General features: G+C 45.1%; 2 protein-coding genes and 3 pseudogenes across 2 annotated transcripts; 3 read left to right on the top strand and 2 right to left on the bottom strand.

Moving 5' to 3' along the window:
- Positions 1–21,602: 21,602 nt before the first annotated feature.
- On the bottom strand, positions 21,603–22,767 carry LOC147967061 (uncharacterized; annotated as a pseudogene).
- Positions 22,768–26,575: 3,808 nt separating this feature from the next.
- Positions 26,576–27,963, top strand: LOC147967060 (uncharacterized; annotated as a pseudogene).
- A 465-nt stretch (positions 27,964–28,428) lies between these two features.
- On the top strand, positions 28,429–29,046 carry LOC147967059 (uncharacterized). The gene has a single exon (XM_087531025.1). It carries the CDS (start codon positions 28,429–28,431, stop codon positions 29,044–29,046), a length of 618 nt encoding a protein of 205 aa, XP_087387151.1.
- Positions 29,047–60,846: 31,800 nt separating this feature from the next.
- On the bottom strand, positions 60,847–61,946 carry LOC147967058 (F-box protein At3g56470-like; annotated as a pseudogene).
- Positions 61,947–65,754: 3,808 nt separating this feature from the next.
- Positions 65,755–70,016, top strand: LOC125515603 (wall-associated receptor kinase 4). Its single transcript, XM_087529247.1, has 4 exons — positions 65,755–66,225; positions 66,421–67,152; positions 67,270–67,434; positions 68,691–70,016. Exons 1-4 carry the CDS (start codon positions 65,898–65,900, stop codon positions 69,692–69,694), a joined length of 2,229 nt encoding a protein of 742 aa, XP_087385373.1. The 5' UTR covers positions 65,755–65,897; the 3' UTR covers positions 69,695–70,016.
- The last annotated feature ends 2,073 nt before the right edge of the window (positions 70,017–72,089 follow it).

Genomic DNA, 72,089 nt, shown 5'->3' with positions numbered 1-72,089 from the left:
AATGAATACGTAGGAGAAAATATTTATGTATGCTCCTACATACCTTCTGCATGGCAAGACAAGAAAGTGGTGGAAATGACAATAAGAGCAAGCAAGCACAATGCCCTTGTGTTCTTCATAAGACCAATCACTAGTAGTTGGCTATTATTTTGCTCCGGCTATTTCTGCAGCTATGTCCCGGTTGCTAATGTTTATAGACACGAGAAATTAATTGGGTGCATGATTAATTGGGAACTGATAAGTACATACAAAAGTATATCTTTTGGATAACTTGTTATTAATTGGTTATTAATGTTTGATATATCAGAAGTAACGAGTTTGCCAAAGTAAGACACATACCAGAGCTAAATCAAGCTACATGTTTCATGTTTCGTAAACTGCCATCCATCTTTTTTCCTAAATTGACGCCCACTTTTTTTCTACTATGACTGATTACACGTAGCCTCCAAAATATATATAACGTATATATTACCTGATTTGTTTTTACTGTGACACGCAACAAAGCTGTTTATGTCGAACTAAAAGAGCCAAACTTGATAGCATGATGATCGAAAAAAAATGTATAAGATATGCAATACCCAATATGGGGAAATATTAACCTCTGCCAACTTGGCATTTAGCTCAATGCTAATTTTCGGGTATAGGCATTGTGGTTATTACACAATCGAATTAGACGATGACGACATGTTTGTGTTCCAATCACGGCCAGTGTTACTACACAGATTCCACTTATATGCATGCATGTTTGAATTACACACCGATGCAATGTGAATCTTATAGGTATATGTGTTAGTGCGCGATATATGTTTAAATGGAATCCCAAACCTAAATAACTCCTTTCTTTTTACAAAAATAGCTAGCTTAAATGGAAAAACGCGATGTCCAAACTACTAGCTAGGTTCATGAAACAATAGAAGTACATCAATAATTGGTGAACACTAGTGGCCGTTCGATCTCAGCAACGCCACACGATTGAACATAGCACAGTTGGCATTTGGTGAAGCTCCATTTGCAGCCCTGTGGATCGCCATTGCATCACCATCCAGGGCCGGCCATGTGTTTCGGGAGGCCATAGGCGAACTCAGTGACATGGGCCCCTATGTCTTGAGGAAATATATATATATGCATGTGTGTGTTAAGAGTAACTTTCAACCACACACCTTTAGTTTAAAATTTGATTATAATAATTCGACTGACTCCATCTACAATAATAATAACCAAATTCGAACTAACTCCATCGAAAACAATAATACTAAATAGATAGCAAAATGAAACTAACATGACATGATTACCTTAAGTAAGAACCAAAATTTTCGACTGACTTCATCGACAACAATAATACTTCAGTGTTTCAGAAAACGTTTCTTCAGGCGTTTCTTGATGCAAAGTCATTAATGGCACAATTAAGATCAACATTGCACAAGATATCCTTCTCAATGCAGTACATAACCACTTTCTGTCAACAAACACACCATACTTTCTGCAGTAAAAAACATATGAAAAGTGTCTACCAATGGCGTCCTTCTTGAACTCCAGATCTGGTAGTCTAATAGGTCCCTTCTCAATTAAAATATCAGACGATTGGAATCCTAGACGTACATGGATGAGTAGTTGAATAATACTCGAATATACAAATGAAATTGTTAAATTGGGGTTGGGAGCATGGATCAGGTCATCAGGAACATGGATGGATCATGGATACATACTGATTCTGTGGTGTGCTCATGGCGTTGCAGACTTGCAGTCGGCCAAGTAGCGTACTTGCGGCCTTCCCGGATGCCGGATGGCCAGGCTGCCGGACTGCCGTGCGGCTGCGGCGCGCGCAGCGACGATAGCCAGCGGCGGCAGACGAGAGGGGGAAGACGATTAGACAGATGAACCGACGAGAAGAACTGACGAAGGAAAACGAGAAGGCAGCCGTGCACTGATGGCGAGCGTGACGCTTTGCTAATCGACGATCTCTAGTTATCTCATGGAGTCATGGGGCAAGCCCATCTGGCCATCTCGTTTGGTTTCTTTTGTAAAAACAATTACATATTTTTTGCTGGGCTATAGAGCCTATAGTATAAATACATACTACATCATGGGCCCCCCTCCGCCTGGGCCCTGGGCCGTCGCCCCATCGGTCATACCCCAGGGCCGGCCCTGTCACCATCACACCTTCCACGATCCCAATTGTGCTCATTTGCAGCACCAGCGAAGCTCCATTGAATTGTCAGCGGTGCGGCAAAAGCTCCAAGGCAGCCCGACGGAGCTCCATTGCAGCGCCGACGAAGCTCCATTGTAACTCCGGAGTTGCAGCGCCATGGATGTCCCGTTGCGGTCGTTGTTGTAGCATCGATGAAGCTCCATAGCAGTGACGGCGGTGCGGTAATAGCTTCGAGGCAGCCTGGCGAAGCTCCATTGCAGCGCTAGAGTTGAAACGCCATGGCCGACCTGTCGCGGTCGTTGTCGCAGCACCGGCGAAGCTCCATTGCAGTGCCAGAGTTACAAACGCCATAGCCGTCACGGTCATCGCCGCAGTGCTAGCAATGTTGCAACACAGCACCGGCGGCGCATGTGATGCTCTATTGCAGCGCCGGCGGCCATGCTCGGATGCCCCACTGCAGCACACAGCGCTTGCCTAGCTGTCTGATCTCCACGGATGTTGCTTTCACGGAAAAATGTCGCCATCCCCGCAAGAGCAGCATGGTTAATTTTGGGGTGGGCTGTGTGGCAACGGGCGGTGGTGGTCAGCTACAGGGAGCTTGCAGTGCCATTGTTGGGAGAGGTAGTAGTCTAGTAGCAGTTGTCAACTGTGTAACGTAACGGTGGTCAGAAGAGGTAGCAGTAGCCGAGGAAGAGGAAGGCTTTGAGGAGAAAACATGTGGATGAGAGCCTTCGCATGAAGATAACGCTAGGTGAAGAAAGCGGTGGTTGAGCTCGTAGGGGACGTGTGTCGCTGGCTCGACGGGGCTTACAATTGCATGGGATCATCCACTTGTTTATAAACCTTTTTCCATTTATAGTAAAAGATGACCTTAATGCCTTATACACTATGAATAAAATAAAATATGCTCAACTAAAAAACAGAAAAATAAAGATGCTATGCTCTACTCTTGATAGACTAGAAATCTGGAGGAAGAACCCATATGCCACCTGGAGCGACTATATAAGATCATGTTGATTCGATTAACCACATAAAATCACAATTGCTTTCGTTTTGCACATGATAGACGTGGTCACCATGGTCACTCAAACTTGTTAAGTAGACCGGATCATCGGTGTAGATATAGCTTCTGTGCATCGTGCCACGCCTAGCTATCGGCACATACAACATCTTGGCCCATGTTTTCCCTAATAACAAGGCATAGTCACCCAAGTTTGTTACTCCCTCCTTCCATCTATATATATAGGGTCTAATGCTTTTTTCAAGGCCACCTTTGACTATTGACAAGATTAATAGTACATGACATGCATAATGTGAAAATTATATCATTGAAATCTCCTTTCACATACTAATTTGATGGCATGTTTTGTGTAAGTTGCATGCCATATATTATTGCTCTAAAATTTGGTCAAAATTAACCTCAAAAAATGCATTAGGCCCTATATAGATGGAAGGAGGGAGTACCTCCTTCCAATTATGAGCGTACTCTACCATCAGTTCGCCAGGAAGCTCAATGATATTGTTCTGGTATATGGTATAGTGGATACACATTCGTATCAACAGACGGTGCGGTTTGCCATTGTTCATACCTATCTCCAATTAGATCATGTCCTCAAAGAGGGTGATGCCATACAACTGTCCATTGCAGAATACAAAGTCAACAAGGCCGGGTCACTCCATCAACTTGTGTTACCATCCATCCATTGTCTGACCAACCAATCTTGCAAAGGGCGGCTCCATATTTGGGAATGACAGCGGCAAAGATGCGGCCACTTGAGTTGGGAGGACAACCTTCAGAATTATGTAGTGCCAGCTGCCTAAGCAGAGAGTCCTCGTGTTCATTTGCAATGAGCGGCACCTCAACACTGAAGAAGAGGTTCACCATCGCAAGCTGAAAGTTATTCTCAGGTGTGATGACACGGCCGCTGTCGTGTGCTCCCACGAACTGCTTGCTGATGGCAGCCTCACTCCGCAGCTGGAGGCACAAGAACTAGCAAGCTTATCACAAAAACAACACTTCTTACATCCATTCAACATCTTTTTATTTCCTGCCCGTTCGCGACTTTGATTTGGCGCACGGTTCATGTTGCATATAATTTGCCACCACCAAGAAGTATCCCAAATTTGTTTAGAAACTGGTTGGTTGGTATCAACAAAATACTTAAGGGTCATATCCGTGTAGGGGTTTGTGCCTTACTTTGGGCAATTTGGAATTGCGGGAATGACTGTGTTTTTAACAGGTCTCACTCTATTAACTTTTTGCAGGTTATCTTCAGAGCCACTGCATCGATCCGTATGTGGTCATCACTTCAGCGTGGGGACGCTGGGGCCTCATGGCCTTTGGGTGCAACCGTCTGAAGATGGTTTCACAGGCGTTATTCAACCGGTTTGGTTGACATGTCACTAATAGATTATGTGGTTAAGTCGTGTAATCTTTCGTTTGTACCCACTATTTGTGGTGTTTTCTTTTCTTTTTGCCGTTTTAGTTGATACTATGTACGTTTCAGACCTATTTATTTCGTTTTAATAAAAATGATTGTGTGCATCATGATGATGCAGAGCCCGAGGTATTTCCCCTTTTTGAAAAAAACAAGAACTAGCAAGCGTTAGGAGACTACAGGATCTTTTTCTTGTCATCATTGTTGATGCCGTGCGTAATGGGTGGAAGGCGATCTATGGTAGAGCGGGTGGTGCCGCGATTGTCGTGGCTTGCCACCAATTCCATGCTGCGGCGAGGCGGACGCGGTGGAGCAAGCCAGCAACCTTGAGTATATGGTTTCCAAAAATTTCTGCGATTTATGATTTTTAACGGATTGCCTGATAATATGCATGGGATATCTTTATACCGAAATGAGTATATGGTTTTTTATATGGAATGATGGCTCACATGTCACAGGGGATACCAATAATGATACTTCTGCACAAACAACATATCACTCAAATAGTCACTTCATAAATATAATCATACTGCATACTTTAGAAGTTTATTAAATCTATGATCGGTAGTGGCATAGATGATTGACATTCACCCTTGTAAAAGAAGAGCTCATGACAATACATTATACTATCAATTTAATGGCCTTCCATCCGCATAGTGGCAGCAACTGCCAGCATCGGCACAATAGCATCTGTGGGTATCCAGCCAAGGTCGGAACATATCTTCGTGCACCCAACAACCGAACATTTTGTTTCCGTCTTTACACACGCGAGAATAGGTCCAAAGTCCATTGTATCTGCAAGATCAGTCACAACATCCACAAGCAATCAGCATATGGTACATGTTAAATTGCTTGGTCGGCCTAGAAGAACAAATCATGCATTGTAAGACTAAATGAAATAAAAGAGATACATATCAATATAAAAATATTAATGAATAAAGAGGGGAAAATGTTTACGTGTGCTCATGGCAGCAGCATGGCAGTTCAAGGAAGTGATGGACATGAGAATAATAGCTATCCAACACAGCACCCTGGTGTCATTCATAAGCCCCATCATTTGTAGCAGGCTATTGTTCTGCTCCTGCTTTCTTGCTGCTTCGTCCTTTTTGCTAGTGTTTATATAGTGAGATGAGTCTGTAACAAATTAAAAGGATAGTTGTTAATGCATACAAAAGTATATCATTTGGATATCTTTCTAATAATTGGTTCTTATTATTTGGTATGTTGGAAGTTTTTTTTGAGGCGACGGTATATTGGAAGTAATTGGTTTATACTAAATTAGGGCTTATATCATAGCTAAATTTAGTTATATGTTATTTATAGCAGGTTATTGACGATTCATAAGTAAAAAATAACTGCGTTACATTTGGCCCAACTAATGTGACTATGCTTTTCTTTAGGGGTAACCCATATGAGTATGTGAGGCTGGTCCGGCGTGCCCACCCCAGGGCGGCCTTCAACTTGCCGTCCCAGTAGGGATATTTTGTGTTATGTCCCTTTTTTATGAGCCTTGTGTTTTTTTTCTATTTTTCCATTTATATTTCGAAATATTCTAATACATATACTTTGAAATTTAATATATTAATATTTCAAAAAATGCAGTGCTACGCGTCTGTCGGGTGATAAAACGATTAGATCATCCGCCTGGACAACCGTCAGATGCCACCCGAAACAGTCGTCTGATCTACCGTCCCAGCTAACTGAGGACCTTTGCAACAGCTAGTTTGTTGTGATCCGGGGCTTTGCAACAAGGACCTTGTTGGAAAGGTCCACCGAGACAGCACCGCTGCCCCGCCATGGCGTGAGCGAGGCCATGGAGTGTTGCTGCCTGCCGGAGTTGCCGCGCCTCCTCCAACCCAGCATGCTGAGCAGCTGTGTCTACTCCAGCACGACGACGAGCTCTCAGACCGGGCATGCACTTCCTGGCGATTTTATGCAACTGGAGCCATGTTTATGAAACATGTGTTGTGTTGCAATGCTTGGCCTCATATACTCTCTAACACCGGGCGGACCTACAACGCTTTCTACAACCCGGTATATGCTTCTGAAACAAGAGCCCTGTTGCAGAAGAAAAAATCTTCATCGTCGAACCATTTTTTTCTTTCTAAAACAAAGCCTCTACAACAAAAGCTTTCTCAAACTACAACCTGTTGCTAAAAGAAACTTCATCATCGAACCAGTTTTTTTTCTGAAATAATAGGCTTGTGGTAGAAAAAAATGTTTGCACGGGGCTGGTGGCCAGCGTGACCGCTCGATCAAAATCCATTTGACGGCTACACAGACGGCAGACACTGCGCGTGCATCAGCCGGCTGAAGGATAGCGTTTTCCTTTAAAAAATGTGCACTGTGCATTTCAGAAGTGTTAATGCAATTTAACATTGTTTTTGTGCTACTTTTCTAGAGATGTTCGTATCATTTAAAAAATGTTTGTGGCATTTAAAAAAAATTCACATGTTTAAAAAATATTCATGATATTCTTAAAAACTGTATATACAATGTAAAAGAGATGTTTTCGTCATTTGTGAAAAAATTCGAGGCATTGAAAATAATTGTTGTATGTAAGGAAATGTTTATGTATTTAAAAAATATGTTCATGACATTTCAAAATATGTAAAAAATGGTCACGTAATTACAATTTTGTTTCATACCATTTAGAAATAATTTTCTTGATATTTATAAAAACGTTCACATATTTCAAAAAGATGTGCACAATTTTTTTTGAAATCATACCACTAAAATATTGAAACACGTATTTGAAAAATCTGTAACGTCCATTCAATTTTGAGACATGTACTTGAAAATGTTTTCATCACCTGGTCGATAAATGTTGAACATGTTTCGACGAAATGTTCCACGTGTATACGACAAATTTACAAAGTGTATTATAAAAGGTTGACATGTATTTGGAAAAAATAAAATAGAAGTAAAATTTAAATTTTAAAACTAAAAACTAAAAATGCAAAAAATTGAAGGAAAAGGAAACTGATAAAAAATACGTACAAACAAAGAAGAAGAAAACATGCATGAAAGCTTCTAAAAACAGTCCGAACTGATCCACGGAAGCTTCCGAAAACAGCTCTAAGTTGCTATGGTATGGGCCGGCCTAGTTGCCTCGTGCCAGAGGTGACACGGAGCATTGTCTTCGGTGGGCGAGTTATAACCCCCGCCGTGCGATGCTCCCCTATTCCCCGCCTACTCATTTGTCCATACATCTAGATGCAATATCCGGCTTTCACTTGTCAAATATTTTTCCCCGTGTCCAGGTAAGATAGTGCCTAAACTGCTCTTGCTTAGCTAGAAATATGGAGGGGAGTATCCACCTGCTACATCGAGGACAATATGCTATGCAGAGAACTGCCAAATTTGGTTCCATCGCCCACACTTTCTAACGACATAGGTAGAAGCATTAAGCCACGAATCCAAGATAAGAATGAATGATTTATCAATTTTACTTTATGACAAAATATTCCAACCATTCTACATAATGGCAGTGACTTTTTTTTACAAGGCATATATACTTTACAGTAGATATTTCTACAATTTATGTGGTCCCACTTATGGTAAAGATTGACCTTAGTATTTACAATAATAGACAAAAGAATTAAGGTGGCATGTTAGAGTATTCTTGATTGGCTAGAAATCCGGAGGGAGAACACGCACGTGCCACTTGGAGCATAAGTTGCCATATAACTTCTTGCTGATTTGATCATCAAAATGTCTGGCCATGGCTTTCCTATTGCGTAGGATAGATACGGTCACCATGGTTGTCCAAACTCATCAAGTAAGTCGCATTGTCGGCATAGATGTAGCATTTTTGCACCCCGCCATGCCCATACGTCCGCATGTACACTGCCTTGGACCACCTTTTCATAAAACAGGGCAAGTTCACTTGCATACCTCATTCCACTTGTGAGCGTACTCTGTCTCTTTTACAACGGGAGGCTCAAAGACATCCTGGATGAAGGCTCGCAGCCGATGTCGTGCCAGTTACTTCCACCATCAGTCCATCACCAACTTCCTGTGCAGCTCCACGATGTAGGGCAGGTACACGTGTTGATTGCGTTGAGTTCAGATCTGCAACTGGCAGGGTGCAACGGTGAGCACATGCTTGCCGTCTTTGTTCACGAATAGTTCGAACTTGACCAAGTGATCCAAGATGGTAATGTCATAGAGTTGTCCATTGTAGAATATAATGTCTAAGAGGAATTATGGAATAGTATTTCCTTAACGCCGGGTTGAGTTTGCTTGAAGGGCGAGCGGTGGTGGTTGTTGTTGGCTTGGCCTGACCATTACCCAAGGTTCGGTATGACCGCTCTTGACGAAAGCTTTGTGGTCATCGAGGGTCTATGTTAGGACGACCGGCGCACACGAGATCGTCTCCCTTATTCAAGGCATTTTCAAAAACCTCCCCTCAATTTATCTCGATAGTGTTTGAGTTAGGTTGTGGTTGGCTGTTTGGTTCAGTGTCTATGTTGAGTTACCCAAGGTTTTCGGCCAAGTTTCCCTTATAAACCTTGCCATTTTTATTTTTATTTTACTTTCTTTCCATCTATATGAGTGTGCATTAATACTCTACCCTTTCACAAGGTTTGTGTCGAAAAAGAATACAGTGTCCTGAGCATCGGTTCATTAAAAAGTTTTACCATACACCTGTTGTCCGTGCAGCCAATCCCACAAAGTGAATGCCGTGTAGATCGATCATGGAGGCAAGGATGCAACCGCTTGAGGTGGGGGATTGTGTGAAGAAAACCTTCCATGTTACGAAGCAACTACAAACGCTGCAACTGGGTATCACATCAATGCGTCGCCGGACTATTATGAACCGAATGCCAAGGCTATTTGTGGCCGCCTTCCAAGCAAAAAATAACTTTCTAAGAAACCTTAGATTGCCAAATTAAACTGCAGGTTTCTCAGTAACCATCTGGCGCCCCACTGGATTGTTCACTATCACCGAAAGGGCAGGCGATCTTATTCTAGTCCCCCGCAAGGTAGGTGCAGGTAAAGTTTCTGACAGGACAAGCAGGAGCAGTAAGACGGATGTAAGATCGATCTGATCACAACAGATGGGGATGAGCTTGCTTGTAGTGTTGATGTTGGTGAAGATGTTCAGTCGGCTCACCGTGACATGGACGTCGTCAAAGTGCTGGCCTATTCATGAATTAGTTGCTTCCCGATTATATAAATCTGTGTAATGTGATATACTGAACCCATGCCACCAGCTCACCTGACTTCGCCACTTGCCTGTCAATTATCAAGCATTTTTTTGGCTGACCACTCGAATGGAACGCCGAGGTTACACTAGCAAGTACACTTGAGATGCTTCATCCATTCATATGATGAACAGTTATATACTACTATAGTGATTATGTTAATTTTGATACTAACTGACCTTGTGAATACAATATTTGTCAGTCTGAATATACAATGAATGCCCAAACAGACTACCACAAGAAGGAAAACATAATGTTGAAACACATAGCTATAAACACAGAATCAAGTAATCAGGAATGAGTAAGTAGTAATTCTAGTATGTTACCACACATATCCCAAAACCAACCAGTACAGTTTTGCAGCGACTATTTTAACAAGGCATCAGCATCTCATAGATAAATGCAACGTTGTATCCTTGGCAACTTCTACAATCTAGTATGAGGTAAAATTTAACTGTAACGGTGACCTTAATACCAGTACACTAGACATAGAGTTAAACTCCCATGCTAGACTACTCTTGGTTGGCTAGATATCAGGAGGGAGTACCTACATGCCAGTTGGAGCACCGGAAGCTACATAACATCCTGCTGATTTGATCCTCCGTAGGGCGTTGTAAATAATTTCATCTTGCATAGGGTATACACAGCTACCATGGCCATCCAAACTCGTCAAGTACGTCATATCATCTGCGTAAATATGGCCTCTCTCCACCCCGTCGCGTCGAACCGCTGGCACATCAACTGCCTTGGACATTTTCCGCCAAAACAAGGCGCAGTCATCCAAGCTCATTACCTCCTCCCACTTATGAGTGTACTTTGTCATTGATTCGTCAGCAAGCACTAGTGCAGAACCGGGCAATAGCACCGGTTCGTAAGGTCCTTTAGTGCTGGTTCGGTAACCGACACTAAAGTGTGGGCACTAAAGATCCCCCCCCTTTAGTACTCGTTCAACACGAACCGGTGCTAAAGGGCAACCACGTGGCACGAGCCAGCTCCGGGGGCAAGGAGCTCTTTAGTACCGGTTGGTGACACCAATCGATATTAAAAGGTTGGGGAGTTTGGGGTTTATGATTTCTTCTTTATTTAATTTTGTGTTTTCCATTTAATTCTTTTTCGTTTGCTGGTATTTTATGATACTACATATTGTACACGTTATGCATATATATAAATAGAATTTCTAGTAGAACCGATCATATATATATATATATATATATATATATATATATATATATATATATCGTCAAATGTCTCACAATCATCATTAATTAATTCACACATATATATATATAATTAGCTATCTATATACAATTTCTCCTAATTGGTGCCTTCGGAGCCAATGGCATTAACCTAATTGGTGCCTTCGGAGCACGATAACAATTGGAAGTGGTTCATGGGGGCGGTAGCGGGTAAAAGTATTCTCCTTTGGGATCTATGACCTAGTCGAGCAAAAATCCCTCTATTTCCTCTTGAATTGCTTCTATGCCGTCCTATAGTAGGAACTTTTCCCGCACCTCTTTGAACTGTTAAAAAGGAGATCAACATGCATGTGTATTAGTTGTGTGACTAGATATCGATAATGGTGTAAAAATTGTGAATAGTGTTCTGACAAACGTACCAACTCCTATCTTTAAGATCAGCTCCTTTCAGACGTCATCATGCGAATGTTCTCGCAAACGTAGTATGCACACAGATTATTTCCCGGCGCCTGCTTCAGGGCCTTTACGAGAATGGAATTTGATCAGATAATAATTAATCAAGCATGATAATTAAAGAGATGGCAGCTAGCTAGTATTACTTAATTACTTACCATGGGTCGATACCATTTCAGATTTTGTTTCCATTCGCCTGGAGTGACGCTGATGAACTTTGCCCAAGCCCTGCCCGCCGACAAAGAAAATGAATAAATGGGTTAATAAATAGTTGTTATCAGAAAATGATGAACTAATTAAATAGGCCGAGATATAGTTAATAATGATTGAAATTACCTGTTGACTATCCCCTTCACGATGGTGTAGTCAGTTGGTTTCTTAAATAGTGAGTCTAGTACTTGAACTGTTCCTTCATCAACTTTAATGATTAACAAGATCCAGTGAAATCTGCATGCACACACGTTTGCATGTCTTAATTAAGCGGGCATATGTAAGCAAAAAATATGTGGCTAGCTAGTAGGCAAAAACAGAATTTGTAGTACAAGACAGTGTGACTCACTCGAAGTTGTAAGGAAGTAGTATATCTTCATTGTATTTGAGGTGCTTGAAGAACTCTAGCATGCTTTCCTCTACACTTTTTTTGTAATATGGATCTAATTTCCATGTGTATTCATTAATGGTATTTGGATCAACGAACCCAATGCCATAGCGTCCACCTTTTTTCATTTCATAAATCTTCAGCATAATACCACAGAAAAGAATATAGTGAGGATAATTACAGGTAATGATTGATCAAAATGATCACTACAACTAGCTTGAGACTTAAATTACAGAAAAAATCACTTACAGACAATAGCAACTGACGATAGATTTGTCGAGTGCGTCTTGATTGTATAACTGAAATAGTTCCGAATACTCAACGGACACAGCTTTCTCATGGTAGTAATGATCCTTCTTGACATTCACCATGAGGGACTCTCGATTGGAAATCTTGGTAATATCCATGTACCATTGATGAAATTCATACATTCTCGTTGGGAGCTTCTTGACCTCGTCTGACTCGACCAAAGGTTGGCCCCGGACATATTTCCGTTTTATTTCCTCCTCTCTAGTCGGAGACATGGGCTCGATATCGAGGAGTTATCCAACAGTGATCATGAGGCTTTTAGCCTGCTCAATATGCTCCTCGGTTATTACCAAATCGCCTAGCCCGGGAACGTTAACGGTTTGCCCACAATAATATTGGGCGCGCCTACTCTCATGTGTTGTTGGCACAACAAGCGGGGGGAGTGATTGCACCGCATGTTCTCCCAGCTGGGGACGGTTTTACCGCATGTTTTGCCAGCTAATTTGCTCGAGCTCGAGCTCGCCTCTTTCTGTAGACGTGCTCGATTTAACTTCCTGAGGTGGCGCTCATAGTCTGTGTCAACACACTTGGGAGCTGGTGCTCTAGCCATACGAACGAAGTGGCCAATCTTTTCCTCAGGCACTTTCTCCCTTGGCGATGGTGGCGGTTTCGATGCAAAATGGGCTTCCACCTCGGCCTTCGATATGGCTGCGTTTTCCTCCTCGGACTTGTCGTAAGGCCTCTGCGGAAGAGGCGTGAGGCTGCTTGGACCATATTGAAATCGCTTGCCTCCGCCTGTACCTGCAGTACTACCTCGACTTGTTCCGCTACGCACCATAACTGAGGCGGCTCTCTTCCGTGATTGCTGAGGCTGCGAAGACGGCTGACGTGGCTGAGTTGGAGGAGGAGTGGCCTAATGCTTTGCCAGACTTGGAGGAGGAGGAGTGGCCTGAAGCTGTGCCGGACTTGGAGGAGGAGTGGCCTGACGCGTTGGTGGACTTGGAGGAGCGGGAGTCTGTTGACTCGGTGGCGGACTTCGACGAGGAGTCGGATGACGCGGTGTCTGTGACCTTCGAAAGATGATGCAATCCTTTCTCCATAGGATGATACGATGGTTGGCCTCTCCCAGTGTGTGCTCCTCGTCACCTCCAGGAATGTCAAGCTCTAGCCCCGAATATTGGTCCACCACCTCATCAAACAAGACACGAGCATAGCCCGCTGGAATCGGGTTGCAATGGAACTTTGCCTGTCTTCGTGTCCAACTCCCCCCATGCGCATAGAACCAAGTCATGTACCTGGGGGGCCAGCTCAATGTTTCTGGAGTGACACCTGCATCCTCCATCTCTTTCTCAGACTTATCCCACTTAGGCATTCCCACCGCATAGCCACCTGGCCCCAGCTTATGGAACTTATCCTTTTTTGCGGCATTGGCCTTGTTTATTCTCTACCGTTCCTTAGATAATTCCGAATCGTTGAATTTCACGAAATCGTTCCAATGAGCACTTTGCTTCTCTAGTGTTCCCTCGAATACTGGAGTCTTCCTTCCTCCCTTGACGTACTTGTCCCATTCACGATTTTTGTGGTTGTTGAATGCAACCGCCATCTTCCTAAGAGCAGCGTCCTTGACTTTCTCCACATCTGCATCTGTGAAATGATCTGGTAGGGTGAAATATTCCATGAGCGTTTCCCAAAGCAGAAGTTTTTGTCTGTCGTCGACAAAAGTAACTCTTGGACGTGGCTTTGCTGGCTCTCTCCATTCTTGAAGGGAGATCGGGAGTTGGTCCTTCACAAGAACTCCGCACTGACGAATGAACTTGTGCGCAATCTTCTTAGGCGCTAATGGTTCGCCATTAGGTTTGATGGCCTCGAGATTGTACCTTACGCCCTCCTTCAACTTTTTTTTCGGGCCTCGTTTCCTGTTGCTTGAAGATTTGCTCGATCTGGATGGCTGAAAGAAGAAAGATCGATTCGTTAATATATCTTCAAGTCATTTAAAACATGTGATGATCACCAGATGCCTGCTTATATAAATATATATACCTCGCCGGTCTTTGTTGTTTCAAGATCAACATTTTCTTCGTCATGTTCATAGTTCATGACTTCATCAATTCGGTCGTCGCAATCGAATATCATATCACCCTCCCCGGTGTTGTTTAGATATTCGGAGCCGTCATAATCTTCTTCATTCTGATCATCATCTGGCCCGCGAAGATTGCGTATGATATTTAACAGGGCCTCTTCTCCCTCTCTGCCGGTATTGTCCGCCATAGGTTTTATTTAACTAATCCAAAAGAAATATATTCAAATTACAATGCATGGATGCAATCAATTAGTAAGGAAAAACTGAATCAATCATAGTACATAATAAGCATCATCGAATATAATCTCGAATACGTCGTCTCGAATAATAGATATAACCTCGAATACATCGTCTCGAATAATATATATATAATCTCAAATAAATCATCTCGAATATTATATATCGAATACATCACTAGCTAGCTAGCTAATAAAGATCGAATACTAGAGAGTAATCTAGGCGGTGGACAACCAAAGTGAAGGAACCATCACTGGATCATAGCTCGGGTGATCTCCCCAAAGAACCTGCCAGGTATTGGAGAACCTGACGTCCATAGCAGCCATGTAGCGATGGACGTGCTCGTCCTCCTCCCTGACACGCCGACGTACCACCTCCGGCGGGGCCGGCTCCCTCACCGAAAGTGGCCCACGCGAACGCTACCAAAGGAGATGAGGGTCGACGACGGGACCCGGGGCCGGGTTCCTCACCAAGTGTCGCGCCCCTGAAGGTAGCACCTCCCAGTGCCAGCCCGGCGGAGCCCAGTCCCGGACATGGGTCCTCTGAAGCAGGACGTCGTCGCGAACGGGTCGACGGCGAGGATGCGGGCCGGGCAGCGTCGACAACAAATACTATATGCCGCAAAAGTAAAGTAACATTTTTTAAATGATGGATTGTGATTTCATATACGCAAATTCTAAATTTTATAACTAAAACTAACATTTCTAATATTTCTATAACTAAAACTAACATTTCTAATATTTCTATAACTAAAAAACATTTCTATATAACTAACATTTCTAATGTAACTAACATTTCTATATAACTAACATTTCTAATATTTCTATAACTAAAAAACATTTCTATATAACTAACATTTCTAATAATTCTATAACTAAAAAACAGAAAGATTGGTAACATTTCTATAACAATGTGTGTGTGTTTGTGTGTGTGTGTGTGTGTGTGTGTGTGGTACATGGCGGCCGGGGCAGGAGCTCACCGGCGAGGCGCGACGACAGGGGGGCGGCGATGGGGACGGGGACGGAGACGGCGATGGGGACGGGGCGGCGACGACGGGGATGGGGCGGCGACGACGGGGACGGGGACGGGCCGGGCGAGGACGACAGGAGGACGGGGCGGGGCGCGGCGCGGCGACGGGGACGATGGGGACGGGGACGGGGGCGGCGACGAGGGGTGGCGGCGACGGGGCAGAGGAGAAAGAAGCAGAGGGAGAGATGAGAAACTGACAAATTTTTTATATAGAACAACCTTTAGTACCGGTTGGAGCCACCAACAGGTACTAAAGGTCTGTTTTGGCCAGGCCAACCAGCGGGAACCGCACCCCTTTAGTACCGGGTGGTGGCTCCAACCGGTACTAAAGACCCCCCTTTAGTACCGGTTGGAGCCACCACCCGGTACTAAAGGGGGTGCACTTGCGCGGGTGCGGTGCGTCATGTTTAGTCCCACCTCGCTAGCCGAGGGGCGTCCGCACTGGTTTATAAGCCCCAGTGCGGTAGCTCCCTCAAGCTCCTTTCCAAAGCAGGCCTACTGGGCCTAAATGTTCTGTGCTGCCCTGTGGGCCTACTGGGCCTTTGCGGGCCTGCATCCTGGCCCAACAACAGGTTGGGTTTCTAGTCGTATGCAGGCCACTGTGGCGCCGTAGGTGGGCTTTTTTTCTTTTTTTTTGCTTTATTTATTTTTGTTTTATTTATTTTTGAGTTGTTTTTTGCTGTGTTTTGAGTTTCTTTGTGAATATTTTTGCTTTAGATACAAAAAATTACAAACTTTCTGTTAGTACCGATAGTTTACAAATTTAAATAGTTTAAATTTTGAATTATTTGAAATTTGTGTGAATCACTAGTTTGTGAATAACTTAACTTTGAAAATAGATTTTTCAGTGATTCTTTTTTCTTAGGTTTACTATTAGTGTGTTTTATCATTATATTCAATTTGGTAATGCTTAGGTTATTTAAAAAATGAAATGCCTTTGTAACGGATGAGTTTTTGTCAGAAACCCTGATACTTCGAAAGAGATTGTCCATTTTATACACGAAGTGCATCCAGTTTTTGCGGTAATCCTCTCTACTTTTTTGCACATGCTATGTGGGTGAAATTATGATACCATGCCAACTTCCAACCTTTTCTGAGTTCATTTGAAATGCTTTTCAATTTCATGGTCATTTAGCTGAAAAAATCAGTAAATGCATGAAAGAATTTGCTTGCACATAAAATTTCTTCGCGTTTCAAATGCCAAAACACATAACTAGCTACCCTAACTATTACAGAGATTCCCTCCTGGGTGTGAAACACAGAAGAAAGTGATGATAGTGAAGCCGATCACATCCCAGATCTTTGGGTGTGAAATTTTTTCTTCGCGTGTGTCCCTTTGCGCCGTAGCCATGGAAAATCTTCATCATTTAACTGAATGCTCGGGTCAATATTCACTCTGAATGGAGCAATTTCATCAAACTTTTCATAATATCCTGACATGTCTGTCTTGTCATCCACTCCCACGATGTTTCTCTTCCCAGAAAGAACTATGTGCCGCTTTGGCTCATCGTACGATGCATTCGCTTCCTTATCTTTTCTTTTTCTCGGCTTGATAGACATGCCCTTCACATAGAAAACCCGTGCCACATCATTGGCTAGGACGAATGGTTCGTCTGCATACGCATTATTGTTGAGATCCACTGTTGTCATTCTGTACTGCGGGTCTTCCGTTACCTCGCCTCGTGTCATATTGACCTATTTGCACCGAAACAAAGGGACCTTCAAACCACGTCGATAGTCTAGTTCCCATATGTTCTGTATATAACCATAATATGTTTCCTTTCGTGTCTTGGTTTCTGCATCAAAGCGGACACCACTGTTTTGCTTGGTGCTCTTCTTATCTTGGGCGATCGTGTAAAATATATTACCATTTATCTCGTACCCTTTGAAAGTCATTATATTCGAAGATGGTAACTGGGACAGTAAGTACAGGTCATCTTCAATAGAGGCGTCATGCATGGTACGTGTCTACAACCAGCTGGCGAAACTCCTGGTTTGTTCATGTGTAATCCAGTCATCAGACTGCTCCGGGTGTTTGGAGCGTAGCAAATTCTTGTGTTCATCCATATATGGAGCCACCAAGGCGGAATTCTGTAGAACTGTGTAGTGTTCTTCAGTAAGAGAATGTCCATCCATACATATTATTTGTTCCCCTCCTAGCGTGCCTTTTCCATCCAGTCTGCCCTTATGCCGCGATTCAGGAACACCAATCGGTTTAAGGTCAGGAATAAAGTCAATACAAAACTCAATGACCTCCTCATTTTCATGGCCTTTGGAGATGCTTCCTTCTGGCCTAGCACGGTTATGAACATATTTCTTTAAGAATCCCATGAACCTCTCAAAGGGAAACATATTGTGTAGAAATACAGAACCCAAAACGTTAATATCTTCGCATAGGTGAACTAGGATGTGCGTCATGATGTTGAAGAAGGATGGTGGGAACACCAACTCGAAACTGACAAGACATTGCACCAAATCATTCTCTAACCTTGGTATGATTTCTGGATCGATTACCTTCTGAGAGATTGTATTGAGGAATGCACATAGCTTCACAATGGCTAATCGAATGTTTTTCGGTAGAAGCCCCCTCAATGCAACTGAAAGCAGTTGCGTCATAATCACGTGGAAAGTCATGAGACTTTAGGTTCTGAAACTTTTTCTCTGCCATGTTTATTATTCCCTTTATATTCAACGAGAAGCCATACCTTAATACTGAGCAGGCATTCAAAGAAGATTTCCTTCTCTTCTTTGGTAAGAGCATAGCTTGCATGACCCTGATGTATGCCGTCTTTTCCGTGCATACGTTGCTGGTCCTCTCGTGCCTCAGGTGTATCTTTTGTCTTCTCATACACGCCCAAGAAGCCAAGCAGGGTCACACGAAGATTCTTCGTCACGTGCATCACGTCGATTGCGGAGCGGACCTCTAGGTCTTTTCAATAGGGCAGGTCCCAAAATATAGATTTCTTCTTCCACATGGGTGCGTGTCCGTCAGCGTCATTCGGAATAGGTTGTCCACCAGGACCCTTTCCAAAGACCACCTTCAAATCCTTGACCATATCATGTACATCAGCACCAGTACGGTGGCAAGGCTTTGTCTGGTGATCCGCCTCACCTTTGAAATGCTTGCCTTTCTTTCTTACGGGATGCCTGCTCGGAAGAAATCGACGATGTCCTAGGTACACATTCTTTTTACAATTAGCCAAATATATACTGTCGGTATCGTCCAAACAGTGCGTGCATGCGCGGTATCCCTTGTTTGTTTGTCCTGAAAGGTTACTGAGAGCAGGCCAATCATTGATGGTCACGAACAGCAACGCCTTTAGGTCAAATTCTTCCCCCATGTGCTCATCCCACGCACGTACACCTGTTCCATTCCACAGCTGTAAGAGTTCTTCAACTAATGACCTTAGGTACACATCAATGTCGTTGCCGGGTTGCTTAGGTCCTTGGATGAGCACTGGCATCATAATGAACTTCCGCTTCATGCACAACCAAGGAGGAAGGTTATACAAATATAGAGTCACAGGCCAGGTGCTATGGTTGCTGCTCTGCTCCCCAAAAGAATTAATGCCATCTGCGCTTAGACCAAACCATATGTTCCTTGCGTCATCTGCAAACTCCTTCCCGTACTTTCTTTCGATTTTTCTCCAGTGTGACCCATCAGCGGGTACTCTCAACTTTCTGTCTTTCTTACGGTCTTCTCTGTGCCATCGCATCGCCTTGGCATGCTCTTTGTTTTGGAACAAACATTTCAACCGTGGTATTATAGGAGCATACCACATCACCTTGGCAGGAATCTTCTTCCTGGGGCGCTAGCCCTCGACATCACCAGGGTCATCGCGGTTGATCTTATAGCGCAATGCACCGCATACCGGGCTAGCGTTCAAATCCTCGTACTCACCGCGGTAGAGGATGCAATCATTAGGGCATGCATGTATCTTGTACACCTCTAACCCTAGAGGGCAGACATCCTTCTTTGCTTCGTACGTACTCTCGGGCAATTCATTGTCCTTTGGAAGCATATTCTTTATCATTACCAGCAACTTTCCAAATCTCTTATCAGATACACCATTCTCTGCCTTCCATTGTAACAATTCCAGTGTGGTGCCCAGCTTTTTCTTGTCACCTACGCAATTCGGGTACAACAATTTTTTATGATCCTCTAACATGCGCTGCAACTTTTTCTTCTCCAAATCACTTGCGCAGTTTCTCTTTGCATCGGCAATGGCCCGACCTAGATCATCAACGGACTCATCCGATGCCTCTTCTTCAGCTTCTTCCCGCATTGCCGGCTCAGCTTCTTCCCGCATTACTGGATCAGCTTCTTCCCTCATTGTTGTATCATCGTATTCAGGGAACCCATGGCTAGGATAGCTGTCGTCGTCCTCTTCTTCATCATTGTCTTCCATCATAACCCCTCTTTCTCTATGCTTGGTCCAAACATTATAGTGGAGCATGAAACCGGACTCAAACAGGTGGACGTGAATGATTCTTGACGTAGAGTAATTGTGACCATTCTTACAGCCAGCACATGGATAAGGCATAAAACCATCCTCCCGCTTGTTTGCCTCAGCCGCAAGCAGAAAAGTACGCACGCCATTAATGAACTTGGGAGAGCATCGGTCATCGTACATCCATTGTCGGATCATCTTCAATACACAGCACCGAAAACACCAAATTAATACAATACATAAAGATCATACAACACTTAAATGCAACAAACAAATAACTCTCTAGCTAAAGAATTTAAATGCAACAACAAATGCGATCAAGATCGCAACTAAGGTAACAATTGATCCAACAGCATAATGATACCAAGCCTCACTATGAATGGCATATTTTCTAATCTTTCTAATCTTCAAGCGCATTTTCTCCATCTTAATCTTGTGATCATCGACGACATCGGCAACATGCAACTCCAATTCCATCTTCTCCCCCTCAATTCTTTTCAATTTTTCCTTCAAATCCTCGTTTTCTCTTTCAACTAAATTTAACCTCTCGACAATAGGGTCGGTTGGAATTTCCGGTTCAACTACCTCCTACATACAAATATCTATGTCAACTTGATGGGCATAATTTGTCATAAACACGAAATGCAATGAATAGTTTTAAAAGAGAATATACCACATCCGAATCATAACCCGGACGAGGGCCGACGGGGACGGATATCAAAACCATGGCACTATGTATAACAAACAACGTATGGGTAAGATAATTATACGAGTAACTATATATCCAACACAAACATCAATTTTTTATATAAAACTTCATGAACAAGAGGCTCACCACAAGGTGGTGCCGGCGATGGGACGTTGCGGGCGATCGACGGTGGTTACGACGGATATTTAGAAGGCACTAAGTAAACCACACCTACATATGCAAACTAAGTGTTATTTTTGACCTCAAATTGCATATAAATCAAATACTAGCACATATATATAATTCCTCCCAAATTACTAAACTCAAAAATCAATCACTATATAAAGCATTGCATGAGCTAATCTAGCAATGAGAGATGAAAGGACAAAGTTGCTAACCTTTGTGATCATTTGAATGGATGGGGGCCTTCAAATCTTGACAAATTTTGGGCAAAATATGTGATGTGCTTGAGAGGAAGAGGGAAAAGAACAGAGAGGAGAGGGGAAAGGGGAAGAACAGAGCAAGCTCGGGTGGACGAAGGGTCTATGTAGGATGACCTTTAGTACTGGTTCGTGATACGACCCGGTACTAAAAGTGCTGGAGGGGCCCCGGACTGACAACATCCTGCCACCACTCACTTTAGTACCGGTCCGTGACACAAACTGGTGCTAAAGGTTCACCACGAACCGGTACTAATGATGTCCGCCCGCCTAGCCGTTGGAACCGGCACTAATGGACACATGAATGCCGGCTCAAATTCAAACCGGCACTAATATGCTTCACATTTGACCCTTTTTCTACTAGTGTAGACTACTCTTGGTTGGCTAGATATCAGGAGGGAGTACCCACATGCCAGTTGGAGCACCGGAAGCTACATAAGATCCTGCTGATTTGATCCTCCGTAGGACGTTGTAAATAATTTCATCTTGCATAGGGTATACACAGCTACCATGGCCATCCAAACTCGTCAAGTACGTCATATCATCTGCGTAAATGTGGCCTCTCTCCACCCCGCCGCGTCCAACCGCTGGCACGTTAACTGCCTTGGACATTCCCCCCCAAAACAAGGCGCAATCATCCAAGCTCATTACCTCCTCCCACTTATGAGTGTACTTTGTCATTGATTCGTCAGCAAGCACGAAAACCTTGAAGAAAGGCTCACACTTGGTGCCATACGATGGATTTATCCTCAACACCAACGCCAGCTTACCATGCAGCTCAACAATGTTAGTTGGGCATACGAAAGAAGGTTGAGAACCAATCCGGATATGTAGCTCAGCGTCAATGGTGGCCACCGGTCTGCCGTGTTTGTTCAAGCCTATGTTGAATTTGATCAGGTTGTAGGAGCGGGTGAGGCCATAGAAATTTCCATTGTAGAATATAATGTCCGCAAGCATCGGCCCGCTAAATATTTTTGCAGTCCATCTGTCGGCTAGACAACCAATCTTGCATACGGCGACACTTCTTCAGGGGGTGATGGTGGCGAGGATGCACTCACTTGACATGGGTGATTCCGAGAAGACAATCTTCGCGTCTGTGTAGAACTTCCTCATGTTTTTTGTGTGAAGCGGCACCTCAACACCGGAGAAGTGGTTCACAACCACAAGTTGCATGTCATCCCCAAGCACGGCGACCCAGCCACCTTCGTGTGCTCCGACTAGCCGCTTGCCGATGAGAGCCTCGTTTTTGGGCCGGATGTGCAGGACCCCGCCATCGTAGGGGCAGTATACGCGCATTGTCTTGCCATCGTCACCGTGTAAGGAGGAGAAGAGCAGCCATGACAAGGTGGGCGGTACGGCGTGCTTCGATGCAATCGCAGCGGCTCGCCATGACCTAGATACCACAGCGAAGCGTAAGCGGTGGAGCAAGCCGCCGACCTTGAGGTAGACGACGTGGAGGAGATCGTCAGGAAGATCGGTCCACTCCACCAATGTCGCCATCGACGGCATGCTCCGTGTGATGCGGTACTGCACCGCCGCCGCTGGTCATCGACCCACCAAATCATTGTGGGCTAGTTATTTAAGTTCGCCCTAACGTACGCAACACGTATATGCTTTAGTTTCCCGGCTGGTGTTTTTTTCTTTTCCTACGGAGTCGTACTCGTATACCTACTGAAAGTCTGAGACTAGCCACAGTGGAAGTAACTTCAACAGTAACATCGAGTCCAACTCAGCAAATTTGCTCATGTGGCAATGAGTTAATGAGAAGAGAGGTATTTTGAGTAACTTAGCTAGTTACTGTAACATCACATGTCCCAATGCAATATGAGTCTATAACCTAATAAATAAGGCTTTGCATGTTACCATACTTATGTTACTACCTATTATGAAGGTAGTAAGATAGTGTAGGGATATGTGTATGTTACTAGTATATGTTACTCTCCATTGTGACTAGTCTGAAACCAACTTATTTAATATAGGCGTAGCTCTCTTCCATACATATCAAGACTAATTGTACGATCAATTTAAAAGGTCCCTACAGTCATGGCTCGGCTATATATCAACACAAACGACAGACAACCTCACGGGTGTGCCAAAATAAAAATATCATTTCCCATTTTCTTTTGGGTTGAACAAACTGTGTATGTAGAGAAAAAGCTCTGAATGCAAAGGGTCAAGAAGCTACAAGGTGCAAACAAAAAAAAACTAAATGCTCCCAATTAAGCAGCCGAGAAGGTTTGTCACGGAACTGGTGCTTGAAGTTTCAGGCTTTAGGTTATCAGTTTCTTGTCATGAATGGAGAAATCCAACATGAGACAAATAACCAAGGCCCTTTGCTAGCTTTCCTATATTCTATACGTCTCTGTACCACCGCTCAGGTTCGCATCGCATGGGTGGAGGAGGCACCATACTGTCCTCCCACAGCGCCACCGCAATGAACTTGTCGGCGCGCTCACCGTGCCGCCACTTGAGTGAGTACACCGTGTGCATCGTTTGCTCCCTCGAATCATACAGCCCCACCTCCCTCCCCGTGTCCAGCAAGATCTGCCCATCCCCCACGGCATCGATCTCTACCGGAACAATCAGCCCTGCCGCTGTCTTCGGGGAAAACTCCGGCCAACGCCAGAGCTCTATCACATGCTCCCTTGTCCATCCTTCCTCCCATCCCTCGTCACTGCATTTGTTGTCGACCAGCTCCGGCTTGTTGTTCTCTGTGTGGGCACATGGGTGTGCCACGCAGAGCCTCCCGGCAAGCTCCACCACAAGCATCCTGCAGCCGTCGTTGGCGTGTAGCACGGACAACATCTCGAAAGACTCAGTGTGGATGTCGAAAGCCATGATCATCCCGTGCCAATTGTCGGTGCTCTGGCTGTCTTGACCCGATGGCTCACCCATCCAGTACATCTTGTCCATCGGTGGCAAGCCAGGCCGCACACGGATCGACAGTGGTGATGGCACTATTCTGCCCACGTCTTCCTTGAGCCGCCACAGGTGGCATTCCATTGCCGCGTTGGATCCGTGGCTAGCATTGACGATAGTGACCAGGACATGCTCCTCCGTCACCTCGTCATACCCCATGCCAGTCGCATTGCCGGAAGGAAAGTCCAAGATTATCTCTTCGTCAATCACTGGGTTAAGCACGCGAACATGTTTTGCGTTTTTGGATGATGTGACGAGGAGTAGGCCATGACAAGGCTTGCAGCTCACTACCCTGTGGTCTAGCAGCTTCGGCGACGCGTGGAACAAAGACTCCGTCCTCCTACCCTCTGTGTTAGCGTCTGGGAAGAAGACGCGTAGGGGAGAGCTCCTTCTCGTCCTGGTGTAGTGGTTGTGCAGCTTGACAAAGCAGTCAGACTCGATCATGGCGCACCATGTCCGGCAGACTAGCTTGAGCTGCCCGAGGATGGCTGCTGGCAGACGTTGCAGGGCTACGCACAGGGCACGTGTTGATGCCGACGAGAAGAGGATGTCCTCGTGTGGCCGCCCCGTGGAGATCAGACTCTCCTCGTACAGCAGTGCCCTTGTTGTTGCACGGCCGTTCTCGCTGGGCCGGGCGACCAGGCATCCGTCGGCGAGGAGCTCCTCTATGGCGCCGGTGGCAGGGGTGTAAGTGCAGAGCTGGTGGACGGGCTTGGAGTCCTTCGTGGATTGGACCCCCGGCCTGAACATGATGCGGCGGCCACCGTCGATGAATGTGAGCGGCCTGACCCGGCAAGCCATGAACCGCCTCACCTCCGGCGTCGCCGTGGCCAGGTCAATGCGGCAGCGCAGGTCCCACGCCTCGTTGTCGCGTAGCAGCCAGATGTCGTAGCATTTCTGGTCCACGTCGAAGATGGAGGAGAAGAGGCATGCACGCCCCTCAAGCTCCGTGAGGCTGTAATCTCTGTAGCGGGGCGCATAGATCACCTCGAATTTCTCATCGGAGAGGGAGAAGGAGATGACATGCTTCTCCTTGAACATGCCCTCTGCCTCAGACATCCAATAAAGGTGACCCTGAGCGGACACGATCGCCTCGTACGAACTTATGTACCCAGCCTCCTCCGGTAGCTCGGCATCGCCCGCCGCCGGTCGCCAACAGAATGCATCGTCGACCACGTAGACGTCGCAATCCGCATTGAGATGCTCGTTGTAGCGGCAGACGCGAACCACCTTGAACCTGCCGCTCACCTCGTCGTAGCCAATCCCGAGGTTGTCGTAGCACTTGGGATCCCTGGCCGCATACCCGCCGGGCTGCAGAGGCAACGGCCGGCCCTCCGGGAGCACCGTCATCTGGCCGGTGGAGAGGTTGCAGACGTAGTAGACGGCTCCGTCACCAGCCCTGGCAGGTGGATCCTCCTCCTCCATGACCACGAGGCCCCGGCAGGGACGGGTGCCGGCGTTGCGCATGGGGCGGCGCGGGAAGGCCACGAGCGTTGTGCCGTGCGGCTGGTCGGGCGACCAGGCGTGCACTTCGGTGACGCCCACGGAGGGGACCGGGAGGACGAAGAATCTGGGGCTGTGGTTGGCGGTGCGGAAGTGGCGGTCGGTGAGGTCGTCCGAGGGAGCGAGCGCGGCGGCCCAAGCGCGCGAGAGGCCGCGGCATCGGCCGATGGTCCTCGCTGGCAAGCGCATGAAGATGTCCAGCAGGATGTCGTCAGGGATTGCTGCACCTCCTGCACATGGCATTGGAATCACGGCCGCTTGCTCGCACGGATAAGCCATGTCCGCCCGAGGAAAAAGGGTTACGAAGAGGAGCAGGAGGAGGAGGAACAACGCGTTCGTCCCCCTTTGGTTGCCTACTAGATAGATAGGTTTGGGCTCCGTGTCCAAAGGGATATTGATGTAGTTTGCAGATGAATTCCATCTGAATCCGTATATGACTCCGTGTCCGTTTATTATATAACTATACAATCCAAATTTGGACTACTTCGAGGTTTTGGCCTGCCTAACCAAGAAATCCGTCGTCTTGTGTATGTAATGCACGAAACGCTAGCTAGCACGTTTTCCACATGTATAAGTTTTTTTTCCACATGTATAAGTTTATTTATTATATATAGGTTTCCATCCAAACGAAATAGAAACAAAAAAACGGGGTCCACCATGGGTAGGAACGCTAAGGCGATTTGGAGGCGATCGCGAGGCGACTGACTCCTCTCGCTAGGGTTAGGGTTTCTTGCACGGGGGTGTTGTGGTTCCGATAGTGACTGGGGCGGCGACGGCGCATCCCTGGACGGAAAACAAGCAGTGACTCCGGCGAAGGAGGCGACCCCGGCGGCGGCAAGGACGCCGGGAAAACAGGGAAGCGGGGTTCTTCCAGATCCCCGGTCGAGTGCAAGACGCCGGATCCAACTGCAAGTCTCTCAGCAAGGCTGGGAGGGATGGTGCTGCTAGATAAGGAAGTGCAGGGGTTTGTCTATGAGGAACCAGATCAGATCATGTCCAAGAAGTCAAAGTGGTCTGCGGTGGGGAAGTCTTTTTCACCAAGGCCGCTCAACAAAGGTGTTCTGGAGCGAACGATGCAAAGGGCATGGGGGCTACATCGCGAGGCAGATTTCATAGATATGGGTTCGAATATTTTTGCAGTCCATTTTGGTAGTGAAGGGGATTGGAAGCACGCGATGAACAATGGTCCATGGCAGTATGACTTCAACGTACTTATCCTTAAGGAATATGAGATCAACACCAGACCGTCAGAGATGATATTTGATAAGGTTGAAGTCTGGGTTCGTGTGACGGATTTACCACTAGGTAAAAGAACGGAAACGTTTGGGAAAGCCCTTGGGAACTGGCTAGGGGAGGTAGTCAAGGTGGATGTTGACAAGGATGGCGTGGCAAGAGGCAACCAGCTGAGAGTGAGGGCAAAAATTTCAGTTTATGAGCCCGAGGATTCCACCTTAAATCTTCACAGGAAGATAAGGTTGGCACCTGGTTTGACTTTTATTACGAGAAAATACCTCATTTTTGTTTTGAATGTGGCAGACTTGTACACGTTGGGGGGAGGTGTGATCCCCCTGCTGATGCATCTTCACAATGGGGAGGTTGGCTGAGAGCCTCACCGGGGCGCAGCTCTGGACCAAAAGAAGGATCATATGATGGAAAGGCAACCAGCAACCATGGTTTTGCAAGTTCGCAATCAACAGAAAGTGATAGAGGTCAGCGCAGCCAAGCAAGGGTTAGAGACCTCCCAACAAAGCGTAATCTGAATGCAGAGTTCAGTCACCCGGCAAACTCCCGCACTGGCGTGGAGATTAGACCGGAGAGAGGAGAGGTTAATAGCCCCATCAAGGACCGCTATAGAGGAGAATGGACAACCGAGCGAGACCTGCGGCATGAGCTAGAACGAAAAAAGGAATGGGACCTCCGAAACAAGCTGAAGGAGCAACAGAGGCAGAAGGAATATGCTCAGCAGAGATATGAGGAAAGAAGTAGAAGAGAGCATGAACAGGTGTCTAGGGGCCGAGAAGGTCATGCTGAATCGGGATGGTACAGGTCCACGGAGAGGAAGAAAGGCACTTATGTCAGGAAGCTCTGTCCAGATCATGAAGTTAACAGGATGAGGGGGGAAAGTTCTCATGCGTCCTTCACCACTAGGAAGAGGGGGCCAAGACAGATGTGGGTGGCGAAGGATGATAACGACAGGAGGATAGTTCACGATGCGTTCATTCGCGACACTAGACTGAAGACGTCTACGGTGTTTGATCGTATCTCGGAGGTAGATGATAGATCGGCGGACCCTGCGAGGGAGCAGGGCCGCCGGGAGCAATGAATATTCTGGCCTGGAACTGTCGAGGATTGGGGTTGGACTCGACGGTGGGCGAACTTCGTGACCTGATACGGTCTTACAACCCAGCGGTGGTGTTCTTATCAGAAACAAAAAAGAAGGCGGGAGCAATGGAGAGGTTGAAGTGGAGCCTGGGGTTTAGGCAAGGTGTTGCGGTGGACTGCGCGGGGAAGAGTGGGGGGCCTGGCTTTGTGGTGGAGAGACTATGTGGATGTTACGAAGAGACCATGGTGCCAGTACTATATTGATGCAGTGGTCAAAGCTGACGGGAATACCTATAGGTTCACTGGAATCTATGGGGAGCCTCGAGTTGACATGCGGAAAAAAACTTGGGATGTTCTGCGCTATCTTCGAGGCCAAGATAATTTACCTTGGATATGTGCAGGTGATTACAATGAAGCGTTAATTCAAAATGAACAACTTGGCGGAAATCCTCGGAGCTTGAGGCAAATGGAGGATTTCAGAGAATGTCTAACCGACTGCGGTTTGGCTGACCTTGGGTACTCAGGTTATATGTATACCTGGGACAACAAGCGCGAAGCAGACGAGAACATCCAAGTGAGATTAGATAGAGCTACTTGCAATGGTGATTTCATGCAGATGTACCCTGAGACGGAGGTGCAACATATTTTAACAGAAGAATCTGACCACCAGGCGCTAGTGATTAGAGTATTGGTGGCACTAGCTGCAAGCAATAATAGAGCACAAAGAGCCTTTATGTACGAGGCTGCATGGACAAGACATTCTGGATATGAGGAAATGGTGATGGATGCTTGGCGGGATGCACATGCAGCCAACCAGGATGAGGCGGGACTGGATGCAGCATGCAACAAGCTGGGGTTGCTGTCTAAGTCAATGCATGATTGGAGCCGGAGAGTTTTTGGATCTATTAAACGCCAGATTGCTCATTTGAAGGGACAACTCCGGGAGGCTAAAGAGAGAGGTGTACACACTGGGTACAGACAAGAGATCAAGGACACTGAGGACCAGCTCCATGAGGTATATGAAAGAGAGGAAATATTCTACAGGCAGAGATCCCGTGTGGACTGGCTACTAGAGGGTGACTAGAATACCCAATACTTTCAAAATAGAGCGTCACACAGGAAGCGTAAGAATACTGTCAAGGCGTTGCTACAGGAGGATGGAGTGAAGTGCACTAATGATGAAGGTATGCGTGCAATGGCAGCAAGCTTTTATGCTAATTTATTCACATCAGAACGATCTAATGAAGACGGGAGATTATTACAACATATGGCCCAGTGGTGAGGAGGAGATGAATACTAGGCTCACGGCTGTATTCACTGATGAAGAAATCGAGACGGCATTATTTCAGATGGGACCAACCAAATCACCAGGTCCGGATGGGTTCCCGGCGATGTTTTATCAACGACACTGGTCCTTGGTAAAGGATGATGTTTGCTTGGCTGTTCGGGATTTTCTGGCAGGAAAGGCAGCGCCGAACGGCTTTAATGACACTATCATTGTTATGATTCCGAAAGTTAACTCACCGGAGTTACTCTCACAGTTTCGACCCATTAGTCTTTGTAATGTCTTGTACAAAATTGCTGCAAAAACTTTGGCTAATAGGTTGAAAGTGGTGCTGCCGCTTATGATTTCAGAGGAGCAAAGTGCCTTTGTCCCTGGCCGGTTGATCACAGATAATGTATTGGTGGCCTATGAGTGCGTACACGCCATTAGAACAAGGAGGAGAAAAAACTGTTATGTGCAATAAAGCTTGACATGATGAAGGCATACGATAGAGTTGAATGGGTTTTTCTGGAGCAAATGATGACGAGGTTTGGCTTCTCTAGTCACTGGACAGAGATGGTGATGAGGTGCGTCAAGTCAGCAAGGTTTTCAGTTAAGATGAATGGTGGCCTCTCTCAAAGTTTTGTACCAACCAGAGGGCTACGACAGGGGGATCCTTTGTCACCATACCTTTTTATTTTCTGTGTGGAAGGTTTTTCGGCTCTCTTGAGAAGCGCTCAGGAGACAAAGGAGATTAAAGGAGTTTCCTTTGGGAGCACCAGCCCCACGGTCACTCACCTTCTGTTTGCGGATGACAGTGTGGTGTTTCTAGAGGGGTCCCAATCAAACTTTGAAGCACTCCGTACGATACTACAGGACTATGAGGTGGCATCCGGACAAAAGGTTAATTTGCAAAAGTCCTCCATCTTTTTTGGTAAGGGTTGTAAGGAGGAGGACAAAGCAATTCTCAAGCAAGCAGTGGGCATAGAGACAGAGGCCCTGAGTGAGAGGTACTTGGGACTCCCCACGGTGGTGGGAAGATCCAAAGACGGAACTTTCAAATATGTCGAAGAGAGTTCTAGAGGAAAAGTTTCAGGATCGAAGGTGAAGGAAATATGCCCTAGAGGCAATAATAAAGTTATTATTTATTTCCTTATATCATGATAAATGTTTATTATTCATGCTAGAATTGTATTAACCGGACACATAATACATGTGTCAATACTGTAGGATCTAGAAGTAGATGTGTCTAAAGGGGGGTGATTAGACACTAGGTGCTAAAGTTGCAATTTTTAATCTTTTTCAGTTTAAGTGGAGTTTAGGCACAATTACAACACACACACAATACATATCAAGTAAGCATGCAAAGAGTATATGAGCAGCGGAATGTAAAGCATGAAACTTGCAAGAATGTAAAGGGAAGGATTTGGAGAGATCAAACGCAATTGGAGACACGGATGTTTTCCCGTGGTTCGGATAGGTGGTGCTATCCTACATCCACGTTGATGGAGACTTCAACCCATGAAGGGTAACGGTTGCGCGAGTCCACACAGGGCTCCACCCAAGGGCAACGCTTGCGCGAGTCCACGAAGGGCTCCACCCATGAAGGGTCCACGGAGAAGCAACCACCCACAAAGGGTCCATGAAGAAGCAACCTTGTCTAACCACCATGGCCATCGCCCACGAAGGACTTGCCTCACTAGCGGTAGATCTTCACGAAGTAGGCGATCTCCTTGCCCTTACAAACTCCTTGGTTCAACTCCACAATCTTGTCGGAGGCTCCCAACTGACACCTAGCCAATCTAGGAGACACCACTCTCCAAGAAGTAACAAATGGTGTGTAGGTAATGAACTCCTTGCTCTTGTGCTTCAAATGATAGTCTCCCCAACACTCAACTCTCTCTCATAGGATTTGGATTTGGTGAAAGAAGATTTGAGTGGAAAGCAACTTGGGAAGGCTAGAGATCAAGATTCATATGGTAGGAATGGAATGTCTTGGTCTCAACACATGAGTAGGTGGTTCTCTCTCAGAACATATGAGTTGGAATGATGTGTGTGTTCTGATGGCTCTCTCACTGAATGAGAAAGAGGTGGAGGGGTATATATAGCCTCCACACAAAATCCAACAGTTACACAGTTTTCCAATCTCGGTGGGACCGAATAAATAAACTCGGTCTGACCGAAGTAGTAAACCTAGTGGCCGTTAGGAATTTCGGTGGGACTGACATGCAACTCGGTAGGACCGATATGGTTAGGGTTTGGGCATAACGTAATCTCGGTGAGACTGATTACACAAACTCGGTGAGACCGAATTTGGTAATTAGCTAACCAGAGAGTTGGTCAGGCAAACTCAGTGGGACCGATTTGCTCTTTCGGTGAGACCGAGTGGAACTCGGTGAGACCGAAAAGTTACAAAGGGGAAACACTGAGTTCACATTGCAATCTCGGTGGGACCGATTGCATACCTCGGTGGGACCGAGAATATTGCAATAGGTAACAGAGAGTTTGCAATCCCATCTCGGTGGGACCGAGATCCTTATCGGTAGAACCGAATTGCTTGGGTTTGGCAGTGGCTAATGACAAGTGAAACTCGGTGGCGCCGGATAGGAAGAATCAGTAGGACCGAGTTTGGCTTAGGGTTTAGGTCATATGTGGATATGGGAAAGTAGTTGAGGATTTTGGAGCATATCATTAAGCACATGAAGCAAGAGGCTCATTAAGCAACACCTCATCCCTCCTTGATAGTACTGGCTTTTCCTATGGACTCAATGTGATCTTGGATCACTAAAATGTAAAAGTGAAGGGTCTTGAGCTTGAAGCTTTAGCCAATCTCTTGTCCTTAGCATCTTGAAGGATTTCCCACAACCTTTAGTCCATGCCACTCCATTGTTGAACTTATCTGAAACATGCTAGATAGAAGTGTTAGTCCAACAAGAGATATGTTGTCATCAATTATCAAAACCACCTAGGGAGCACTTGTGCTTTAAATCTCCCCCTTTTTGGTAATTGATGGCAACATACATCAAAGCTTTAGATAAAGATATATAGAACAGCAAGTAAGGCTTTGGAAGAACATGTAGCAAGCATAGGCTCCCCCTACATGTATGCACTCATGTAGATATGAAATATAGAGGCATGTGAGAGCATAATCATGACAGAGTAGGCAATGTGTTACATGTATCTTGGCCATATGCATCAGAGCAAAAGATTATTAAGGAAAATACCTTCATGCTCATGAGTCCTTCTTACAAACAGTATGTACATAAGCAAGAACTCCTCATACTCATGATTTTGATGCATATACTTACCTTGTGGTCTCGAGTTGGCTTAGGATGGAATGAACATGCAAACAAGGTTAGATAACACAGGTACGTCCACTAGCCAGAGCAAACAAAAGAAACCACAAGAATGCCAAGACTAGGATGACATGTAGAGAGTGATAACATTGGATTCAACATGTCCCCAAGAATAAAGATATGCAATGAATTTTGGGCTGAATTCAACATGTCCCTTAGGTGTCTTGCTCCCCCTGAATCTTACATGGGATATTGGGAGAAGATAGGAAACAGAAAATCAGAGCTGAATAGAACTTAATTCAAATGAGTTCATATGAACATGTCTTTTCCCCAAGAAGACATGTGGCATCTCTCCTCTTGAACATCAAGCATCTGGGATCCTTGAGTATTTTTCTCTCCCTGGAGATCTCTCTCTCCCCCTTAACAACATCTGGGATCGTTGAGACTTTCTCTCCCCCTTAATACTTTCTCTCTCTCTCTCTCTCTCTCTCTCTCTCTCTCTTTCCTACAAGCTTTGATGTGATCTCTCTCTCCCCCTTTGACATCAATTTCCAAGAAGGTTTTTCCTGGAATCCGTCGAATGGGTTTGGTCCTTGAGATTCAGCACAAAGCAGAGGATAAAATTGTGATGCTTGTGGAGGACAAGATTCATTGAGTGGAGCTGGATCATAAGAAATGTAGAACAAGTGGCAAACTGTTTTTCTGATTGCAAAGTCGGTGGCACCGAGTGGCACATTTCGGTGGTACCGAAAAGATTCGGTTGGACCGAAATTTGCAAGTCGGTGAAACCGAGTTTACACAGAGAAAAACACTTGTCACCTCAGCTCACTAGTCAAGTAAGATCTCACAAAGATTTGCAATGAATTAGCTGATGGATTTGCAAGAAATTTGATGCAGAAATATGCAGAACAAAACAAACAGGAAAAAGTGAAAGTTTCTAGATGAAGTTTTTTTTGTTTTTGTTTTGTTTGAGAGAGAAGGAAACAAATATGCAAGGAACAAATGCAATTACTCAGAAAAGGACACAAGAGAACTTCATCTAGAATTGGGCGGTGACATAGTCACCTATGTTAGAGTATATTGACTTAGGAGTCAAGTGAGGACACTTGATCATAGGTCATACTCATCGTTTAAGCTCAAAATGGGGTTACCATTTTTCGTTTAAGCATCTTGATGTATTCACATCTTGTTGAGTTGCTTTGACTCATGTCTTGAAGTAAAGCTTCTCTAAGATGGAATGACATACCTTGGGTGGTGATGTGGTTCTTGCTCATGTAGTTGAACTTGTGTGGGTGCTCAGGGTTGATGTAGTTCATCAAGAGTTGGGAGCACCACTTGGAGTTTGAGTTCATCTACCTACATGGGTTAGTTCTTGCAAGGAAGAGCACTTGTGTATCCAAAAATGACAATCATGAAGCTTAACATAGAATTTGTCAAAGGATATGTTTGAATGGTTTTGTGCTTCCTTGTCTTCAACCACTATTGTGTAGAGTCTTGGTGATGTAGAGATTGCTCAAGATATGAGTGAGTCGCAATCTCATGGAATTAGATTCAACCAAGCACCTACATGGGTTAGACAACATGCAAGGTGCAAATATATCCAAGACATAAGATAGTTATCATAAGAGATATATCATGGATTAGTCATAAGCTCTTGTCTTGCATGTATCCAATGGAGTTTCTACTCCAAGTTCGAGGCGTCAATGATGTTCAATTCTCCTCTCAATCTGCAAAACACTTTCTCATCAAGCGGTTTAGTGAATATATCCGCTAATTGCTTATCGGTGCGAACATGCTTAAGATTGATGTCACCCTTAGCAACATGATCTCGAATGAAATGATGACGAACTTCAATATGCTTAGTTCAAGAATGTTGTACAGGATTATGACCAATTTTGATAGCACTTTCATTGTCACAAAGCAGTGGAACATGTCTCACATAAATCCCATAATCTTTAAGAGTTTGGGTCATCCAAAGTAATTGAGCGCAACATGAACCAGCGGCAATGTATTCCGCTTCGGCGGTGGATAAGGATACCGAGTTTTGTTTCTTGGAAGACCAAGACACAAGAGATCTACCAAGAAATTGACAAGTACCCGAAGTGGACTTTCTATCAACCTTGTCTCCGGCATAATCTGAGTCGGAATAGCCAACAAGATCAAAAGAAGACCTCTTAGGATACCAAATGCCAAAATTTGGTGTATGGATTAAATATCTCACTATCCTTTTCACAGCCTTAAGATGACAATCTTTAGGAGCAGCTTGATATCGTGCACACATGCACACACTTAGCATAATATCGGGACGTGAAGCACATAGGTATAACAATGAACCAATCATAGAGCGATAAACCTTTTGATCAACAGGTTCACCATCTTTGGTCAAATCATTATGTCCACTAGTAGGCATGGGTGTAGACATACCTTTGCATTCTTGCATATTGAACTTCTTGAATAAGTCCTTGGTGTACTTTGTTTGAGAGACAAATGTACCTTCCTTAGTTTGCTTGATTTGCAACCCGAGAAAGAATTTGAGTTCACTCATCATAGACATCTCAAACTTCTTTGACATTAGCTTTCCAAACTTTTCACTAAAGAGAGGGTTAGTTGAACCAAATATGATGTCATCAACATAAATTTGGCATACAAATAGTTCTCCATTAACCCTTTTAGTAAAAAGAGTAGAATCAATTTTACCAATTTCAAAACCACTTGTAGTAAGGAACTTGGTCAAGCATTTATACCATGCTCTAGGAGCTTGTTTAAGACCATAAAGAGCTTTGTGAAGTTTGTAAACATGATTTGGTTTCTTTGGATTGACAAAGCCGGGAGGTTGTTTGACATAAACTTCCTCCTCTATTTCTCCATTTAGAAAAGCACTTTTAATGTCCATTTGGTACAAGGTGATATTATGGTGATTAGCATAGCCAAGTAGGATGCGAATGGACTCAATTCTAGCAACGGGAGCATACGTCTCACCATAGTCCATACCTTCGACTTGTGTGTATCCTTGGGCGACGAGACGTGCTTTGTTGCGGACCACTTGTCCATCTTCATCTTGCTTGTTGCGAAACACCCATTTGGTACCAATGATGTTGTGGTTGTTGTCGGGCTTCTCAACCAATGTCCAAACTTGGTTTCTCTCAAAGTTATGTAGCTCTTCATGCATAGCGTTTATCCAATCCGGATCTTCCAATGCTTCTTCAACCTTCATTGGTTCAATGCTAGAGATGAATGAATAGTTTTCACAAAAGTTAGCTAAACGAGTTTTTGAGCGAGTGATTCTCCCGGTTTGTATATCATTGAGGATTTGCTCGACGGGATGATCTTTGGCAATTCTTGCTCGAACTCGTGAGAGCTTTTGCTTGGGTCTTTGTTGAGCATCTTCTTCATCCTGTTCTTCTTCTTGGCCTTCTTCATTGTTGACGTCATCGTTTTCTTGTCGTGGTGGAGAAGGAGGTTGTTGATGTTCATCTTGACGTACTTCCTCGTTTTCTTCATCTTGGTGTGGCCCACTTGTGGATGCTTCCGTGTCGATTCTTGGTTCACCTTGTCGTGAGGTAGAAGCTTCCACTTGGAAGGATGAAGTACTCTCCTTCACCTCCGTTGGACGAATTTTGCCAATGGACAAATCTTGAATTGCTTCTGAAGGGTCTTTGTCTCCTACATCAATTGGCAATTGCTCTACTTGCGAGCCATTAGATTCATCAAACTTCACATCTACCGTCTCTTCAACCTTTCGGGTGAAATTGTTGTAGACACGGTAAGTGTGAGAGTTTGAGCCATAACCAAGTAGAAAACCTTCATGAGATTTAGGAGCAAACTTTGAACGACGATGCTTATCAAGAATGTAACACTTTGAGCCGAATACTCGAAAGTATCCAACTTGAGGCTTGTTACCAGTGAGGAGCTCGTATGCCGTCTTGCCGAGTAGCTTGTGAAGATATAAGCGATTTGTTGCGTGACAAGCTGTCTCAACCGCTTCTGCCCAAAAGTGCTTTGGCGTCTTGTATTCATCAAGCATTGTTCTTGCCATTTCGATGAGCGTCCGTTTCTTCCTCTCAACAACTCCATTTTGTTGAGGTGTGTATGTAGCCAAGAACTCGTGTGAAATCCCTTCTTCGTCAAGAAAGGTGTCCACATTTGCGTTCTTGAACTCCGTTCCATTGTCACTCCGAACCTTCTTGATCTTCACATCAAACTGATTTTGGGCTTTCCTAGCGAAGTTTCTGAAGATCTTCTGGACCTGCGACTTGTCATTAAGAAAGAACACCCACGTAAATCTTGAAAAATCATCAACTATAACTAGACCAAAAGAATTTCCACCCAGACTCTTGTAGGCATTGGGACCAAAAAGATCCATGTGAAGCAGCTCGAGTGGCCTCCTTGTGGTCATGATGTTCTTCACGGGATGTCTTCCTCCAACCTGTTTACCTGCTTGACAAGCACTGCAAAGTCTATCCTTATCAAATATGACATCGTTAACTCCAAGGATATGATTTCCTTTAATAAGCTTGTCAAGGTTTCTCATGCCGACGTGACCTAGTCGTCTATGCCACAACCAACCTTTTGAGGATTTAGCAACAAAGCAAGTTTTAGGTTGTGCCTTTTTAGAGAAATCGACAATGTAAAGATCACCCCTACGCATACCCGTAAAGACCATTTTATGATTGTCTCGACGAAATACTTGGCAATCTACCTCAGTAAATAGGACGTTCAAACTGAAATCAGCAAGTCTAGATACTGAAAGTAAGTTATAGCCAAGAGATTCAACGAGCATGACATTTTGAATGGAACTATCATGTGAGATGGCCACCTTACCAAGGCCAACCACTTTATCCTTCGAATTATCACCAAAGGTGACATATTTTCGAGGGTCGTTGTTTTCAGCAAGCTCACGGAACATCTCTTCATCTCCGGTCATATGATCAGTGCATCCACTATCAAGAACCCATTCCTTTCCTCCTGATTCATATCCCCGAAGATTTGCCATAAGACCAAAATGTCTCATTGCATTATCAAGATCGGAATCACCATCATCATCATCATAATATTCATGTTCATCATGATCTTGTGACTCATCATTTCCTAGAGAGGGTAATTCATTAGATAAATGATCAAAGTGGTTACTTTTATGAATTCTTATAGCTTTGAGTATGATATCATTAATGATTCCAACATCTCCTTTAGCATGCTTAAGATTGGCAAGTTCAAGAAGACATTTACCGAAACTAGGATCACTAGAGTTCATCTTACTCAAGGCAATAGATTTATGGAGAATTTCATCCAAAGTTTTCAAGGAGTGATTGGGAAACCGTTCCTCAAGAAATTTCCATATAGTATAGGCACAATCTTGAGTAGGCAAACTAGCAATCAAATCTTTGGGCAATCCTCTAATGATGAGCTCAATAGTTCTAAGATTGCGAATCATGTCAATATCTTCATCTAGGGTAGGATGCAAGGGATCAATATGGGGTGCACAAGGGCTAGCAACATACTTGTTCAAATGATATTGATTGAAGATTACAAGCATCTCATTTTTCCACTCATGAAAATACTTCCCATCAAGAATAGGCACTCTATGTCTAAGACTCCCTATAGTAGACACATCCATCTTCCTCCAATGGTGATTAAACCAAGGCAATGGAGACCAAAGCTCTGATACCACTTGTAGGATCTAGAAGTAGATGTGTCTAAAGGGGGGGTGATTAGACACTAGGTGCTAAAGTTGCAATTTTTAATCTTTTTCGGTTTAAGTGGAGTTTAGGCACAATTACAACACACACAATACATATCAAGCAAGCATGCAAAGAGTATATGAGCAGCGGAATGTAAAGCATGCAACTTGCAAGAATGTAAAGGGAAGGATTTGGAGAGATCAAACGCAATTGGAGACACAGATGTTTTTCCCGTAGTTCGGATATGTGGTGCTATCCTACATCCACGTTGATGGAGACTTCAACCCACGAAGGGTAACGGTTACGCGAGCCCACACAGGGCTCCACCCAAGGGCAACGGTTGCGCGAGTCCACGAAGGGCTCCACCCATGAAGGGTCCACGGAGAAGCAACCACCCACAAAGGGTCCACGAAGAAGCAACCTTGTCTATCCCACCATGGCCATCGCCCACGAAGGACTTGCCTCACTAGCGGTAGATCTTCACGAAGTAGGCGATCTCCTTGCCCTTACAAACTCCTTGGTTCAACTCCACAATCTTGTCGGAGGCTCCCAAGTGACACCTAGCCAATCTAGGAGACACCACTCTCCAAGAAGTAACAAATGGTGTGTAGGTAATGAACTCCTTGCTCTTGTGCTTCAAATGATAGTCTCCCCAACACTCAACTCTCTCTCATAGGATTTGGATTTGGTGGAAAGAAGATTTGAGTGGAAAGCAACTTGGGAAGGCTAGAGATCAAGATTCATATGGTAGGAATGGAATGTCTTGGTCTCAACACATGAGTAGGTGGTTCTCTCTCAGAACATATGAGTTGGAATGATGTGTGTGTTCTGATGGCTCTCTCACTGAATGAGAAAGAGGTGGAGGGGTATATATAGCCTCCACACAAAATCCAACAGTTACACAGTTTTCCAATCTCGGTGGGACCGAATAAATAAACTCGGTCTGACCGAAGTAGTAAACCTAGTGACCGTTAGGAATTTCGGTGGGACTGACATGCAACTCGGTAGGACCGATATGGTTAGGGTTTGGGCATAACGTAATCTCGGTGAGACTGATTACACAAACTCGGTGAGACCGAATTTGGTAATTAGCTAACCAGAGAGTTGGTCAGGCAAACTCGGTGGGACCGATTTGCTCTTTCGGTGAGACCGAGTGGAACTCGGTGAGACCGAAAAGTTACAAAGGGGAAACACTGAGTTTACATTGCAATCTCGGTGGGACCGATTGCATACCTCGGTGGGACCGAGAATATTGCAATAGGTAACAGAGAGTTTGCAATCCCATCTCGGTGGGACCGAGATCCTTATCGGTAGAACCGAATTGCTAGGGTTTGGCAGTGGCTAATGACAAGTGAAACTCGGTGGCGCCGGATAGGAAGAATCGGTAGGACGGAGTTTGGCTTAGGGTTTAGGTCATATGTGGATATGGGAAAGTAGTTGAGGATTTTGGAGCATATCATTAAGCACATGAAGCAAGAGGCTCATTAAGCAACACCTCATCCCTCCTTGATAGTATTGGCTTTTCCTATGGAGTTAATGTGATCTTGGATCACTAAAATGTAAAAGTGAAGGGTCTTGAGCTTGAAGCTTTAGCCAATCTCTTGTCCTTAGCATCTTGAAGGAGTTCCCACAACCTTTAGTCCATGCCACTCCATTGTTGAACTTATCTGAAACATGCTAGATAGAAGTGTTAGTCCAACAAGAGATATGTTGTCATCAATTATCAAAACCACCTAGGGAGCACTTGTGCTTTCAAATACATAGACAAACAGAGTGTCACTAGTATGCCTCTACTTGACTAGCTCGTTAATCAAAGATGGTTATGTTTCCTAACCATAGACAAAGAAGTTGTTATTTGATTAACGGGATCACATCATTAGTTGAATGATCTGATTGACATGACCCATTCCATTAGCTTAGCACCCGATCGTTTATTATGTTGCTATTGCTTTCTTCATAACTTATACATGTTCCTATGACTATGAGATTATGCAACTCCCGTTAGCCGGAGGAACACTTTGTGTGCTACCAAACGTCACAACGTAACTGGGTGATTATAAAGGATCTCTATAGGTGTCTCCAAAGGTACATGTTGGGTTGGCGTATTTCGAGATTAGGATTTGTCACTCCGATTGTCTCCAAAGGTACTAATGTGTTAGTTGTGAGATGATGTATTACGGAACGAGTAAAGAGACTTTTCGGTAACGAGATTGAACTAGGTATTGGATACCGACGATCGAATCTCGGGCAAGTAACATACCGATGACAAAAGGAACAACGTATGTTGTTATGCGGTCTGATCGATAAAGATCTTCGTAGAATATGTAGGAGCCAATATGGGCATCCTAGTCTCGCCATTGGTTATTGGCCGGAGACGTGTCTCGGTCATGTCTACATTGTTCTCGAACCATAGGGTCCGCACGCTTAAAGTTACGATGACAGTTATTATGAGTTTATGCATTTTTGATGTACCGAAGTTAGTTCGGAGTCCCAGATGTGATCACGGACATGACGAGGAGTCTCGAAATGGTCGAGACATAAAGATTGATATATTGGACGACTATATCCGGACACCGGAAGTGTTCCGGAGGAGTTTCGGATAAACCCAGAGCACCGGGGGGTTACCGGAACCCCCCGGGGGGTTAATGGGCCTCATGGGCCTAAAGTGGAGAAGAGGAAGGGGCTGCCAAGGCAGGCCGCGCGCCCCCTCTCCCCCTAGTCCGAATTGGACAAGGAGGGAGGGGCAGCGCCCCCCCCCCCCTTTTCCTTCTCTCCTTCCCTCTCTCCTACTTGGACAAGGAAAGGGAGGGGAGTCCTACTCCCAGTGGGAGTAGGACTCCTCCTGCGCGCCTCCTCTAGGGCCAGCTGCACCCCTCCTTGGATCCTTTATATACGGAGGCAGGGGGGCACCCTAGAACACACAAGTTGATCTTCGTGATCGTTCCTTAGCCGTGTGCGGTGCCCCGTCCACCATATTTCACCTCGGTCATATCGTTGTAGTGCTTAGGCGAAGCCCTGCGTCGGTAGAACATTATCATCGTCACCACGCCGTCGTGCTGACGGAACTCATCCCCGAAGCTTTGCTGGATCGGAGCCCGGGGAGCGTCATCGAGCTGTACGTGTGCTAAAGAACTCGGAGGTGCCGGAGTAACGGTGCTTCGATCGGTCGGATCGGGAAGACGTACAACTACTTCATCTACGTTGTGTCAACGCTTCCGTTGCGATCTACAAGGGTACGTAGATCATACTCTCCCCTCTCGTTGCTATGCATCACCATGATCTTGTGTGTGCGTAGAATTTTTTTTGAAATTACTACATTCCCCAACAGTGGTATCAGAGCCTAGGTTTTATGGTTTGATGTTATTTGCACGAGTAGAACACAAGTGAGTTGTGGGAGATATAAGTCATACTGCTTACCAGCATGTCATACTTTAGTTCGGCCGTATTGTTGGACGAAGCGGCCCGGACCAACATTACGCGTACGCTTACGCGAGACCGGTTCTCCCGACGTGCTTTGCACAGAGGTGGCTTGCGGGTGACAGTTTCTCCAACTTTAGTTGAACCGAGTGTGGCTACGCCCGGTCCTTGCGAAGGTTAAAACAACACCAACTTGACAAACTATCGTTGTGGTTTTGATGAGTAGGTAAGATTAGTTCTTGCTTAAGCCCGTAGCAGCCACGTAAAACTTGCAACAACAAAGAAGAGGACGTCTAACTTGTTTTTGTAGGGCATGTTGTGATGTGATATGGTCCAAGACATGATGCTAAATTTTACTGTATGAGATGCTCATGTTTTGTAACCGAGTTATCGGCAACTGGCAGGAGGCATATGGTTGTCGCTTTATTGTATGCAATGCAATCGCGATGTAATGCTTTACTTTATCACTAAGCGGTAGCGATAGTCGTGGAAGCATAAGATTGGCGAGACGACAACGATGCTACGATGGAGATCAAGGTGTCGCGCCGGTGACGATGGTGATCACGACGGTGCTTCCAAGATGGAGATCATAAGCACAAGATGATGATGGCCATATCATATCACTTATATTGATTGCATGTGATGTTTATCCTTTATGCATCTTATCTTGCTTTGTTTGACGGTGGCATTATAAGATGATCTCTCACTAATTATCAAGAAGTGTTCTCCCTGAGTATGCACCGTTGCGAAAGTTCTTCGTGCTGAGACACCATGTGATGATCGGGTGTGATAGGCTCTATATTCAAATACAGCGGGTGCAAAACAGTTGCACACGCGGAATACTCAGGTTATACTTGACGAGCCAAGCATATACAGATATGGCCTCGGAACACGGAGACCGAAAGGTCGAGCATGAATCATATAGTAGATATGATCAACATAGTGATGTTCACCGATGAAACTACTCCATCTCACGTGATGATCGGACATGGTTTAGTTGATTTGGATCACATAATCACTTAGAGGATTAGAGGGATGTCTATCTAAGTGGGAGTTTTTTAAGTGAATTAATTGAACCTAAATTTATCATGAAACTTAGTACCTGATAGTATCTTGCTTGTTTATGTTTGATTGTAGATAGATGGCTCGTGCGGTTGTTCCGTTGAATTTTAATGCGTTCCTTGAGAAAGCAAAGTTGAAAGATGATGGTAGCAATTACACGGACTGGGTCCGTAACTTGAGGATTATCCTCATTGCTGCACAGAAGAATTACGTCCTGGAAGCACCGCTGGGTGCCAGGCCTGCTGCTGGAGCAACACAAGATGTTATGAACATCTGGCAGAGCAAAGCTGATGACTACTCGATAGTTCAGTGTGCCATGCTTTACGGCTTAGAATCAGGACTTCAACGACGTTTTGAACGTCATGGAGCATATGAGATGTTCCAGGAGTTGAAGTTAATATTTCAAGCAAATGCCCGGATTGAGAGATATGAAGTCTCCAATAAGTTCTATAGCTGCAAGATGGAGGAGAACAGTTCTGTCAGTGAGCATATACTCAAAATGTCTGGGTATAATAATCACTTGATTCAATTGGGAGTTAATCTTCCAGATGACTGCGTCATTGACAGAATTCTCCAATCACTGCCACCAAGCTACAAGAGCTTCGTGATGAACTATAATATGTAAGGGATGAATAAGACTATTCCCGAGCTCTTCGCAATGCTGAAAGCTGCGGAGGTAGAAATCAAAAAGGAGCATCAAGTGTTGATGGTCAACAAGACCACTAGTTTCAAAAAAAAGGGCAAAGGGAAGAAGAAGGGGAACTTCAAGAAGAACGGCAGGCAAGTTGCTGCTTAAGAGAAGAAACCCAAGTCTAGACCTAAGCCTGAAACTGAGTGCTTCTACTACAAGAAGACTGGTCACTGGAAGCGGAACTGCCCCAAGTATTTGGCGGATAAGAAGGATGGGAAGGTGAACAAAGGTATATGCGATATACATGTTATTGATGTGTACCTTACTAATGCTCGCAGTAGCACCTGGGTATTTGATACTGGTTCTGTTGCTAATATTTGCAACTCGAAACAGGCACTACGGATTAAGCGAAGATTGGCTAAGGACGAGGTGACGATGCGCGTGGGAAACGGTTCCAAAGTCAATGTGATCGCGGTCGGCACGCTACCTCTACATCTACCTTCGGGATTAGTATTAGACCTAAATAATTGTTATTTGGTGCCAGCGTTGAGCATGAACATTATATCTGGATCTTGTTTAATGCGAGATGGTTATTCATTTAAATCAGAGAATAATGGTTGTTCTATTTATATGAGTAATATCTTTTATGGTCATGCACCCTTGAAGACTGATCTATTCTTATTGAATCTCGATAGTAGTGATACACATATTCATAAAGTTGAAGCCAAAAGATACAGAGTTAATAATGATGGTGTAACTTATTTGTGGCACTACCGTTTAGGTCATATCGGTGTAAAGCGCATGAAGAAACTCCATACTGATGGACTTTTGGAACCACTTGATTATGAATCACTTGGTACTTGCGAACCGTGCCTCATGGGCAAGATGACTAAAACACCGTTCTCCGGTACTACGGAGAGAGCAACAGATTTATTGGAAATCATACATGCAGATGTATGTGGTCCGATGAATATTGAGGCTCGTGGCGGATATCGTTATTTTCTCACCTTCACAGATGACTTAAGCAGATATGGGTATATTTACTTAATGAAACATAAGTCTGAAACATTTGAAAAGTTCAAAGAATTTCAGAGTGAAGTTGAAAATCATCGTAACAAGAAAATAAAGTTTCTACGATCTGATCGTGGAGGAGAATATTTGAGTTACGAGTTTGGTGTACATTTGAAGCAATGCGGAATAGTTTCGCAACTCACGCCACCCGGAACACCACAGCGTAATGGTGTGTCCGAACGTTGTAATCGTATTTTACTGGATATGGTGCGATCTATGATGTCTCTTACTGATTTACCGCCATCGTTTTGGGGATACGCTCTAGAGACGGCCGCATTCACGTTAAATAGGGCACCATCAAAATCCGTTGAGACGACGCCTTATGAACTATGGTTTGGCAAGAAACCAAAGTTGTCGTTTCTGAAAGTTTGGGGCTGCGATGCTTATGTGAAAAAACTTCAACCTGATAAGCTCGAACCCAAATCAGAGAAATGTGTCTTCATAGGATATCCAAAGGAAACTATTGGATACACCTTCTATCACAGATCCGAAGGCAAGACTTTTGTTGCTAAATTCGGAAACTTTCTGGAGAAGGAGTTTCTCTCGAAAGAAGTGAGTGGGAGGAAAGTAGAACTTGACGAGGTAACTGTACCTGCTCCCTTACTGGAAAGTAGTACATCGCAGAAAACTGTTTCAGTGACACCTACACCAGTTAGTGAGGAAGCTAATGATGATGATCATGAAACTTCAGAACAAGATACTACTGAACCTCGTAGATCAACCAGAGAGAGATCCGCGCCAGAGTGGTACGGTAATCCTGTTCTGGAAGTCATGCTACCAGATCATGATGAACCTACGAACTATGAAGAAGCGATGGTGAGCCCAGATTCCGCAAAATGGCTTGAAGCCATGAAATCTGAGATGGAATCCATGTATGAGAACAAAGTATGGACTTTGGTTGACTTGCCCGATGATCGGCAAGCAATTGAGAATAAATGGATCTTCAAGAAGAAGATTGACGCTGACGGTAATATTACTATCTACAAAGCTTGACTTGTCGCAAAAGGTTTTTGGCAAGTTCAAGGGATTGACTACGATGAGACCTTCTCACCCGTAGCGATGCTTAAGTCTGTCCGAATCATGTTAGCAATTTCCGCATTTTATGATTTTGAAATTTGGCAGATGGATGTCAAAACTGCATTCCTGAATGGATTTCTGGAAGAAGAGTTGTATCTGATGCAACCAGAAGGTTTTGTCGATCCAAAGGGAGCTAACAAAGTGTGCAAGCTCCAGCGATCCATTTATGGACTGGTGCAAGCCTCTCGGAGTTGGAATAAACGCTTTGATAGTGTGATCAAAGCATTTGGTTTTATACAGACTTTTGGAGAAGCCTGTATTTACAAGAAAATGAGTGGGAGCTCTGTAGCATTTCCGATATTATATGTGGATGACATATTACTGATTGGAAATGATACAGAATTTCTGGATAGCATAAAGGGATACTTGAATAAGAGTTTTTCAATGAAAGACCTCGGTGAAGCTGCTTACATATTAGGCATTAAGATCTATATAGATAGATCAAGACGCTTAATTGGACTTTCACAAAGCACATACCTTGACAAAGTTTTGAAAAAAATTCAAAATGGATCAAGCAAAGAAAGGGTTCTTGCCTGTGTTACAAGGTGTGAAATTGAGTAAGACTCAAAGCCCGACCACTGCAGAAGATAGAGAGAAAATGAAAGATGTTCCCTATGCTTCAGCCATAGACTCTATCATGTATGCAATGCTGTGTACCAGACCTGATGTGTGCCTTGCTATAAGTCTAGCAGGGAGGTACCAAAGTAATCCAGGAGTGGATCACTGGACAGCGGTCAAGAACATCCTGAAATACCTGAAAAGGACTAAGGATATGTTTCTCATATATGGAGGTGACAAAGAGCTCATCGTAAAAGGTTACGTTGATGCAAGCTTTGACACTGATCCGGACGATTCTAAATCGCAAACCGGATACGTGTTTACATTAAACGGTGGAGCTGTCAGTTGGTGCAGTTCTAAACAAAGCGTCGTAGCGGGATCTACATGTGAAGCGGAGTACATAGCTGCTTCAGAAGCAGCAAATGAAGGAGTCTGGATGAAGGAGTTCATATCCGATCTAGGTGTCATACCTAGTGCATCGGGTCCAATGAAAATCTTTTGTGACAATACTGGTGCAATTGCCTTGGCAAAGGAATCCAGATTTCACAAGAGAACCAAACACATCAAGAGACGCTTCAATTCCATCCGGGATCTAGTCCAGGTGGGAGACATAGAGATTTGCAAGATACATACGGATCTGAATGTAGCAGAACCATTGACTAAGCCTCTTCCACGAGCAAAACATGATCAGCACCAAGACTCCATGGGTGTTAGAATCATTACTGTGTAATCTAGATTATTGACTCTAGTGCAAGTGGGAGACTGAAGGAAATATGCCCTAGAGGCAATAATAAAGTTATTATTTTTTTCCTTATATCATGATAAATGTTTATTATTCATGCTAGAATTGTATTAACCGGAAACATAATACATGTGTGAATACATAGACAAACAGAGTGTCACTAGTATGCCTCTACTTGACTAGCTCGTTAATCAAAGATGGTTATGTTTCCTAACCATAGACAAAGAAGTTGTTATTTGATTAATGGGATCACATCATTAGTTGAATGATGTGATTGACATGACCCATTCCATTAGCTTAGCACCCGATCGTTTAGTATGTTGCTATTGCTTTCTTCATGACTTATACATGTTTCTATGACTATGAGATTATGCAACTCCCGTTTGCCGGAGGAACACTTTGTGTGCTACCAAACGTCACAACGTAACTGGGTGATTATAAAGGAGCTCTACAGGTGTCTCCAAAGGTACATGTTGGGTTGGCGTATTTTGAGATTAGGATTTGTCACTCCGATTGTCGGAGAGGTATCTCTGGGCCCTCTCTGTAATGCACATCACATAAGCCTTGCAAGCATTACAACTAATGTGTTAGTTGTGAGATGATGTATTACGGAACGAGTAAAGAGACTTGCCGGTAACGAGATTGAACTAGGTATTGGATACCGACGATCGAATCTCGGGCAAGTAACATACCGATGACAAAAGGAACAATGTATGTTGTTATGCGGTCTGACCGATAAAGATCTTCGTAGAATATGTAGGAGCCAATATGGGCATCCAGGTCCCGCTATTGGTTATTGACCGGAGACGTGTCTCGGTCATGTCTACATTGTTCTCGAACCGTAGGGTCCGCACGCTTAAAGTTACGATGACAGTTATTATGAGTTTATGCATTTTTGATGTACCGAAGTTAGTTCGGAGTCCCGGATATGATCACGGACATGACGAGGAGTCTTGAAATGGTCGAGACATAAAGATTGATATATTGGACGACTATATTCGGACACCGGAAGTGTTCCGGAGGAGTTTCGGATAAAACCGGAGCACCGGGGGGTTACCGGAACCCCCGGGGGGTTAATGGGCCTCATGGGCCTAAAGTGGAGAAGAGGAAGGGGCTGCCAAGGCAGGCCGCGCGCCCCCTCTCCCCCTAGTCCGAATTGGACAAGGAGGCAGGGGCGGCGCCCCCCCTTTTCCTTCTCTCCTTCCCTCTCTCCTACTTGGACAAGGAAAGGGAGGGGAGTCCTACTCCCGGTGGGAGTAGGACTCCTCCTGCGCGCCTCCTCTAGGGCCGGCCGCACCCCCCCTTGGATCCTTTATATACGGAGGCAGGGGGCACCCTGGAACACACAAGTTGATCTTCGTGATCGTTCCTTAGCCGTGTGCGGTGCCCCCTCCACCATATTCCACCTCGGTCATATCATTGTAGTGCTTAGGCGAAGCCCTGCGTCGGTAGAACATCATCATCGTCACCACGCCGTCGTGCTGACGGAACTCATCCCCGAAGCTTTGCTGGATCGGAGCCCGGGGAGCGTCATCGAGCTGTACGTGTGCTAAAGAACTCGGAGGTGCCGGAGTAACGGTGCTTGGATCGGTCGGATCGGGAAGACGTACAACTACTTCCTCCACGTTGTGTCAACGCTTCCGTTGAGATCTACAAGGGTACGTAGATCATACTCTCCCCTCTCGTTGCTACGTTCCCCAACAGAAGGGACAAGGCCTCTCCAACACAGCGAGGGAGGTACTAATTAAATCTGGTCTCCAATCCACACCAACATTCACCATGAGCTGTTTTCAACTCACGAAGAAAATGTGCGGGAACCTGTCATCGATCTCTTCGAACTTCTGGTGGGGTGCAGTGAATGGTGAAAGGAAGGTGCACTGGATTGCATGGGACAAGATGTGCACTAGGAAGCATGAAGGAGGCCTTGGGTTTCGTGATCCGGAAGCATTCAACCAAGCCCTGCTAGCGAAGCAGGCTTGGCGTATTTTGCAGGTTCCATCGTCGCTCTGTGCGAGGGTACTAAAAGCTAAATATTTCAGTGATGGATCAATTCTAAACGCTACATGTCCAGGAGGAGGATCTTTCACTTTCAAAAGTATTCTGCATGGCCGAAATCTTGTGCTAGAAGGACTAATCTGGAGGATCGGTGATGGGTCAAGAATTAGGATACATCATGACAATTGGATCCCAAGGAAAGGTAGCCTGAAGCCACTGGGCCAGGACTACGTACATGGGATTAACCGTGTTAGTGATCTGCTGGATCACCTGGGCCGTTCATGGGATGTAAGCAAAGTTCAACGGATGTTCCCTTCGGATGAAGCAAATGAAATATTGCAGATCACAGTAGGAGGGCCTGCAGGCATGGAGGACTACTTGGCATGGAATTACACAAAAAATGGTACGTTCACCGTCCGGTCCGCTTACCACCTACGTATGACACAAAAACGACTCAAGTCCGGACGGCCGGAATCATCGTCGTCGGTGGCAGATCACAAATCCTGGTTAAGTTTGTGGGATACAGTAGCTCCTGGCAAGGTTAAAACACACACATGGCGTTTGATTCGGAATGGTCTGGCAGTAGGCTCGGAGCTTCATAGGAGGAGAATTAAAGCTGGGGTATTTTGCGTCGCCTGTGGTCGTGAGGAAACAAACTACCACAGGTTTTGGGGTTGTCATCACTCAGCAAAGTTCTGGAATGTCATGCACTCGGAATTGGGAGTTCCGGTGGCGATCCCACCGGTGTCCGCTAGCTCCCAGAGTGCTCTGGCAAGATGGCTGCTGACTTGGTTTGCCGAAGCATCTGATGATGAGAAAGCAGTTATGGTTCAAGGTGTATACGGGCTATGGCTGGCGAGGAATAATGCGCGGGATGGCAAAAGGATAGAAGAACCGGCTGATATAGCGCGGTCAGTGGTAAAGGTTATGGAAGAATGGCAGAACATCCATGGCCGCAAGAGTAAAAGTGCAAAGCTGAACCTAATACAGAAGTGGGAGCCGCCGGATCTGGGATGGATAAAAGCGAATATTGATGGAGCCGCATCGAAAAATGGAGACAAAGGAGGCGTGGGAGTGGTCTTCAGAAACGACGCAGGGGCTTATCTAGGGGGAGCCTGCCACTCTTTCCATCAGTCCGTAGACCCGGCAAAGATGGAGCTTCAGGCTTGCCGGCGTGCTGTACTGCTGGCAGATGAAGTGAATGCCACCGATCTGCACATTGAGACAGACTGTAAAGAAATTGTGTCGAAGCTTCAGAGTAAAGAAAGAGACTTGTCCACACTGGGGCCGCTGATTGAGGAAGTTAAACTGCTGCTGGAGTCTCGCCAACGATGGAAGGTGAGCTGGGTTAGAAGGACTGCAAATGGTGCAGCTCATAGCTTAGCTAAGGTAGGTATGATGAATGATTTGTGTCAGGTTTGGCTACATGAGCCACCTGATTGTATCCTGGAGATTATATCGGCAGAGATCCCTGCCTACCATGAATAAATAGAGGACGTGTTGAACTTCAAAAAAAAAGAAATAGAAACAAAAACATAACGTCACAAAGCACGTATAGAGGTTCCGTCAAAAGTACAAGTCGTATGAGTAGGATTCATTCCAGCCAAGCTACCAAAACCACAAAGATAAACCTTAGACTTGTAATATTTGCTAATGACGGCTCGTCCTGGTCACAAGTCTAGTCGTGAATTTACACGGGCTTCGCATATGTCGCCCATTTGCACTAAATTTTCGGGTTTGTTGTACGGATGCATGTCAATTTGGGTTTAAATTTCATAGGCGAGTTGCTCGATCGTTAGGTAGTATGTGCACTCTCTCTCTCTCTCTCTCGCGCCTTTTTGTTCTCTCCATCTCTTGAATGGCTAATATATGTAGATCTAAGTTAACGAGCCGCTTCCATCCTTGACCTCAAACTTGCGACGACCTTTGAGCTTGTTGGATGTTTCCAAAGAAAGGTAAAACTCGTTGAATTACACTTATTTTTTTTTTTGTTATTATTTGTCGTTGATGGTACATGGTCGTCTAACAATTAACAGGCTTGTTCATTGTGTCATTCTTTTTTTTCGGGAAAAACTTTCAATCTATTCATCTTAAATCATGGTAGTACAACGAACACTAGAAATAATAAAAATTACATTCAGATCCATAGACCACCTAGCGACGACTATAAGCACTGAAGCGAGCCGAAGGCGCGCCGCTGTCATCGCCCCTCCTTCACCGGAGCCGGACAAACCTTATTGTAGTAGACAGTCGGGAAGTCGTCATGCTAAGGCCCCGTAGAACCAATGCACCAGAACAGCAACCGCCGCGGATGAAGAGTGTAGATCAAAAAGATCCAACCTGAAAACACATGAACGAAGACGAACGACGAACAGATCCGAGCAAATCCACCAAAGGCAGATCCGCCGGAGACACAACTCCACACATCCACCAACGATGCAAGACGCATCATCGGAGGCTAGGCAGGGAGACTTTTATTCCATCTTCAGGGAGCCGCCACCGTCTCGCCTTTCTGAGAAGGACACAAACCCTAACAAAGCTTGAAAAAAGATTTAAAAATGAAGCCCTCCCACCGGCAAGGGCCGAGATCCACTCCGCCTCCATGGTCATAGGGCCACCGGAGACGGGATGGACTGGCGCCAGCGCCGGTGGGAGGCAGAAAGCTAGGGTTTTTGGAGGCGGCGGTTAGGTGTGCGTCCTCAACATGCAAAGGTGCCCCTTGCCACACCATTTATTCTTGTTCATTGTGTCATTCAACAGGACGGGGTAGGAATTAAGCTGATGTCTGGACGAGCGACGGAGTTCACAGGGCGGACATGGCAAAATTGGTTGCATGCACACGGTGACACCAGTGGATCGTAGGGCACGACGGAAGCCGCACAAGCCCGTCGTGGGGTGTCCATGACTTCCAACTACAGCTTAATCTCGATGTAATTTTTACTTTAATGTTTTTTACACTACCTTGACAGATGATAAATACTCCCTCCGGCACATAATATAACAACGTTTTTAACACTATAGTGTAAAAAACATTGTTATATTATGGGCCGGAGGGAGTAGATCGAAAGTTTTCCCGAAAAGAAAAACTATCTTGCCTTAGATGATATGGTCGGTTGCTTTTATGGTCAGGTTATTTTGTTTCCATAATCCAGCTAAGTTTATTTCTCTACGTACAACTGGTGTAGTTGCATTGCTTGTGTGCGAGCCGGGTTTGCACTGCATTGCATGGCGTAGTCTAGTCTGTGCGTGCCCTTTTCGGTGCTCTTTTTTTTTACGGACGCTATGCGTTGGATCGGTGAGGACCGGCTCAGCAACCATTGGATCGAGAGCATAACAGTCATCCGATCTCATCCCTTTGCAACAAGACTTTTGTTGTGCTCAGGTTCGAAGCCCCCTCCAACAACGGCCCTGTTGTGTTTCGATTCGACAGAGCTTGCCTGCATGTCCCTGATGATTTACTCGACAGTGGAACTAATTAATCACATGTCAACATACGTAATTTCCCATCTACTGCTGGGTGGTTAATTTGTGAACAAGTCAAATTAATAATGCCTGATGTCATATAGTAATGAATAAGTATGCACTTCACAACTATTCTAGAATCATTGGTGTGGATGTCAGTTTACCGTAATGTTAGAATAAATCCGAGGCATATGATCGATTATCTGAGGACCAAGCAATCACACAAGCACGATATCGAGACTTGTTAACGAGGTTTACCGATATGGCTACATCCCCGGGGCCTAATACGGGCGCTCCTCCACGTGACACCGTCACAATACCGCACACCGGCCACCCGGGCGCCGGCACGCACCGCCGGCTCCCCCTTGTGCGCCTGTGCTATTATGTTGGCATAGGTTACATCGTGTGTCTACCCCTACATGTGTCCTATTAGGACACGACTTCATATCCTATCTAAACACAATACAACTACAAGTCCAACTGTAACCTATCTTCTACACTATATTCGAGACAACTCCAACAAACTCCATCTTGGCGAATATACTCCATGACCCTGGATTTGTCCATGCGTCAAACTTCCATGTACATTGGACTTGAGCTTATCCCATGAGTATCGCTGGTACTCCAAAGACTCCATATGACTCCACCTGCAACTTGTAGTTCCTTCTTTTCTTGACCACAGTCAACACTCGAGTGAAATTAAGTTCCACATTACTCTAGTTTGCGCTCCCAACTTCCAGAGTATCAGTCCAACACCATCACACACAAATCACTGACCTGCGTGAAAGTGAACAACTCACATATTGGGTGTCACACATAAGAGTTACCTGAACTCAACATCACCGCTCCTTTCTTGACCGCCTGTCTGAAACTTGAAGGAATTTCACCGTCGCTTGTAGTCATCCCGAGTCAAATTCACAGTTGTCTCATCACATGTATGACCACCAGAGCCCTGGTCCGTCTCCATGCACCCCCGTGCTAACCGCACACCTCGCCGCTATTACCGCGTTGAGCCTCCGCTGTCCCGGTCGAGTCTCAAGGGTCGCAAACCCACACCACTCAACCCCCACTGCAGAGTATCACCGATTATCACCGACCGATGACGAGTTTCACGCTTCCATCAGACCACTGGGCTCCAGTCCGAACTGCATGTCACTCGCTTTTTTTTTCTTGCTGAATAGGCTTCGACTCTCTGTGCACTTACGCCGTAGCCCCTCAATCCAGCTCCACCTTCAACATGACTCCATGGTGGTTGTACGTGTCACCCCGCGCCCCGTCGACTCCAAGCTCTCATGTGCACCGTCTTGAATCAACCCCGCGCCATAGTCTTGACGAAGCCACACAAACCATCGGGGCCTGCGCCACATGTGTCCATGCCCAGAAGTCGGTCACCATCAGCATCACGCTCCTATGGCGTCGCCGCTAATCTCACCACCGTCTTCTGTACCAACCGATTTGCGTCGATCCATCAAACTGTCCAGCCTGACCTAGTGGAACTTGTTGGACTGCAACGACACGCTTCGAGGCTCCCAAATCATCTTCCGTGAATTTCCATCCATCTCATGATAATTCCATCTTAGCTCACATGATTTCCCGCAACACCTTCAAGCATCTCCGTTGTGCCCACAATCTTTCAACCGTATCTGCCATAACCCATGTTGGAATTTTGCTAGTAGGCCTTTGGCCCAAAGCCCAACTAAAATTCTGAAATTCTCTTAGCCCATTCATGCACACATGTGAGGCAGCCAGTGATAGTAGCACCCGAATTGTGGCCAGTCTAGCCACGGGTGAGTAAGTATCAAAGAAGTCTTCACCTTCTTTCTGGGTATAACCCTTGGCCACAAGCCGTGCTTTGTACTTTTCAATCGTACCATCAGGTCTAAGCTTCTTCTTGAACACCTACTTACATCCTACAGGTTTGCACCCATAAGGACGGTCAGTGATCTCCCAGGTACCGTTAGCTAAGATGGAATCCATCTCGCTACGTACAGCTTCCTTCCAGTAGTCAGCATCAGGAGATGCATAGGCTTCTGAAATAGTCCTGGGTGTGTCATCCATGAGGTACACAATGAAATCATCACCAAAAGACTTTGCAGTCCTCTGTCTCTTACTCCTCACAGGAGTTCCATTGTTACCCTCAACAGGATTCTCAACGTGTTCCGTCGCAATGGTGGGTTCAGGAATTACAGTGAATTCCTCACTAGATGGAGTAGGTATCTCCTGATTTGATGAACTCGACATATCCTTCATAGGAAATATGTCCTCAAAGAAAGTTGCATCATTTGATTCCATAATTGTACCAACATGCATGTCGGATACCTCAGATTTTATTATCAAAAATCTATAGCCGATGCTATGAAAAGCATAGCCCAGAAGAACACAATCCACGGTTTTTGGTCCAAGCTTGCGCTTCTTGGGAATTGGTATATTGACTTTCGCCAAACAACCCCAAGTACATAGGTAAGAGAGTTTCAACCTTTTCCTTTCCCATTCCTCAAATGGAGTCATGGTCTTATGCTTTGTGGAAACTCGGTTTAGGACATGACACGCAGTCATTAGTGCCTCCCCCCACCATTCCTTGGATAGACCCGAAGTGTCTAACATGGTGTTAACCATATCAGTTAGAGTTCGGTTCTTTCTTTCGGCTACCCCATTTGACTGGGGTGAGTAAGGAAGCGTCCTCTCATGGATTATACCATGTTCCGCACAAAGCAGATCAAATTCATTGGAAAAATACTCTCCACCATGATCGGACCTAAGCCGTTTAATTTTTCGATCAAGTTGGTTCTCTGCCTCAGCTTTATAGTTTTTAAACAAAGTCAAAGCCTCATCTTTTGATTTCAGAAGATACACATAACAATATCTAGTGGAGTCATCAATCAACGTCATGAAGTATCTCTTTCCACCTTTTGTCAACACGCCATTCATCTCACAAAGATCAGAATGTATAAGCTCTAGTGGCGCCAAGTCTCTTGCCTCTGCAGTCTTATGGGACTTGCGAGGTTGCTTAGCTTGCACACATACTTGGCACTTGGAGCCTTTGACAGTAGAGATTTTTGGAATTAAATTCATATTGGCTAACCGCGTCATGCAACCAAAGTTAATATGATAGAGTCATGAATGCCAAATATCAGACTCATTATTGTGGCAAACATTATTAATAACTTTAGTGCAAATATCTGACAAAGATAGGCGGAACAAGCCTCCGCACTCATAGCCTTTTCCAACAAATTGTCCACACTTAGAAATTACAATTTTATTGGATTCGAAAACCAACTTAAAACCATCTCGACATAAACGGGAACCGCTAACAAGATTTTTATTGATGGACGGCACATGATGAACATCCTTCAGACGCACAGTCTTTCCCGAAGTAAACTTCAGATCGACCGTACCAACACCTCGAATGATGGCATGTGACCCGTTCCCCATCAGCACGGGTGAAGTCCCTGTTGCCTGGTAAGAAGAAAACATGGAGGCGTTAGCACAAACATGTACATTGGCACCGGTGTTAATTAACCAATCAGGGGATTGAAATACTAAAAGGATGGTAGGAAAAATACCGTACCCTGATTCCTTCATATCAGTATCACCGATGACAACATTAGCGGACTTGCCGCTCTTCTCATGTTCGCGCTCCTCAAAGCGGTTAGGACACTTCGGAGTCCAGTGATTAGGATCACCGCAGACATGGCAAAGTCCCTTCCCCTTCTTATGAGAATTCTTCTTGAAGTTGGTAGAATGTGATGGCTTGTTCTTTGTATCAAACTTGCCTTTGCCCTGAGTTTTGTTCTTATTGTTTTTGAACTTGTTGGGCTGGGAGTTCTTCTTCTGTACCATGTGGGCACTAGAACCTCCCTCAGCAACTCGAGCATGTGTGTCCTTTGCTCTCGCCTTCTCTTCAACATCAAGAGTACCAATGAGATCCGCAACGGAAAACTCCTGTCTCTTGTGTTTCAGGGAAGTAGCAAAATTGTTCCACGAAGGTGGAAGCTTGGCAATGATGCCTCCGGCAACAAATTTGTCCGGCAACACACACTTGAAGTACTCAAGTTCTTTTGCGATCGACTGTATCTCATGAGCCTGCTGTACAACAGGGCGCTCATCAGTCATCTTGTAGTCATAGAATTGCTCCATGACGTACAACTCGTTGCCGGCGTCCGAGGCACCAAACTTGGCCTCGAACGCAGTCCACATGTCCTAGCCGTTGTCAAACGACATATACGAATCCACAATGGAGTCATCAAGAACACTCAGAAGAGCGCCTTTAAAGAGGGTATCGATATTCTCAAAAGCTTCCAGCTGTGCTGGATTAAGATCGCCCTCAGGCTTGCCCTTGGTGCCATCATAGCAGCCCATGGTCTAAAACCAGTAGACTTCTCTCGTGCGCCACCTCTTATATTGCGCCCCCTTAAAGGCAGGCGGCTTCAGATGCGCAGCAAAACCACTCGGAGTAAATTGCCTATAATCAGGTTTTTGGATTGTTGGAAATATGAGCAAATTACTACGAGATTTAATCTGAATAAAAAGAAGATAAATCATGACCACAGCAGCAGAGATTAAACTAATCATGCGAACTAGCATAGCAGATGAACATATCACATCTAGGGCACATACTAGAAGCATGAATTCTACCACGATCTCGAACAGGAAGGATAGAATCACATACGGTGCAGCGGGTGCAGCACCGCCGGCGTTGACGTTGTCGCCCATGTCGTCGAGGACGAGGTTGCTAAGGTCGGGGAATTAGTCGTCGTTCGCGAAGTCGTCACTGCCAGCAGTCGCGCGAGTGCGCTCCCCAAAAACGTGATCGCCCCTCTCCCGTACAGGATCACGAGAGGCGGGGTTCCGGAGGCCTGCTGTCCCTTCTCGCAGTGCACGCCGGAAGGAGGGATGGAGAAGACTTGCTTGGCAGCGCAATGATCTGGAACGGTGGTGGGAAACCATACGAAGCGGCGGCGGCTAGGGTAGACATCTGCCTGACAATATAGTGCGGGCCGGGTAGGTTGTGGGAGTAAACCCCACGTTCGAGTCGTCACGATCCAAAAGAATCGAGAACGGTTCAGTAATTAACGCATCCATTAATTATTAATTAATGACTCATTAATTTTCCCATGCAGCAAAAATATAGACAACGTGCATAGCTCTGTCCTCGGCTCGGCTCAATCCCGCAACCCGCGGCGCGTCGTGACGAGGCGAGGCGTGGCCTGGCGAGGCGAGCGAGGAGGAGGAGCGCGCGTGTAGGTCTCCTCTTCTCATGCTCATACAAGTGGTAGAAGAGCTCACCTTATAAAGAGGTGCCACTCTCTCTCAACTTCCGGGGTGGGACTAAACTTTAGCCTCACTCACTCCACTCACATGTGTGCATGAATGGGCCAAGAGAATTTCAGAATTTTAGTTGGGCTTTGGGCCAAAGGCCTACTAACAAAATTCCAACAATCCCCCACAAAGTCTCATTGGTACATCTCATCATTTAGTTCCAAAACATTGTTTTATATATCGGTGCTTAGTGGAGACTGTGAAGATGAACTTCCACTTAGAAATTTATGCTACACTAGATCACAACTTGAATAGTGGACTATGCCTTGAACTACAAGTTTTCTGTGAAACTAGTTTCACACAAATTCTTGACCGATACTGGGCTGCCGCAAGGCTTCCCCGCGGGTGGAGCGTATACGTCATACTCTAGGGCCTTTCATGAATTTATTAGAGAACACTCAATTCTCACAGACTGCGACGTTAACAGTCAAATTCATATAGGTGTGTTCCTCAGAAGATGTTCTGCAGGACAACATCTATGCTTACTCGAATAAGCCACTTGTACATATTAAGATAAGTATCAACCTGCCATGCAGATCAGGAGAGTATTGCATCTTCACGGAGTGGGATAATTAATATAGGGATACTCTCCTCCCAGCCGACCAACAGTTTGTCTCCCACTTCTACTTCACGGGATCTCCGATCACATAGAGTGGGTTACCACTATGGACAACTCATGCGGTGGGTCTCAAACCCATCTCCATCGATGCATTATCTATCACATTACGTGATAGACCCTTTGTGAAGGGATCTGCCAAGTTTTTCGATGTTTGGATATAATCCAACGTAATAACTCCGGAGTTCCTCAATTTTCTGACAGATTTTAGTCTCCTCTTCACATGCCTTGAGGACTTCATATTGTCCTTAGAACTTTTTATCTTGACGATCACAGTTTGATTATCACAGTTCATCAGGATAGGGGGTATTGGTTTTTCAACTATAGGTAAGTCCATCAAGAGTTCACGAAGCCACTCTGCTTCAACAGTGGCAGTGTCTAATGCTGTGAGTTCTGCTTCCATAGTTGACCTCGTTAAGATGGTCTGCTTGCAAGACTTATGTTTTTACACTTGGTGATGGCGCTGTTTCCTGGAAGTCACATTGGCAGCAGCCTGATGGATTTTCCTTCCGGTCAAATCAACCTGTTGCCGTGACGTACATGAGGACTCGGTCCTCTTTTTGTCCAAAACAAATCTCAGTTCGACTGCACGCATCCAGCTGGCCCATCTGCTTCATAGTGCCCACACGTGGGCCTTGGCCTGCACAAGGCCAGCCTCCCAGCTTGCCAGACGATCCCACGAGCACGTACTTGCGCTCCCTGATGCTCGCCCGATCCACCGCGATACATCTGATCGATTGCCGCACATCCCGCGTGCGCACGCGTTCCGCTGCCGCGCCCCGCAGCCACGGCCACGCGTATACTCGCCTGTTGTTGATCGCCGCAACTCGCCGAGATCATTCAGCGTAACTCTTCTGATTGCTTTTTTCCGATCACGCTGAGAACCACACCGATGGCCGGCTGCATCTCAGTTTCGATCCTTCCTCTAAATCAAAAATCCGCGATCTCCGAACAACCTAGCTCATGATACCACTTGTTAGAATAAATCCGAGGCATACCGTCGATCATCCGAGGACCAAGCAATCACACGAGCATGACACCGAGATTTGTTAACGAGGTTCACCGATATGGCTACATCCCCGGAGCCTGACTACGGGCACTCCTCCCCGTGACACCGTCACAATACCTCACACCGGCCATCCGGGCGCCTGCACACGCCGCCGGCTCCTGTGCTATTATGTTGGCCAGGCCCGTCGATGAGGGGGGCCAAAGTGGCCGACCGCACAGGGCCCCCAAAATTGTGGGGCCCCTGATTGAAGAAAAATGCGAAGTACTAAACTGCATGTGCCGCGCCCGCTCCAGCTTGAGCCCTAGGGCCGTGAGCCCGTGACCCTTCCCAGCTCCCCGCTCCCCTACGCGCGCCGCCTCTCTCGCGATCTCCCATGCCACCGTGCAATGAATAAACCAGCGTTGGTCTTCTGCAGATCGCCGCCGCCGGCCGCTCTCCCCCAGTCTACCTCCGCCTACTAGCTAATCCGTGCTTGCACTAGCGGTAGTGATTCCCGTGTCCTCCACCTGGTCGCCGGGCGCTGGCCTTGTCTCCTCTACTCCGAAGACTTGCTGCCCCTCCAAAGACGAGAAACACAGGTGCTGCTCGTCGCCTCGGCAACTAATCAATGAGTAATTTAGTGATTTTTTGGACCGAGAGAGGCAGAGAACAATTGGAAGTTTGAACTGACATGTTGTATGTGTTGATTTATAAACTGATGTCTTTGAACAATTAACTACAGAGTAATTTAGAACTAAAAAATGTGTGCATGTATGGATGAAACCCGAATTGATGCATTTTTATATCAATTTTATTTCATGCTACAGCAAAAATAAGATGAAGACATATTTTCATTCGTGACCTGCATGTATGGAGTTTCTACACATATGGGGGGAATGGATGAAGCAAACTATTGATTTGGTATTCTTTTGTACCCCCTATTATTATTTGTATCTTTTTGTCATGTTTAATCTATTTGGTTCGATTGTTAACCATCGAGTTCCAGTTCTACATATATTGTGCAGTCGAGCAAATTTACATATATACTGTGGCATGAGGTGTTCCTTGGATAGCTAGGAGGTATTATTTGGCCAGTGCAATATGAGATATTCCTTGGATACTTTTTTAGTTATACGAATTTCAAAATTTTAGGACCCTATTTTGTATTTCGTCCCGGGCCCCCAAATTTCTGGAGACGGCCCTGATGTTGGCATATGTTACATCGTGTGTCTACCCCCACTATATATGAGAGACCTAGGATACAAGTGTCCTATTAGGACACGACTCAATATCATATCTAAACACAATACAATTACAAGTCCAACTGTAACCTATCTTGTACACTATATTCGACACAACTCCAACACATAAAACTAAAATATTTACACCGGACGACTGGTGGTCGACAAGAAATAATCTGGATGGACAAGTCGAACACATTGTGAAAGCACATGCTAGAGACATAAATTAAGCAGCAGGAGTAAGCCCGGAATGGATAATTCAATATTTTTAATATATCACGAACACAATATCCTGCAAACTAATAGCGAGTATGGCATATATACCACCAGATAAAATGTGACAATGTATATTGTATCTAATGGCACACTTTTTATGGTCCAATTTATCGTATAAATTGACCTTTATCAATACCTTGTGAATAAGGAATAAATTAAAAAGAATGATACTCTAGACCACTCTTGGTCAGCTAGAAATCAGGAGGGAGAACCCACATGCCACATGGAACGTGACAACATGAATAAGGTCCTACAAATTTGATGGCGTGCTCACTGGTTTCGTTTCCCATAGGAAATACACAATCACCATGGCCGTCGAAACTCGTCAAGTACGTCACATCGTCGGCGTAGATGGCACTTCTTTGCACCCCACCGCACCCAGCCGCCGGCACACACAACGCCTTGCTCCACATTCTCCCAAAAAACAAGGCGCAATCGCCCAAGGTTGTTACCTCCTCCCACTTGGGAGTGTTCTCTTTCGTCGATTCGTCAACAAGCACAAAAATATGAAAGAAGAAGCGCTTGCGGTAGGTGTTGTCATAAAAACAATGTTTCACCACCATAGCCAGCTTGCCATGCAGCTCAACAATGTTAGTTGGTGACCTGAAAGGTCGGCTACCAATTTGCATATGCAGCTCGACAGTTACCACCGGCCGACCATCTTTGTTTACACCTATTTTGAATTTGACCAGGTCCTCCAAGTCGGTGAGGGCATAGAGTTTTTCATTGTAGAATACAATGTCGACAAGCCTCGGCCCATTAAATATTTTTGCCGTCCATCTTTTGGCCGGACAACCAATCCTGCAGATGGCCACACTAGCTCGGGTGGTGATGGTGGCGAGGATGCAGCCACTTGAGGTGGGGGACTCTGAGAATATAACCTTCTCGTACGCGTAGAATGACGTCATGTCCTTTGCGTGGAGAGGCACCTCGGCGCCGGAGAAGAGGTTCACGATCGCAAGCTGTTTGTCATCGCCAAGCGCAGCGACCCAGCCGTCGTCATGCGCTCCCGCAAAGCTCTTGTCCTCGGAGCTGTTTGGGCAGCGGGAATTGTAGGAATCCGTCGTCCTCGGAGCAGTATACCCTCCTCATGTTGCACTTGTCGTCCCGGCCGTTGTTGAAGATGAGCCATGGCAGGGTGGGCAGCGCGGCGTGCCTGGCCGTGATCGCGGCGGCTCGCCATGACCTGCATACCGCGGAAGCGGACGCGGTGGAGCAAGCCTCCGACCTTAACAAAGAGCACGTGGAGTAGATCGTCAGGGAGATCTGCCCAGTGCACCGGCGTCGTCATCCACGTAGGCTTCGCTAGGTTTGATTGACTATCATCAACTACAGCCGTACGTACGTACTAGGGCTACGTAACATACACGGGCGTACTGCAATATATATAGGCTTCCGTTGCATCGGTGGAGTCGGACACACGAAACTGATTTTCTGTACGTACGTATATATAGTTGCGCCGTCGAGGTGTCATCGTTCTGGTCGTACGTACCTAGGAGTACCTAGCTAGGCGTGCGGGCGTGGAATCCTCATGAGTTGCGCCAACATCTGCTGGCTGGCGTCATGCATATGGACGCCAACCTCTCGCCGCGATCGAACCGAAAGAAACGCACGTCCTCAAACCGAACCGAAAAATCAAACCAAACCGAACCGCAACACACGCACGTCCTCATAAGTAGCAAACAGTATAGCACCCCTCCTTGTTCCAAAAACCTCGTAAGCACCCTAAAAAAATAAACCTCTTAAGAGGGTGCTTATTGGATAGGCTATTTAGATACTGGATTTTATCTATTTTACGCGTATTATCGGATTGTCTAACGTAGAAAATGGAGAATGAAAGGAACAACTGAGAATGACAAGGTTGAGATACAAACTGAGAATGGCAAGACAAAGAGACTGAAGAAACAGAGCAAGAAATGAAGGAAGAAACTGAACAAAGAGAGACTGAAGAAAGAGGGAAATAGGGAAAAAATGAAGAAAGCAAGAGCAAAGATCGAAGAAGGAGACAAATGCTTGAAGAAAAGGACATTGATGATACAAAAAATAAGGATTGACGAAAGAAACATTTGAACAGCTGGTAAGTGAATGCCGAGATTCACAAACTGAACTAAATTTGGGATGAGCTAACTGAAAAAAATAAGAATAGAATGAACGAAAAAATAATGACTAGTGAACAAATAAAGACTACATATATGAATATCAACTTATGTCTCAAACCTAAAGGAGAAAAGTCCACTTTTCGTCCCTCGATTCTTCGGTCTGCTCTGTTTTGGTCCCTCAACTCTAAAACCGGACAGATTGCACCACAAACTCTTGAAACCAACCATTTTTCGTCCCTGCGCGGTTCGCTACCGAGTCAACCCGGTTTTGACCACAACGTGAATAGTGCTCCAATGAACAGTAAATTCAAAAAATAGCAAAAATAAAGTAAAAAAATCTGAAATTTTATGACATTGAAGATAACTCAGATGCGCAAGGTGCATGCAATTTTTGTCATGTTTGGATGTTCGAGAAGCTCGCGGCAAAAAAAAAAAGAAAATCTACTCTATGATGAACAGTAAATTAAAAAAAAAGCAAAAAAAATCTGATTTTTTTTGAATTTTTTTGGCATCAAAGATGCTCAGGTGGGCAAGGTGCATGCAAATTGTCGTGCTAAAATGACATCCGAGGGTTTGGAAACCACCCGAAGCGGCATGCACACGCAAGCTATTTTATTTTTTTCCACGAGCTCCTCGGATGTCATTTTAGCTGGAAATTTTGCGTGCGCCTTGCGCACCTGAGCATCTTCGATGACAAAAAAATGTAGATTTTTTTTTATTTTTTTGCTATTTTTTTGTATATACTGTTCGTCATAGAGTAGATTTACCTTTTTTTGCCGCATGCTTCTCGATCGTCCAAACATGACGGAAATTTCCATGATGGTCAAAACCGGGTTTACTCGGCGGCAAAACCCCGCAGGGATGAAAAATGGCTGGTTTCGAGAGTTTGTGATGCAATCTGTTCGATTTTAGAGTTGAGGGACCAAAAATGAGCAAACCAAAGAACTGAGGGACCACAAGTGGACTTTGATTTCAAATCAAAATAAACTACAGCAACAAATGTTACAAGCTATAAAGGTGCAAACTAACGGAAAATTGCCTGATGGAAAGAAATAGGGAAGAACTATGACTGAAGATCACGAGAACACTAGCAGTATGAGCGAAGCAGAGGTCCAACTGTGCATCGTTGACATATGTGCTTACAAAACGAAACTTGCATTGAAAACTCTCTAAAACAAGTAATTGAAAGAAAAAATGAAACTGAGCTGAAATGCAACTGAGAACAGACAGCTAGCTGGACAAACTAAAAATGACAGGATATTCATGGTAGCTCACTAGCTCTCATCGCTTAAGAAGTACAGGGACATCAGGCCTGTCATTTGACAGAAGATTGCTCACCCAAGTCTCATCATATGGTTGCTCGCACATTCAATGTAGGATCCATGCACATTTTTTATTTCTTTTCTGAGGATATCAGTGCAGGATAGCTGGGTTGTAGTTTACTCAGAAGCTCCATTTATCATTTTTCAAAATGCTTTCTGTTGCTTCGTACGACAGCATGGTGGTGGTGTCGATTTTTGTTGTGTCAGTTAACTAGCGCTGTGGTTGTGATTTCTACAAGGACAAAGTGACTTTTCGTGCGCCCTACTAAATTCATTGATGAGAGTGAAGCAGGGTGTAGATATGTTCAGTTAAGTGTTTACTAGTTCCAGCAGTTTAGAAGTTTTGTTGAGGTTTAACTTCAACTTGTTATATATATCGCCCATGTTTAAGAATTCATCCGATTAACCAGTTAACTTGCCAATTGATCACTACTCGTAGGATCAGCGAATAGCCAATAGATTGATAAATCAGCCAATTAATTGATTAAATGGCTTATTAACTTGTCGATTAGCCTATTAATCTCATACTCGCCACTCAACCTAGCAGCTACCAGTTAGCGGTTTCCTCAACAATGTCTCGCCTTAGGGGGGGGGGGGGGGGGGGGACACACGAACAAAATGCGCTGAAATTGTGATATTAATGTGGCATTACCCTGACTGAAAAATGTCAAAGCGTAGCAAAGTAGAATACAGAGAAATGGGCCACTCGAACTAACATATCATTCTAGGCAGTCAGGGGCGTTGCCTTGTATTCATTCCTTGTCAGCACGTTTTTTGTGTGTTATCACCCCAAGAGCTCAATCCTCTCTATTTTTTATGGACATCTTGGTTGGCATGCTTGTCCTAGTACTTTCATGTGTTTTTCTCGTTCTTTCTTTTCGGCAACACCTTTGGTTGGGAACTATGTATTAAATGATGTAAAAATAAGTTAGTTTCGATGCATCGTATGATGCAGAGACTGTGGGTAGTAAAGGCTTCCAGTACATATATGTATAATTGAAACTAAACATCAGCAACTTATGTTAACTCCATTGTATGAACACCAAATCATGGGGGACAAACCCCACGTTGTATGAACACCATATCACGGAGGACAGACCCAAGTTTTTTTTTTCCACATTCAGTCTTTGGGGCCACGGAGCAAATGCTATCACGCTCACCTCCTCCATAACCTATATGCTACCATCATCACCACATGGTAGCTTAATATCAAAATCCAAAAGGGCGAAGAGGCCTCTATTATGATCATGGCCCGTCTCTTAGAAAACAGAAAGAAGGTCGTGCAACCTTTCTTATCTTATTGGAGCAAGTCACGGTCCAATCATTGCTGCTTGACTAGTTAGCACTTAGTAGAAATGTGTGAAGCAAGCTAGCAGATAAAAAACAATTCTCCTCAATCGATCACATGTGTTCCTCGATCAGATGGTGGCGGACAGAATCAAATCATAAGAAGATGCATTTCTAAAGCAGAGATTCGGAGCCCTTTTAGAAAGAGAAGGCGGCAGTTTCCTTGCAATGGTATGTGTTCCAGCTTTTCTTTTAGTAAAGGTGTCAACTTTCCTTCTTGACTAATTAAGTGCATTCTTTTGTAGCCTGTGGAACCGCCACTTCAAATAAACGAGCGTCTTATAGTGAAGAGATAGAGAAGATGAAGATTAGTACTAGTACTAGCAAAGAATGACGATGGGGTTATAGTAGAACCGTCGACGTTACCAATATATATGTTTAAATGACTCAGTAAGCCCGAACGGAGCTTAATTAGCTTTGCACCCATATCATAGACCAAGTTAGCTTGCAAGAGAACGCAAAACATACACCAGCATGACCACGCCTTCGCGACCCCATTCCCAGCCGCTGCCAAAAATCCTACTCCTTGTCCTACTTTCAGCGACGATTCCTCACTTGATCCCGGAGGCTGCTGCTGCTGAGCAAGATGAGCAGCAGCCGATCACACTTGCGGGTTGCCCCGACAAGTGCGGCAACATAAGCATTCCCTACCCATTCGGCATGAAGCCTGGGTGCTTCCGAGAGGGCTTCCAGGTCACCTGCAACGACTCCTTCAATCCTCATCGTGCCTACGTTGCTGACAGCAGAGTATACCAGTCTACATTCGAGGAGTACGACAGGGTGAAGGTAGGCCGTTTTAATACTAGCTAAAACTGAGGTAGGATCGATGGAGCTTGCTGCTATATAAGACTATCATTGGAGTACTAGTAGCATAGTAGTACGTATGGTTTACTGTGTGGTAATCTATTAATGATTTTTACACGGTGCTGTAATTAACTAATTAATGTTGCATTTGTCTTCGACCATAAATTAATGCAGCCAGAGTTCAGTGAACTTTGGAGTAGAACGCTGGATACCACGGCGTTTGAGCTCATCGATATATCCATTGCAAATGGTGAGGCGCGAGCCTATGGCGCGGTCTCATCTGTCTGCAGCCAAAATGAAACCGACTACATATCCAAGAATCAACATATGAAGTTGGGTGACAAGATGAGTCCGTTCTTCCTGTCGACAGAGCGCAATGTTCTCATCGGCGTCGGCTGGAGAGTCCAGACTAGGGTCTATAGCCACCTGTGGTCGCCGTCAGTACATGGCAACTCACAGAAGGAATTAATTCTCTCCTGCCTTTCAGACCTTGCGGACCCGCAGCTCCTCGCGTTCGCGACAAACGGGTCATGCAAGGGGCGGGGCTGCTGTGAAGCTGCCTTGCCGGAAGCACTTCCCATCACCGTGCTTGGTCTGGCGTTCACTATGAACAACAATAACACCTTGTTTAAGACCAACCCGTGCTCCTATGCCATGGTGGTGGAGAGCTCATGGTACAACTTCTCCACGCCAGACATGTACGGCTACGAGGTGCTACCCAAGAGATACCCGAGGGGCGTCCCTTTCGTTGTCGATTTCTCCATCCCAAACGGTTCATGTCCGGCGAAAGGCCAGCCGCCACCTTCAGACTACGCCTGCGTCAGCGGCAACAGCTCCTGTGCCAACACGACTACTGGCCAGGGGTATGTTTGCAAGTGCTGGGACCACTACGAAGGCAACCCTTACATCGTCAATGGATGCCAAGGTGGAATTATTTTTTTCAGTTTCCACATCCAGACTCTCTCTTTTAATTTTATTCCACACTGCTCATATAGGAACTCCATCTTACTTTTATCCGTGCCTTTGTATTTCCCCTTTTCAGACATCAATGAGTGCGAGCTCCGCGATTTGTATCCTTGCTCCGCTGACGGGGTATGCAAAAATAAGTTAGGAGGCTATGACTGTCCATGTAAACCAGGAATGAAAGGCGACGGCATAAAAGGAACCTGCACAGATAAATTCCCCGCAACAGCACGGGTGATTTTGGGTAAGCACAAATTTAGGCTATGACTGTTCTTGTTGTTTTATATACTCCTATCTAGCTAATAGTACAGGATCTGAATCTACCCTTTCTTCTCTGTTTGTAGTCGTGCATAATTTTGTTGTTACATCTACTTAATGCTGCTTAATCAGCATGCGTCCCCTCAAGACACATTCCCGAGTATAACTAGCAGAACATGGTAGGTACCGGTCTATCTGGTGGTGGTAATGGGGCTTTCTACTAGTGCGTCCGAAAAAGGTCCAAAAAAGGAATGCAACATAATGTTTATTTTCACTTGATATTTTCTTCTTATACCTGTTACTCCCTACTAAACCTGACCTACTAAGATTTGATAATCTGGAACAGTGCTGAAACTAAACAGATGGTTAACTGGTGCCCAAATGTTTCGGCAAAAAAAAAGGTGCCGAAATGTTTGGAGGCCCAGAACTCCCGGTCTTAGAGTCCAAATTTGAAAGTCTCGGTATACCCGGAACTAAACTCATGGGTGTTTTCTAGATCTGCACATGGGTACATACAATTTAAGTACTTGTGAGCTATACAAGCGTGGCAATGGTTTTTTATTTATGAGGCAGAAGGAGTAGGGATGAGTGTTTATTGTAGCCAGGGTTCCTCACACAAACTCCTAGATGTAACCCTCGGATGTTCTCAGCTTTGGGTCATATCACAAACGGTTCCTCACCCAAAGTCATATGTGATAGGCTTGTATTATTAGTGACCAATAAAGTCAGACGGTTCACAAAATCGTTTGTGATAATATATATTTTTCTCACGTGGATGTCTTTGAAAAAAAACGCATGTTCATATGTGACACTAATGACAAATCTATGAATTAACTAGCGTGTGGGCAAATGCCCACATCGGAACTTGGCACAAACCCCTTTGTACCATTGGATAGTGGGTCTTATCATGTAGCCACGTAGGGGGTGTTTGGTTGCAAGGGACTAGACTTTTTTTAGTCCCAGTGACTAAAGAAAAAAGACCCTTCAGTAGAGTCTTTTTCTAGTCCCTATAGAATAAGTCCCTCCTGTTTGGTTACATAGGGACTTATAGAGACTTTTTTCAGTCTCGTCCCTGTAACCAAACACCCCTGTAGTGACCCCGAGGTAGGAAATCAATGCTATTGTGAAACAAAACAAAGCAAGTTATCAGAAGTGTTGCTCCCTTTTTATATTTTCTTCTGCACACAGAATAGTTCTTAGAATTCAGTTATATGAAATCTTTTTATTTATGTGTCCATCCAGGTGGAATAGGTGGTGTTTTTATCATAGCAGCCATATCATTCCTTATTCTTCTTCGCAAAGAGAAAAAGAAAACTAGACAATTTTATGAGAAGAACGGTGGGCATACATTAGAGAAGGCAAAATTCATAAAACTGTTTGAAAAGGAGAGGCTCAAGCCAATTTTTAAGAGTAGCAATTTTATTGGGAAAGGTGGCTTTGGTGAAGTTTACAAGGGAATTCTTGATAATGAACCAGTCGCGGTGAAGAAGCCGATTAGTGGTAGTGTGCTAGAGAATGAACAGTTTGCAAATGAAGTCATCATTCAATCTCAAGTCATCCACAAGAACATCGTTAGGCTCATAGGTTGTTGCCTAGAAGTCGAAGCCCCGATTCTAGTCTATGAGTTTCTCTGCAGTGGTAGCCTCGATGACATTCTTCACGGCAAAAACAAGGTGCCCCTCAACTTGGGTGTGCGTTTAAGTATTGCTGCAGAATCAGCAGATGGTCTGGTTTATATGCACTCAAAAACCAATATCAAGATCCTACATGGTGACGTTAAACCAGCAAATATACTTTTGGATGAAAAGTTTGTGCCAAAGATTTCAGACTTTGGTATATCAAGGTTGATTGCGAGAGACAAACAGCACACGGGATCTATTATTGGTGACATGAGTTATATGGATCCAGTATATCTGCAGACAGGCCGACTAACAGAAAAAAGTGATGTATACAGTTTTGGAGTTGTCATCTTGGAGCTTATTAGTAGGAAGAAAGCCACACATTCCGAGGGTAGTAGCTTAGTGATCAATTTCCTTGAAGCTTACAAAAAAGAGAGGAAAGCGACTCACTTGTTTGACAAGGAAATTATTGTAACTGAAGATTTGGAGATTCTGGATAGTTTGACAGGGATCGCCGTGGAATGTCTTAGCCTTGATGTCGATCAAAGACCATCGATGACAGACGTATTCAATCGCCTTTTCATATTGAATCAATCCCATAAGTCACAACTTGTTTGTGAACTATAGTCAGGTTGTCTATATTTGTCGAGATAGGAAACTACGGATGGGACAATGCGTATATTTGTATTGCTGTTGTGGATAAAATACTTCAAGTAGAAGGAGGGGAGTCGCCCTTTGTCCCAAGAAAATATGTAGTGTAACTCATTGAGTGTGTTTACTGCCAAATGTATGTGTTAGTTCATCAAATCAAATGTCACTGGTACTAGGTTCAGTTTATTCATAAATAATGATCATTGTTTAGTGTATAGGGCATGCATCTACACTATGGCTGGTCAAAAGTTGTAAATTATTTTATTTGACATTGTTGACGAGTCGTAACGTGTTAATACGTATGCATGCATCAAAATGAGCGACTGACTGCACCGCGTACATCGACTGCATCCTAACGTCCTGGTATAAATGGTCTCGAGACTGAATGTTGCCAATGTTTTAGCTTCCTGGTACACTTCTAGGGTGAACTTATAGCAACGACGTCAAAAGATTTTATTACTCATCGAAACAAAAAGGTTTAATTACTGCCAGCTCATTTGGGATCAACTGGTTGGTGTCCACGACGAGAGTGTCTGACTGATGCCGAGGCTTCACAGAACGTTGGTCATGAGATTTTTTTTTAGAATGTTGTGACTTGTTTTGGTACAGTTTTGTCGGCGATGGCACGACATCCCGTTTGTTAGAGCATCTACAACAAGGATCATCTAATTTGGAGTCACAAATGCCCGCTGACTGGGTCGTTTGTTAGAGCATCTACAACAAGCATCATCTAATTTGGAGTCACAAACGCCCGCGCCCAGTCAGCGTCCAGGCGCCTCCGACAATCCTCCTAATTTTTGCTGCAAAATAATCATGACCCCTACTTTCAACCTCTCATATTTGTAGACATTTTATCAAACACGTTGGATGCGTGGTCACCGAGCATCCTCGGCCAGCTCGTGGTCAGCCCATGCAGGCGGTGCCGCGGGCGTGCCAGCTGTGGCTAGGAGCGGCCATGGGGATGCCACGGGCGCGAGCGGCCACGACTAGCTCATGGTGCTCGTGCAGGAGGCATCACCGGCGCGCGAGCTTCGATCTAGGCGCGCGTTCGGGCATGCTGGCGTGTGGATGCACGCACGGATAACACAGGCGAGAGCAGCCTCGGCCAACTCATGCAAGCGGCACGCTAGGTCCAGCCGGGGAGCGGCCGTGGGTGCGAGTTCGGACCGCGGGCGCTTGATCTCGATGACAGGGGTGACGGCCAGGGAGCTGGTCTGGATGCTTGGCAGGGTGAGCTCCGGCCATGGGCGTAATGAGAGAAAGAAAGGAAAAGTGTGGACGACTTATGGGTCCATTCGCTAGCATATGATAAGTGGCAATTATATGTTATATTTGCAGGGATAAAAACATGAGTTCCAACATTTCGGCTAAACGTTGATTAATTTCCGTTTCACAAAATTTCTGAAACTCAATAAGTTCACTTTTTTTTAGCAAAGGTTAGGCCGATTTTTTCCGTAGATTTTGCTAAGAGAAACAAGTTGCATTTAAATATTTTTTGTGATAATGTATTATAAAAAAATGTCAAGTTGAGTTGAATCTTCTTACATATGACAAGTGCAAGTTATATGTTATATTTGCAGGGATTGAAACATGAGTTCCAACATTTTGGCAAAACGTTGATTACTTTCCGTTTTGCCAAATTTCTAAAACTCAATATGTTCAATTTTTTAACAAAGGTTATGCCGATTTTTATCAGTTGATTTTTGACCCATTTTAGCCGCTGCCTCTTCTCGATATTACTTCCATAATTTAGCACTGATGTCAAATATTTAAAATTGATAAGTGCTTCATAATGATTCATAGGGATCATGTGGCGTAATGTCTGCCATATCTGCAAATATCCATGCATGAACAGTTTGATTCATAGGGACAGGTCCGGGCATCGCCATATCCACCCCAGATATTGGTCATGTATGAGGAGTGCCGCTCAGTCCGGACGTTTGGGCCGGATCGAGGGCGTCCGATTGGGTGATATTTTTTCATCCGGACAGCGACTAGCAACCGAGCGTTTGGAGCAGATGTGGGTCGTCTTGTTGTAGAGGAAAAAAAATCTTATACGACCTAGGTCGTATGCTCCCCCAGGTGAGACCCACTCCGATACGTGACACGTGTATATTCTAATCTCAAAGCACTAGTGCCTCTGTTATCCTCTGGTCTTCCCGATTCCATTCTTTCCTTGAAGGGATCAATAATCTTCACGACGCCTCGCCGCCGCCGGCCGAGCGGCACGACGGCAGTCGTCCTTGATGTACCAGCGCGGGCTACCCGGCCATCTGCTCTGACAGGAGCGAAGTAAGCCATGGCGAAGAACAGCACAACGTCTTGTCGACCGTGGCCGAGTTGTGTGTAGTCGGCCATGGCAACGAACTCC

This window comes from Triticum urartu, chromosome 6A (assembly GCF_056163025.1).
Source record: "Triticum urartu cultivar PI428250 chromosome 6A, HENAU_Tu73, whole genome shotgun sequence".
Lineage (NCBI taxonomy): Eukaryota > Viridiplantae > Streptophyta > Magnoliopsida > Poales > Poaceae > Triticum > Triticum urartu.
Note: the sequence above shows the minus strand (reverse complement) of the source record. Positions and strands in the feature narration are given on the sequence as shown.

Coding starts and splice junctions, on each gene's coding strand:
- LOC147967059 (XM_087531025.1), top strand. CDS start 28,429: ATGGAGGATTTCAGAGAATGTCTAACCGACTGCGGTTTGGCTGACCTT.
- LOC125515603 (XM_087529247.1), top strand. CDS start 65,898: ATGACCACGCCTTCGCGACCCCATTCCCAGCCGCTGCCAAAAATCCTA. Junction 66,226..66,420: donor GAAGGTAGGCCGTTTTAATA/CTAGCTAAAACT, acceptor TCAGTGAACTTT/GGAGTAGAACGCTGGATACC. Junction 67,153..67,269: donor CATCGTCAATGGATGCCAAG/GTGGAATTATTT, acceptor TCCCCTTTTCAG/ACATCAATGAGTGCGAGCTC.